The sequence below is a fragment of the Crinia signifera genome, chromosome 4 (assembly GCF_055691185.1).
Source record: "Crinia signifera chromosome 4, ASM5569118v1, whole genome shotgun sequence".
NCBI lineage: Eukaryota > Metazoa > Chordata > Amphibia > Anura > Myobatrachidae > Crinia > Crinia signifera.
Window position 1 is genome coordinate 307,088,786 of NC_139220.1, and position 72,089 is coordinate 307,160,874.

A 72,089-nucleotide genomic window follows, 5' to 3' on the forward strand; every position below is an offset into this window, starting at 1 on the left:
GACGCATTCAGAAAATCACGCATCTTAGAATACCAAGGGGAAAAGCTTCTTTTGTTTCAGGACTTCTCCTACATGGTTGGGATGAAGAGAAAAGAATTCACGCCAATCTGCAACGCCCTATTCAAAGCAGGAATACGATTCGCGCTACAATACCCCGCCAAATTAAGAATTCACCATGATGGAAAACAACACTTGTTTGACACCACAGCACAAGCACAACCCTTTGTGGCCGCTCTGCTGGATAAGCAGAAAGAGGCCCCAGGGACTCGGGACTGAAAAGAACACTGGGACACGCAAGTATAAAATTACTTGAATGATTGAATAATGAAAATTAGAAATCAACAGGGGGCACAATACTCCGCCAAATATTGCACGTTTATATATGTTTTTTGTTTGATTTCTTTCTCTTTTTTTTTTGTTTTTAGCACTAAAGTTTAAGTATGGTCAGCACTCGATAGATAAAATAGAAAAGAAAAAGAAAGGGAAGGGGAATAATAGAATGGTAAAGCACCAACAGATAAAAGGTGTTATTAAATGTCTATTATATGCTATTTGCACCTTTAAAATGTTACAGACGGGGGGGGAACGTATTCCTGAGTTATATGGTAATTTGTTGTCACTGGTCGGTTTATGGCACTGGAGTTCCTGGGACTCAATAGGGAAAGTTAGAAATCAACAGGGGATATACCTCCCCGCTAGACATTACATGTGTATATATGTTTTTTTATTTTTTTTGAATTCGGCACTAAAGTTTAATCACGGTCAACACTTGATAGATAAAACAGAAAAGAGAAAGAAGGGGAAGAGGAATAATAGAGGGGTAAAGCATCAACAGATAAAAGACGTTACTAAATGGCTATTGAAACACGTTATTAGCACTTTTAAAATAGTATGGATAGGAGGGGAAGGTATTCCCGATATGTATAGTAATTTGTCGTCACTGGTTGGTTCATTGCAGAGGTTCCCCCGGGACTTAATGCATAATACACTACAAGGTAAACAAAGCCCCAATTGGTTCATGCATATGGAGAAAGAACAAAACACACAAAGAAATCAAAGTGGGAGGACAGGGGAACTTATGAGGGTATGCCCCCCCCATAGGCAACACCATTGACCCCGTAAAAAATGATAAACCTGTATTTGTAGTGCAAGTTTTATTAAAATTCAATCCCTGTCAGCATTGGAGAGATAAAAAGGAAGAAAGAAAGAGAGGGAAAGAAATGAATAGAGCGGTAAAATTCCAACAGACAAAAAGCTCCACTAAATATAGGATAATAAATAGTACTTGCAGCTCAAATATATTATGGTTATGGGGAGAATGGTTTCCGAGTTGGTACGGTATTTTGATGTTTCTGGAACTTTTGGTTTATTCATTACAACAGTATGTTCAGGATTATAGACAAAACATTTACCTAGTACCAAAGGGGAAGCAAACCCCCAATTGGTTCAGGCATATGGAAAAAGAACGGAGCCTACAAAGAATCCAAAATCTGAGTCCAGGGGCACTCTTTATTGATAATATCATAAGTACCTATGGGAAACTAAAGAATGCGGGGGAGGTTTTATTTGGTTGGGGAGAGGGAATTAGCCTTATAATGGTGCTAGGCCTAATGCACATAACAGACATTTTCAGGCATGGGCCAGCTCTGCGACCTGGGATGGAGGAGATTCGGAAATCCTGGCTGAAATGGTATTATGTGTCCCATCAGCAAAAGGAATGGCAAACAGGCAGACTGGGGATAATGGGAAACTGATCGTTCAAGAGTGCGTCAAGTTCCTGTCCTGGAATGTGGAAGGTTTAAATTCACCCTTAAAAAAAAAAAAGAAAGTGCTTCAACATCTTAAAAGATTGAAACCTGATATAGCACTGCTTCAGGAAACCCACTGGAGGGACAGGGACTTGAACACACTCAGAGATAATTGGTTCACTGAGCATATACAAGCCTCCTATGCGGAGAAAAAAAGAGGGGTAATGATCATAATTAATAAAAATCTGCGATACGTGATCACAGACAAAAAGCAAGACCCAGAAGGCCGATACCTCTTTGTAAAGATAAGGCTGGAAGAATGGGGGAAGGGGCGGACCACGGCGCACGTAGCGTAGGGAGACACGCTCCCCCCTCCTCCCACCTCCGGCGCTAATGGATGGCTGTAACCAAGCCTGATGTGTGAGCTAACCCAAAGCGGCTTCTAACCCTGCCCGAGCTGGAGATATACCGGAGCAAGTGAGTTGGCGTTGGTGTTACCGCTGACGGTGGAGCGTCCTGCGTCGCGGAGGTACTGAGTCAGAGCACCAGCCGGCGGATTGAGGTCCCACGTGTGGCGTCCGGCAGGCACCTCAGCAGTTGGAACCGGCAGCGGTACAGTGAGAGTGTACACGCTGCCGATCATACTACAGCAGCTGCCTCTTCGCTGCTTCCCTGAGCCCTCGTGGATACCGGAGTAAGCAGAGTGAGCCGGTCGAGTGCCCACCCACGGAGGGTGAGCCAGTCCAAGCTGCCGGTCCAGGTCCAGTTACGGCATTTAGCTACACGCTGCTTCCTTGAGCCCCGGTGCTTATCGGCGGAAAGAGGTGTGCCGGTCGGGTGCCCAGCACACGGAGGGTGAGCCAGCCTGAAGTAAAGTGTAAGCGGAGAGGCCGCCTGTTCCCCCCCTCGCACAGAGCTACCTACAGAACCGTGAGTGCCCTGAACCAATGTAACTTGGAGGAGGCCGTTATCTCCCAGCTGCTGGGACTGTTATCATTTGGGCCCATTGGGGAAACAGTGTGAGACCGGTGGTTGCCCTATAACTGCCCGACTGTAATCTACTGGGTCTGCTCAGTTGTGACTGTGGGACAGGGACCATTGCAGTGTATTGTGGAATAATAAAATTTGTGCTGGCTAAAGATGGGCAAAACAGGTCAAAGCACCGCGGCCGCTAGGCTCGAGAAGTATGCCAGAACCCAGGCCGTGTCCCAGGTTGGGAGCAGGTCTCGTTCAGTGACCCCTGTATCATCCCCCAGTAAGAGCGAAGGGGCACAAGCCACCCCGGACATAACTTTACAACAGGTGATTGAGGCAATTAATAAATGTGAAACCCGCCTGGCCGAGCAGCTGGGGAAAGTCCAGTCTGATATCATGCTGATCCGGCAAGATGCGGAAAAAATGAGAGAACGGATGACTGAGGCGGAGACCCGAATCTCATCTTTAGAGGACTTGGCTATACCCTTAAGCTCTCAAATTAATTCCATCTCCTCGCAGGTTGGAGAGTTGAGGATGAAACTTACCGATATGGAGGGCAGGCTTCGGCGAAGCAATGTTCGCTTTCTGGGTTTTGACGAGAGAGTAGAAGGCAGTGAACCCGAAAAGTTTTTAGAGGATTGGTTGGTCCAGGTGTTTGGAAGGAACATTTTCTCTCCCCAGTTCTCTATTGAGAGGGCCCAATACCGCTCATACCCAGGGAAGCGACAAGTGTTGGCCAGCTAAGTTGATGGTGATAATTATTATTAGGATGTCCGGGGAGCCTAAGTTCTGCAAAAGGTTGCTCGGGTCGGGAGAGGCCAGGCTGATTCCTACTGGCGGTTAATAAGTAAAATAAGCCGGAGGGAGGGGGGGAGGGGGTTGTTTTTGGTCTTCTGTGTGGTTAAGTAGTGTAAGCCTCAAAATAAGGGGGGGCAGAGGGTGCAGTGGGGTAGGTATGCCCGGGGTTGGGCCTACAGGGAGGGGGGGTGGGGGGGTGGGGTTGTGTTCATTGTTGTCTTTTCTATGTTTGGGTGCTTACATGGTCCGGTCACCCCCGAGAGAATATAGAACATATGTGGGGAGGAAGAATAGGTTGTTCGGCTGTGGATGGAGAGGTTTTATTTAAGGCAGACCTGGAATGGGAGTGCGTTTTTTGTCATGGAATGTTAGGGGCCTGAACGACAGGGTCAAGAGGGCAACGGTCCTGGGGCAATGTAAGAAGTACGAGGCGGACGTGATATGCCTCCAAGAGACTCATTTAAGCGCAGAAAAATCGAAGTCCCTAAGGCGGCCCTGGATTGGCCCTGTGTTTCACGCCCCTTTCACCAATATGTCCAGGGGGGTCTCAATCTTGATTAAGAAGTCCCTGGCATTTACCTTAGGTAGTTACAAAATTGACACGGGTGGACGGTTTATATTCATTGAGGGCCGTATAGACCAAGTTCAGATCTGTATTTTGTCAGTTTATATCCCCCCCCCATTCTCCTATGAGGTTATTAAAAAAGCGGTGGAATTCGCGGCAGGTTTCCCTCAAGCGTCGATAATGTGTATTGGTGACTTTAATAAGGTTTTAGATTCCAGTTTGGATAGGTGGAGGCCGGGAGGGCAACCCTTAAACGAAGGCAGTAAATTCAGGGATTTTATTCAGGAGGTTGGACTAGTTGATCCTTGGAGGATTAGGTATCCCGACCGAAAACAATTTTCGTGTTATTCCGATTCGCATGGGGTCTTTTCGAGGTTGGACTTAGTGCTTCTCTCGAAGGACCTATTAAATAGAGTCCAGTTGGTTGAATATAAGTCGCGTGGAATCTCGGATCACTCTCCGATTATGGTAGATCTTGATTTGGCAAGGCAGGTTGGATATAGGTGTTGGAAGCTGCAGCCATTCTGGCTCTCACAGATGGGCGAGGTGGAGGAGGTCGAACAATTGATTGGGGAGTATTTTCAACTGAACTGCGGCTCGGTTGGCGGATCCGTCTTATGGGACTCATTTAAAGCATATATTAGGGGGGTGTTTATTAAAAAGATTGCGTATGTTAAGAAGAAGTATAGGGCAGAGACGGATAGATTGGAGGGCAGGTCAGTGGAGTTAGAAAATTTGTACGTGTCCAGTGGTCAGGAAGTGGACCGGGTAGCGTGGCAGGCTGCTCTGAATGCATGGCGGGATCATGTCCAAGACACCTTCTGTCAGAGAGTTAGAATGGGGGATCACAGGCGATATATTAATTCAGATCGGGGTGGGAAATGGCTGGCGTTGATGGCCAAGAATGAGCGCTCTTCTAATCTTATTTCGGAAATAAAGGATGAGTCTGGGAATAGTGTAAGGGATACCCCCGCAATTGTGTCCAGTTTTGTGACATTCTATAAAAAACTGTTTACTTCTCAGGGATTGAACAGCAGTGGGAATATTGCAGATTACTTGGGGGCAATGGAACTCCCGCAAATCTCAGCGGCCTCTAAAGAGCTCTTAGATGCCCCAATTACGTTAGAAGAGGTAGTCTCCGTAATTCAAGCCCTCCCTAAGAACAAGGCCCCGGGGCTGGACGGGCTACCGGGGGAATTTTATTCCAAATACTCGAATGTCCTGGCCACTCCGTTATGGGAACTGTTGGGTGGTGTCCTGGCGGAGGGTAGGTTACCCCCCTCTATGGAAGAAGCTTACATTGTTATGATTCCCAAGGTGGGGAAGGACCCCTCTCAGGTTGGATCTTATCGACCTATATCAATTATGTCTTCGGACGCAAAAATTTTTTCAAAAATACTGGCCAACCGCTTGGGGAAAGTGTTGGAGGAGATTGTACATGATGACCAGACAGGTTTCAGACCTGGTAGGTCGACGGCTGTTAACCTGAGGAGGGTTCTTTCCTTTATTCAAATTATTAACTCTGGGAGTAAAGGGGCGGCTGTGGCCTCATTTGACGCCAGTAGGGCTTTCGATGTAATTGAGTGGGAGTATTTATGGCCTGTGTTAAGAGCATTCGGTATCGGGGAAGGCTTTATCGGATGGATAAGATTAATGTATCGGCAACCACTGGCGCGTATCTCGGTGAATGGTTTTACCTCCTCCACCTTCCCCTTGGCCAGGGGTACAAGGCAGGGGTGCCCGCTGTCACCACTGTTGTTTGCGGTGGCAGTGGAGCCTCTGGCTCATCTACTGAGACAGAAATTGGGTTGTTATAGTTCATATGGGAGTAAATTGGTTTCTTTGTACGCTGATGACCTTCTAATAGGATCTGATAGTCCGGGCGTTGATCTTCCATTAATTGTGAACCTCTTAAATGATTTTGGGGGTATGTCAGGTATTAAAATGAATTGGGACAAGTCCCATGTTTTGTTCCTGGGCTCCGTGACTCCTGATATCCAGCTTGCCTGCCCGTTAAAAATCTTTAGTAAATTTAAGTACCTGGGTGTTACGATCTCTGATAACCCGCGGGACTACATTGCGGACAACCTAAGGCCGCTTCTGGGAGAAATTAAAGCCAAGTGTCGGAGATGGGTTGGGTTGCCTCTTTCACAGTTAGGAAGGGTTAATTTGTTGAAGATGTGTATCCAGCCTAAACTTTTGTACCTGTTGCTCCATTCCCCTTGCTATATAAATGTAAAAATTTTTCATGAGTTGAATAGCGTTATATCCTCATTCATTTGGAAAAACAAATGTCCAAGGATTAGGATATCTGTCCTGACTCGGGATAGAGGAGAGGGGGGTCTCGCCCTCCCGGATTTTAGACTTTATTAGTATTCATCACAGTTATGTCATCTTTGCCCATGGATAAAGGGAAGTGAGGAGGAGGGGGAATTTAGGACCCTAGCTATGGCGGGGAAGTCAGGGTTATCTCCTCTTCAATTGTTGTTGGCAGGGAAGGTAAGGGGTAAAGCACCCCCCCTGATAGCCCAAGCTATATGTGTGTGGAGACAGGTGCAAAAGTTGGCAAATTTTGTGGACACGGATCCACAGTCCGCAGTCTTCTCCCTGTCGGAGGTTATAAAATTGAAGGGCGTAGGCGGAGTATTGTGGGAGACGTATGGTTTGCAGGCGGTAGGTTCTTGGGTAAAGGAAGGGATAATCCGCTCCTTTGAGGAACTTCAACAGAGGCATGACCTCCCTAGGAAAGTGTACTTCAACTACCTTCAGGTCAGAAGTGCATTAGCCTGTATGTTGAGGAGAGGATCCCTAACTATTAGGGAAGATCCGTGTAAGGTATTTATGAAAAAGCTGGGTACCAGGAAGCACCTCTCTAATATATACAGATTTATCCACTCCTTTAAACAAGAAGGTGGCTTGGATAAGTTAAGGTCTCAGTGGGCCAGGGTAATTCCCCAGGTCCTGGTAATTGATTGGAGGGAGGTGTTATCGGCTAACGGCAAATCTTCTATGTCCCTCTCGGTCCAGCAGGTACAATTTAATATTTTACATCGAATTTACTTCACTCCAGAGCGATTGAGGCATATGGGGAGTTCTACCAGGGGGGGATGTCCCAGATGTGGGATAGAGCCAGGTACTTATTGGCATTTGGTTTGGGAGTGCACGGGTATACAAGCATTTTGGTCAGCCATGTGTAATGTTATGTCAGAGTTAGGAATTCCCAGCTCTATTTTCAGTCCTATTTGTTTAGTACTAGGGGTGTTGGATACACAACAGTGTGGGCAAGCGACCCAACTGATTAGGATCCTAGTCTCGTGTGCCAAAGTAATTATTGCTAGGAAGTGGATGGCAATGGTGGGGCCCTCGGTGGTGGAATGGATCAATTTAGTCAATGCTACCTGCTCCCATGAAAAATATATGTATGCTACACGAGGGTGTTTTGAAAAATTTTATAAGGTATGGGGGGGGTGGACGACATCTAAATTCTATATTGCAGTATAATGAGATTGTGATATATTTCGTGCACAGTTATCAAAAAATAATTATGGTTGATATATATATGAAAGTAAATAAGTGACGGTCACGAGAGTTATATAAGGAGATAATATTGGATTTCACTATATTCACTTACGGAAGTAAATTACATCATGGGGCACGCTGTTGTTATGATTACAGGATATTAGGGGGGTTTATAGATTTATAGTGATGGGGATGGGGAGGGTATCTAACCACTAGAATATTTGTTTAAAGTATATCGATTCACGTTTTGATTATAGGTCGTTTTGTAATGTATTTTGTGAGTAGTGAGGTAGGCATCGACTAATATCATTAATTAGATATAGGTCTATGAACGGTTAACAAGTAATATAAGAGGGTCAGGAGGGGCGTAAGTGTTGTGGTCCACAAGGGTGTAGGTGTAGAAAGGGAACAATGATGGACGATGGGTCTTCTACCTCTTTGGGGGATGGGATATAGCAGATTGATTCGATTTTTTGAATTAGTGCCATTCACAGCCAAGCAGATAAAGTATATAGGTGCAGTTGTTTCCTGTTTAGTTGGGGGAGTGACCGGCCAGGGGGTTGTAAGCGGGGTGTATTTGTATATGCAATGTAATGTATTGTACGTAAGTGTATTTATGTTCGTTTTTTGCATACGAAAAATAAAAACTCAATTAAAAAAAAAAGATAAGGCTGGAAGGGGAATTTTACACAATAGTCTCTGTGTACGGCCCGGTTGGACCAAATACAGTCTTTTATACGAATCTATATGTTCAATTACAGGAGTGGGCCGAAGGACACATTATAATAGGAGGAGATTTTAATACAACACTAAATCAAAGACTAGATAAATCAGACAAGGCCACAAGAGATGTTCCCCCCCCAGCACTGTCCTTATTGATGGACTCTTTACAGTTAAGCGACCCTTGGAGATTTCAACATCCAATAGAAAAAGAGTATACATTCTATTCGCACCCACATCATTCTTCATCCAGGATAGATTTCTGGCTCATCCCAACAACATTGCTGGTAAGGATTAGAGATACCAAAATAGAAGATATAGTAGTCACAGACCACGCCCCAATTTGGTTCACCTTAACATTAGCATCCCCCAAAACTCATTCTTATAATTGGAGGTTCCCCTCATATCTGACCGAATCTTCTGACTTCAAACGGCATTTAGAAAAAAGCTTCTTAAATTACATGGAAGATAATAAACAACGTAGTGAAGAGATAAACTTGTTATGGGCGGCCTCTAAACCAGTCATGCGGGGCTATATCATAGCATACGTATCAGCCAAAAAACAGCAGATGAACAAGAGATATAGTGAACTTAGTAAAAAAATAACAGTAGCTTATTCCAATATGTTGGGGGACAGGACAACAGAAACGCAGAAAATATATAAAGAACTGAAAGCCTTATATGACACACTCTGCACAGAGAAAGCTCAATTCTATATAGACTGTCAAAAGAATCGCTATTTTAGGGGAGGGAATAAATCGGGAAAGTTATTGGCTTCCCTAATTAGAAGTAAAAATCCTATAACACATATCTCTAAAATAAATCTAGGGACACAACAATTAAACACGGCTGCGGATATAGCCAAATCTTTCTTAGATTACTACTCTAAGTTATACGAAGCCCCCCTGGATAACCCTTCATTAGGGATGGACTTCGTAAGGGGAGCTGACATGCCTAAACTTACGTCATCAGAGAATTCAAACTTAGTAAGGCCTGTCACAGATTTGGAAATAAGGGGGGTGATTGGGAGACTGGCAAGGGGCAAAGCACCAGGCCCGGACGGGCTGAGTGCAGAATATTATAAGCTACTAACGCCACACTTAGTACCATATCTCCAAACACTCTTTAATTCATTGTTGTCAGGAGAACCAGCATATGCAGAATTCAATAGGGCGAGGGTAATAGTCATACCAAAGGCAGGAAAAGACCCTACCCTAATATCCTCCTACCGCCCAATATCATTATTAAATCAAGATTTAAAAATTTTAACATCTATTATAGCGGATCGATTGCAGATCGTCCTACCTAAGCTCATTCACTCCACCCAGACTGGGTTTGTGCGTGGGAGATCATCCGTTCACAATATAAGACAAGTAATAGCATCCCTAGCTCAAACCGAGGCTAATACAAGGGGAAGATCTATTCTGATAAGTTGTGACGCAGACAAGGCCTTCGATAGGGTCTCATGGCCACATCTGCTAAGGGTGATGCACGCACAAAACCTAGGGGTGGGTTTTATCACATTCTTCAGAAAACTATATTCCTCACCTAAGGCCTTTTTGACAGTTAATGGAATGAATACAACAGAATTTGCATTACACAGAGGTACAAGACAGGGCTGCCCCCTCTCACCCTTGCTGTTTGACATAGCAATAGATCCCCTGATCAGACAGTTCTATAAAGATGAGGCTTGGAAGGGAATACAGGTGGGACAGAAGGCCCTGAAAGTATCAGCTTATGCTGATGACTTGCTACTTTATATTGCTAATCCACAAGAAGCAGTCCCAGGAATAACTAAGATGCTAGGGGATTTTGAACAAATATCAGGATTCAAGATAAACAAGACAAAAACCAATGCCCTAGCACTAAATAGTAGGGCAAAACATGGGTGGTCAGGAACATTCCCATTTAAGTGGGCAGACTCTTATATTACCTACCTTGGGATTAAAATATCGGCTCATCTTAAGGATATATATAGTAACAACATTCAGCCCATAATAGCACATATCTTGGCAGATTTTAAGAGATGGAATTCCCTTCCCATATCCTATATAGGGAGGTGCCACCTGATTAAAATGGTGGCCTTCCCGCGATTATTATATTATATACAGATGTTACCAATATTGATTGGAGAGGCAGACCTGAAAACACTGAATTCTGCTATGAGCACTTTTATATGGGCAGGGAAGAAAGCAAGAATATCACTATATAAATTGAGCCAGAAGACAAACGTAGGGGGCATAAATCTGCCATGCATACGGAGCTATGGGCTGGCGGCTAATTACAGGTACGCAGTGGACTGGATTAATAACACAGAAAATTTTGCGAATACAGGTTTAGAACAAGCATTCTGCCAGGAAACCCCTCTAAGTAATTTATTACATATGAGGTCAGCACAACTCCCAGACAAGATCAATGAGAACCCACTATTGGCTACGACTTGTAAAGCGTGGAGATTAGCACGGAAAAGGGTAGGAATATCCCCATATAATTCAATTTTTTCCTCGCTATATCATAATTTAAAAACCCAGGAACCAATTGTACAAAATAAGAAAGACACGCATAAATGGAAGAGGGAAGGGATCAGGATTGTACGGGATGTATTAGATCAGAAAGACATGTCAATATTATCTTATGACAGATTGGTTAAAAAATACCCCGAAGCAAGTATCCCAATATTTAGTTTCTATCAAATAAAAAGTTATGTAGCAAGCATAATAAAGCAACTACCAGATAGAGGGTCAATGGGAGGTTTGGATGTGGTGACAGGTCAAGCAGCCAGCAGGGGTATCACTACATCATCCCTGTATGAACAGATAAGAAAACAGGCTCAGGTGGATGATATACAGACAGGGATGGGAAAGTGGTGCAGGGACCTCCCTGGGACATCCCTTCAAACTATACTAAACGCCTTTTTTAGAATAAATAAAAATCTAGTGACAGCATCATATATGGAGATGCAGTACAAGCTCCTGCACAGGGCATATTACACACCCCAAAAAAAACTCCAAATGGGAGCATCCATGGATACAGACTGTTTCTCTTTCAATGGTCCTGGTGACACAGCTTCACATTGGGATGTAGGAGGGTCCGCAGGAGCCAGGCACCTATCCTAAAGCTTTTGGAGGGTAGGCTCCTCCCCTACTGCATCCCAGACTCCCCAGTTCGTGTTAGGTGCCCACTGTAGTGGGTGCTATTCTAAAGGGCTGCCGGAGCAGCCGAAGGAGTAGAGTTAGTTAGGGTTTTTATTATTTTATTAACTTTTACACTAGCTAGGTAGGCACAGTGTGAGGATTCTCATTAGTGAATCCTCACACTGCTAGCGCAGCAGGAGCTGACAGAAGCGCGTCCTGTCAGCTCGCTGTGCACAGAGGAGACGCTGTCTGGCCTCCCTGTGCAGCGCTTACAGCTTCTTTTAAGAAGCTGCCTGGGCTCCGGAGCGCTCTGAAACCGGCTTCACGCTAGGTGGGGATCATGGGGGACAGGCGCTCCGTGATGGCGGCGGCCATTTTCTGCGGAGCTTACACACTGAGCTCCTGATATGAGAGGACAGCAGTGTTGTTACAGGCATGTTCCGAGTGGTCCCCAGCTGAGGGGGAGACACTGGAACTAGGAAATCCTACCTAGGGAGCGGCTGTCTGGGGGTAGTTGGCGCCAAAAATCACAGACCCCGCAGCAGCAGGGACTTGGTCCCTTCCCTCACTCTGTTTTGGCGCCATTCAGAACGCTTGCAGCGGAGCTGAGCTGGCTTACAGATCCTGACAGAGTGATTGGATTTCCTGGGCATCGCTTTCCCCATTCTGAAGACTACAGAAAGCTAAGTGAACTGAATATATTGGTTCTGTATATAATGTATGTACATTTAATGCTGTGACTGTGTTAATTGAGAACATCAGGTCTGAGCAACAGTCTGTGGTTTTGGGGGAGGGAGCCTATAATGCATTGAGCGCTTGCAGTGATTATACACTGAAATTTGTCCCTGAGCAGATAAGGGGGGCTTATGTATTTGTTGCGCTGCTGTGAAACCCATGGGGAGTGAACTCCAGAGGGTAGTGCATCGGAACTTGCGTGGGCTAAGCCCTGGGCAGGTCTGAAAATGCTTTGGTGCATTACTGGACAGGCAGAGTGATGGCTGGTAACTTTCCCTAGACCACTGCCATTCTCTCAGCAGTCCTCTAGCTCTTTGCCTCGGACCCTAGACAGATCCTGACTTATTGCAGGTCATGAAGGATACTGATATGGGAATCAGCAGGTTAAATTACTTGTTGGACAAGTTTTATGGTTATTCAGTGCCATTGTTAGCTGCTGATGAGGAAGGAGAATACACAGACCTCAACCTCAGGGGTGGAGGTTTTGTTTACTGCTGTTAAACAGGCATTGAATTGGTCTGTGAAGAAAAAACTCCTACAAAGGTTGTTTTTAAGAGACAGCGTAAGGAAAATGATATCTCCCTGCAGACGAGGGTTTACAAGATTTATTGGAAAACCCCTGATAAAAGGTTTTAGATACCTAAAAGATGTTTAAGCCTGTATCCCACTGAGGATCATGCAGACCTCTGGGAGAAAGTTTCAGTGGTAGATTTTTCTGTGACATGCTTGTCAAAAGTCACTGTGCTACCAGTGCAGGGGGGGAACAGCCTTCAAGCAAGGCAGTGGTTCACTCCGCCCTCTGATTGCTTCAGCCTGGGTCTCTAAGGCCATGATTGGTGGGTCATTGACCTGTAAACACTATTTGACATACTGTTCCTTGTGTGTTGCTACTTGCGGAGAAGCCTAAAGCTGCTGCAGAGTATGTGGGCTGAGCAGGAAGCTCTCAAAATGGCTGCCAGAGTTTCCTCAGTGTCTGTCAATGCCAGGAGAGGCTCTGGCTTATAGCTTGGAAGGCAGATAACGAGTCTAAGAAGGCTTAGAGGCATTAGCTTTTAAAGGAAAGCTGTTATGTGGTTCAGAACTGGATGAGACTATTAAGCAGGCCACAGGTGGAAGACAGCGCTTTCCTGCCTACTCCTGCAGCCAAGCAGACATGAAGTTTTCTGCTTGCAGGCCGTCCTTTCGGCCCTCCCCTAGAGGAGGTGCGTCCTTTCAAGGACAGTCCTTTAAAGGATAGTTTCAGTCCTCCAGGGGCAAGGCCCCAAAGTAAAAATTTGGTTCCTTTCATAAGAAACCAAAGGAGTGGACAAATCCTCCGCCTGACTGTCAGGGGTTTTGCCCGGCGGTGATTAAGGAAGGGGGACGTCTGTCACTATTCAAAGACGCATGGGCACTTTTAGACCGGGACTTTTGGGTTAGAAATTATAACCCAGGGTTAAAAGTTTTCCTTCAAAGGTCTTCCACCGAGAAGGTTCATTCCTACACCACTACCAAAGGAGGCTAGGCTCCGTACAGCTCTCTTGGGAGCAGCTCATTCTCTTTTAGAGAAGGGTGTGGTAGTCCCGGTCCCAAGAGCGCAGTGGAAAAAAGAAGGCTTTTGTTCCACTCGGTGTTTGGGGCCCAAACCAGACGGGTCTTTCAGCTGATCCTAAACTTAAAGTCATTAATATCCATTTGTGGGTAGACCATTTCAGAATGGAGTCTCTACGGTCTGTGTTGCTGAGCCTGGACCAGGGAGAATTGTTAGCGTCCATGGATGTCCAGGACACATACTTGCATGTTCCTATCCACCCAGAACATCAGGCTATTTTGAGGTGTGCAATAGGAGACCTACGCTTGCAAATCCAGGCGTTGCCCTTCGGTCGGGCCACAGTGTCAAGGGTATTCACCAAAATAATGTCAGTAATGGCGGCTGTGCTTACACTGAGGGAAATCATGGTGATTCCATGGTTGAACGACATACGGTTTAAAACTGAGTCAGCAGACAAGTTGAAGAGTCACTTGGCAGAAACCATCAGGTTTTTGCAGATTCACGGCTGGCTTTTTAAATTTACAAAAGCCTCAGTCACAGAGAATCCAATTCTTGGGGATTGTTTTGGATACCCAGTTGCATCGGGTGTTTCTACCAGAGGCAAAGGCCAGGGATCTGGCTGCCTTGGTACAGGAGATCCTCGGGTCTCAGAGCACATCAGTATGGAGGTGCCTCAAACCGCTGGGGAAGGTGGTGGCGCCTTTCGAGACGTTACAGTTCGCCAGGTTCCACTCTCGAGGGTTCCAGTGGAACATTTTGACAGACTTGTCAGGGAATACTCAGACCATGATGTCAAAACAGATAGTGTTGTTTCAGAAACTCGATTCCTTCTTAAATGATGGATGGAGATGGATTCCTTTCAGTGGGGTCGGTTCCTGCAGTCCTGGAGCTGGCTGGTAGTCACTACCGACGCCAGTCTCGGAGGCTGGGGGGCAGTAGTAGTGAACCTGCGTCTGCAAGGCTTGTGGACTTCAGAGGAGTCTGCCTTACCGATCAACACATGGAACTGAGGGCTGTGTGGTAGATGTTTCCTCTGGCGGGAGAAAAGATTACAAGGGCTCCCTTTAGAGATTCAGTCCGACAACGCCACAGCTGTGGCATATCTGAACCACCAGGGAGGCACACGCAGCAAGCTGGCTATGTGGGAGGTGTCCCAAATCTTTTTGTGGGTGGAACAGAATGTTCCAGCATTATCAGCAATATTTATACCAGGAGTGGAGAATATAGAGGCCGACTTCCTGAGCAGGAAGGAGCTGATGGAAGGGAAATGGAGCCTGAACCCACAAATATTCCACCAGATTACACAGAGGTGGGGAACCCTGGATGGGGACCCGATGGCATCCAGATTCAAACATCAGGTACCCAGGTTTTATGCCAGGATGAGGGATCCACTGGCAGAAGCAGTGGAGGCCATGACTATCCCCTGGGAGGGGAATCCTCTTTATGTTTTTTTCCGCCAGTTCCAATGCTGGCAAGAGTGTTGAAAAAGATACAGGCACCGAAAATTCCAGTAATTTTAGTGGCACCAGATTGGCCTAGGAGGTCCTGGTACTCGAGGCTGCAGAGATTCTCTGTGAACTCATGGCGTCTACCTCTGAGGTCAGACCGTCTAAAACAAGGACCGTTTAACTATCTGGATTCAGCTTGATTAATTTTGATGGCCTGGCTGTTGAAACCGCCATTTGGAGGAATATAGGATTCTCAGAGGTGGTGGTTAACACAATGATTAAAGCCAGAGAGTCAGTGTCTTCTGTAAATTATTATAGGGTCTGGAAGACCTATATTCGATGGTGTGAAAGATAGAAGTCACACACATCCCGATTTAAAATGGCTAAAATTGTTGAAGTTTTTTACAGGATGGACTTTCCTATGGGTTAAGCCTTCAGTCACTCAAAGTACATATCTCGGCCTTGTCAATTTCTTTCCGAAGAAAGGTTGCATTAATACCGGAAGTTCAGACCTTCCTGCAGGGGGTTTCTCTATTGAAACCTTCCTACAAGCAACCTGTAGCGCCAGGGGAATTATCTCTGGCTCCGGAGTAGCTTAAAAAGGCGCCTTTTGAGCCGTTAAGGTCGGCTGACATTAGTTTCCTTACAGGGAAGCTGGTATTTTTGTTGGCGGTGGCGTCAGAAAAAAAAAAAGAGTATCGGAGTTGGGAGCTTTGTTCTACAAGTCTCCCTCCCTTATATGTCATGATGATAAGAGTATCGGAGTTGGGAGCTTTGTTCTACAAGTCTCCTTCCCTTATATGTCATGATGATAGGGCTGTCTTTCGTACAGTACCCCAAGATTTTTACCAAAAGTAGTCTCTGCTTTTCATCTAAATCAGGAGATTGTTCTGCCTGTGTTTCAACCCCCAGAGGGTTCTAGGAAAAGGGACAAATTGAGGAATTTGGATGTTGTGCGCGTCTTGCGCGTTTATGTGGACAGAGTTAAGAGTGTCAGAAAGACTGATACTTTACTGGTTTTGTATGACATACACAAAATTGGTTGGCCTGCTTCTGAGCAGACCATTGCTAGGTGGTTGCGCTCTGTTATTGCGTTTGCATATACTAAAGTTGGTAGGCCTGTACCGGCCAGGATTAATGCGCATACCACCAGGTCGGTTGCCACCTCTTGGGAGGTTTGACATGGGGCAACAGCTGAGCAGGTTTGCAGGGCTGCCACTTGGTCATCTGTTCATACCTTTGCCAAATTCAATAGGTTCCATGAGTTTGCGTCGGTGGACGCATCATTCGGGCGAGCAGTGATGAAAACTGCAGACCTGAGCGTACCCACCCAAAAGGACCGGCTCTGGAACGTCCCAATGTGAAGCTGTGTCACCAGGACCATTGAAAGAGAAAAAGGGATTTTTGTAAGAACTTACCGTTCGAATCCCTTTCTCTGATATGGTCCTGGTGACACAGCGATCCCTCCCTTACGCTCAGTAAGTATGCCAGTGTTCATGATGTTTCATGTTATAATTGGTTGAAAAGTTAAATTTAAAATTGTGCATATAATATGTGCAGGCGTTGTACTGAGTTAATATATTCCAGTGGCTTTGAAAGATTGAACTGAGGAGTCTGGGATGCAGTAGGGGAGGAGCCTACCCTCCAAAAGCTTTAGGATAGGTGCCTGGCTCCTGCGGACCCTCCTACATCCCAATGTGAAGCTGTGTCACCAGGACCATATCAGAGAAAGGGATTCGAACGGTAAGTTCTTACAAAAATCCCTTTTTCAAGTGTAAAGCACCAGGGGCGGATCTGTATCATTGCATGTATAGCTGCCCAGAGGTGCAAGGATACTGGAAGAGAGTTGTGATATACATACAAACCACCTATGGCATTAGAATAGATTTGACACCTGAATGGGCCATATGGGATATACTGCCAGACAATAAACAGAACAGATTGTCGCAAGGGCAGCGGAAATTTGCAGCAAAAATTGCAGCAGCAACACGGAAGACGATCCTCTCACAATGGACGGCTTCAAATACACTCTCAATTGCTTTATTAAAACCCAGAATCTTGTACCTGTACCAGATGGACTGGATTGAGATGGTCATAGATAAGGAAAGAAGGGTGAAGGGGTTTTTTGACATCTGGTTGTCCCATATTAAAGAGTTATCACCTCCTGCCAAGGAAATAATAAGAAAGACGATAATAACAACAGCCTGGTACGAGATAGAGAAAGAAGCTACGGGCGCATAAGATTGGGAACCAGAATTATGGGTTAAGAAGGATACTGGAGGGGACGTGGGCGAGACAGGAGCGGGAGACGTTAAGCTGGGGTATTTACTTCCTCACTGTGCCACGCATTTTTCGGGACCCTTTTATGCTATATTTATACTTTGCGTGACTCATCTGTCAGGGTAGCATATGTGAGGGAGCAAGGGAAGGAGCCCGATATAAGAAGATAACCTATATAAGCATAGGGAACAGCAATTAAGATAGCTAGACAGATAAAGAGTATAACGCGAAGGGAACACGGGTTTGGGAAATGAACAACTGTGAACGAGACCCGGTGCCACATAATGACAACCATTATGTAAGAGTAAGGAAGGGGAGTCACATATTGAAAATCATAACGGGCAACGGCCAGACACTAAAATAAGTAACACCTCACAGTAAGGGATCAAAAATATTTCTAATAAGTCAAACACATCACAAGCACTATGCACTTTTCGAACAGATAGAATTAAATTGGGAATAGTAAACTAAAAGTGGAGGTCATTATTGAGGCACCGGGGACCGGATAGATTAGACATTACCTGTAAAACATCAAAACGCATAATGTAAAATCGCCAATATCTGATTTTAAAAGAAAAAAAAAGGAAGACAATGATATTTCTGTATACTTAAATGTTTATATGTATGTATGTTAAAGTATGTTCTTTTGAAAATAAAATATATAAAAAAAAAAAAGAATATGGCGATATGTAAATGAACTTTCAGAAAATGGACTTTGCCCAGAATATTAGTACTGATAGAGAAACTGAATGGTTTTTCTCCCTCGCTCCTTAAGGCTGAGCTTTTTTGTGTTTTTTTTATTCTCTTCCCCACTTTTCTACTCTCTCTTGGTTTCTTTCTTTTCATATCAACAAATTTAACTGTATATGATATATTAATTGCTGGGGTACAACCTTTTGCAAAAGGCGCTTATAAATTAACCATTTGGTATAAGGAGGGTTCACTTGGGGCAAACATAGAGAAACAGGAGTGGGGGAGGACCCCCAGCTCGTGGTCATTATATATATTGTCCCCCCCCCCAAAAAAAAGGGGGGGGAGGGGGAGAGAAGGGGCGGAGAGAAGGGGGGTGTGGGTTATGGGAGAGGGGACAGGCTTGGGAGGGGGAGAGGCATTTCAGAAGGATAGGAAGGCATGCAGGGAGGGGGCGAGGAGGGGGGAGGCTATAAGGTTAACAGCATTACATTTAATGGTATACATTATTGGTGGGAAGATTTATAATTTGAAGGGTCCATTCACACATCCGCTGATATGGTGCCGATAAAATATTCCCTCATCTCATGGAATGTACGGGGGAAGAACATCAAAATTAAAAGAGCATTGGTGATGCGACAAATACGACAGTACGCCTCAGACATAATATGCCTGCAAGAAACACACCTGATGGGAAACAAGTTGTTATCCCTCAAAAAAGCTTGGATTGGATGAGCCTACCACTCCCCCTTTACATCCACGTCTCGAAGGGTATCTATACTGATCAGAAAGAGAAACAGTAGAGATAGATTAGAAACCTCTTGGCAAGAGTTCTTTGACAAAAACAGGGACACAGGGTCGGTGGCTTGAAAACCTCATATAGGAGGGAGGAACAGAATCTGGAAACAAGCTGTAAGGATTTAGAACAAAAATACCTGAGCAATAGAACAGAGGATAATAAACGGGAGTGGATTAAAGCCCAGGATATCTGGCATAAATGCCCCTCTGATAAGGCAATGTATAAAGATCTTTTTGCGGGACATACCATCTATGCTAATGGAGATAGACCCAGCAGCTTTCTGGCACACCTCTCACGCTCAGACCAACCTAGGAACACAGTGCTGGAAATTCCCAACTCTGGGGGGGATATAGTTCAGCAGACCCCAGAGATAGAGGAGTGTTTCAGGCACTACTATCACGAACTATACACCTCCCAACAGGGCCGGTCCCCTGAGGATATTGATATGTTCCTATCAGGGATAAAAAAAAAAATAGAATGTCAAGGGAATCTAGGGAGATGCTAGATGGTCTACTGACCCTCCTCGAGATGGAAGAGGCAATATCGTCGATTCCCGGTGGCAAGGCACCGGGTCTCGACGGTATACCACAGGAGCTATATATAAAATATAGTAAATTCTTTTCACAGAAATTTCTTGATTTATTTATTACATTGTACACGAGGGAGACACTGCCAACTAGTATGTCAGAGGCCCTAATTATAATTCTACAGAAAAAAAGACAAAGACCCCAAAAATATGGACTCTCATAGACCCATTTCCCTGCTGACTAATGATATAAAAATTCTTGCTAACATCTTATCAGCCAGATTAAATAGAGTAATAGGGGAAATTATTCATGAAGACCAAACAGGCTTTATGCCTGGGAGGTCAACTACAACCAATTTGAGAAGGCTATACGGCCAACTCCAAACCCCACAGGAAACAGGAGGGAACTCAGTGGTGGTCTCTCTTGATGCCGCTAAGGCATTTGATACAACTGAATGGAGTTTTCTGTGGGAGGCTCTGGAATGGGTAGGAATTGGCCCAGTTTTTATAAACTGGGTGAGACTGCTATATGTTTCCCCATCAGCTATGGTGTCTGTTAATAAATACATCTCCCCCAGGCACCTGTCAAGGCTGCCCAATGTAGCCGGCTCTATTCACCATAGCGATGGAGCCGCTGGCAAGCATGATTAGAGAAAGGACATCGTTCCAGGGTCTAAAAATAGGTACTAGAGAAGACCAAATTGCTCTATATGCCGATGACATTCTGTTTATTCCTGCAGGATCTGGTCCTGATGAAGCTGGTGGCGACACGCGCGTCGACCAAACACACCTAGTGTGTCTAAACCCCCTCTTCCCCTCCCCACTGAAATGTATTTTTGATCTGTAATTCTAGACTGGCAGCGTTGTACCTTACAGAGGCAAACGATAGGTGATCGGGTATGGTTCATGGTAGCACCTACTGCTAGTGACACCACTGAGACCCGACATCCGTCTACAGCACAGACAGGGTCCGGTGCGGTTATCTCCAGCACCTCAGGGAGAAGCCGGCGCACGGACGGCACATACAGTGTAGCGCCTGTGCCCTCAGCGTCTAGTGCGGCTCTCTCCCCACATACAGGGGGAAGCCAGCAGCAGACGCAGTACTACAGGGGTAAGCACCAACGGGTTGAATCCCGAGTGCTACCCCTGGACTGTGTGATATTGAAAGGTGAATCCAGCAAGTGTGTATGCACAGGGGTTTGACAGCAGAAACACCCGGCGACACATATAGACGATGACCTCAGGGACAGACAGTATACCATTCTAACCACTGTCCCCTGTGCTGCATTGACACACAATGATACAATAATGCACTGTTGATATTCCAGGAAATGTGAATGTTAGCAGACACCCACAGTTTTTTACTAACAGCCGATCACTTGAGGTGTGCTAATTATAACCAACATCAAATTTGTCTCACAGTGCCAAACTTGCTGGAAACAGCACCATGCCGACACACCTATTCGCCCTGTAAACAATCTAAATAAAGAGAGTAATATATGTCAAATAAATAATAAAAAAATGCTGATCCATCTCTACAATATACAAGAAATCACACAGACAAATTGGGGATAGAGGGGACACACTACGCAGGGTTAATTCCACTTTTTATACTCACCTTGTCTTACCCTTATATGTGTTTTTATATGTCGCAGTTCTTAAAATAAACTAATAAAAGCTATATTTTATAAATTTCTTCTCTCCATGTGCACCTTAAATGTGACAATCTTTCCTTCTTTTTTTCAAATAGGATCATGAAATAGCAATGCTCTGGGTTCTGGAGGCGATTAATGTCTTCGGCATATACTCTGGCTTACGGATCAACTGGAGCAAGTCACATATTTTATCCTTAAATGAAAATAGACCTACGGCTTTGGATACAGCCACACCACTGAAGTGGGTGGATGAATTCAAATACCTTGGAATATGGGTTTCTAGGGACACATCAAAATTCGAAGCTCTCAATATAAACCCCCAAATTGAATACATAAAATCTAAAATTAAACCTTGGGCCTTAACAATGTTAAGTGCACCCACACGCCACCTCCACTATCAACGCCAACCCGAAGTGTGGCGAGCACAGCGAGCCTGCGTGGGGTGGCAGCACGCGTCCTCCAATCTTTTCATACCCCCACTATCCATGTCGGCATGGAGTTGATTTTATATAGTGTGGCGAGCGCAGCGAGCCTCCGAGCCTGAAGCGTGGCGAGCGCACGCGCATTACTTCACATGTATTCCGCGTCCACTCGCCACGCTTCGGGCTCGGTGGCTTGCTGCGCTTGCCACACTATATAAAATCAACTCCACGCCGACGTGGATAGTGGGGGTATGAAAAGGTCAGAGGACGCGTACCGCCGCCCCTCGCGGGCTCGCTGCGCTCGCCGCGCTTCGGGTTGGCGTTGATAGTATGGGTGGCGTGGGGGTGCTTTTAACATTGTAAGCACCTATTGTGATGTTTATACAATTATTTATCTTATATGGGGCACATTTAACATTGAAAACACCCATTAGGGTTCTTATACAATTTAAAATTGTATACCATTGTATATGCCATACAATGGCATACAATTCGATGGTATACAATTAGAAATTGTTTAACATCGGCTAACATCGCATTGCACACCATCGTATGCCTTATGGTATGTGATGCGATGGGCACCATGATAATACACAAGTACCCAATGCCCTCCATCTGTTAGAACTGAGAGAATTACAGGTACAAGAAGTGTGGGTACAAAAAGGAATAAATGGATTAGGGCAGTTATATGAGGAGGAGAACCTGAGAACTTTTCAGTCCTTGATAACTGAATTCTCGCTACCAAACAACTATCTTTTCAGATATTTGCAGATAAGACATGCCCTGGAAGTTCAGTTTGAAAACATAAATCCCATCATAAAAGAATCGTTAACTAAGAAATTGGTCATCAGATCTCCCCAAAGGCATGAGGTCTCCTTCTTCTATAAGGCCCTGACTCAGGTATCACATGATAAGGGGCTAGTGGAATTGAAGGATAAGTGGGAAAGGGATCTGGGGGGAATAACAAAGGAGGATTGGGAGGAAGCAGTGAGTAACATCCGTAAAGCCACAAATTAAGCCAAGTTTCAACAGGTCCAATTGTTTATAATCCATAGGACATATATAACACCAGAACAAATGTACAAATTTGGGGGTACAAAAAGCACTCGATGCCCGAAATGTGTAGTTATCACGGGTTCATTCTGTCACCTACTATGGGAATGCCCCAAGGTGGCAGCATTCTCGACAGGGGTGATAGAAGCTACCCAAAAATGAATGCGCCCCTCGCACATGTATCCTAGCCGTAGTAGAGAATACATCACTAAGTAACGGCGATAAACTACTACTGATACAGCTATGCACCCTGGCCAAGATATGCATTGCCAGAAAGTGGATGTCAAAAGAGGGGCCCAGCTATAACTATGCTCTGTAAAGCGCTGCGGAATCTGTGTGCGCTATATAAGAAACTGTTAATAAATAATAATAAATAATGGCTAGCATTGGTACACGCCACTAAGGACCATGAGAGATATGTCCATATGGATAGTGGCACGGTCCAGAAATTCCATAAAATATGGGACAGAGTGACGGCCTCCATGGTGGCCAATTTACCAAAAAGGGACCCTAGGCTACACAGGAACCTGAACGAGGGAACAGATCAACCCCACATAAAATAGTAGCTATTAATAATTGCCTGACTAAATGACTAAATGGGAAAATAACTGACTTAAGTTAACCTAAGGGCCGGGGGGGGGAGGTAGGGGGGGGGGTGAGGGTAGGACACCAATAAAAGGATGTATGACTGTTAATAGCACATAATGTACATAAGCATGTGGTTGGGGTGAGGCGTCTCGGCCCAAGCGCCCATATAAACACGATTAAAGAGATTATAATTCTATAGAAAAGTAATAATTAAAATAATAAGTAATAGAGAGAAATAGTATTTTATTCGCCGTGCAAGTATGGTTGGTAACCAATATAAATGGACAATAAGAACACAATCACATTAGCACAAAATACAGGAGTGAGCACAATGAAAGATTTAATGAGCACATGTATAAAGAAAAATCCAGAATAAAAAAAAAAAGAGGAAGACACATCACAAACGTAAGTAGCACTTGACTAATTGCGTCATTAAGTCACATGTTTGATTGAGAAAGAATCTATACACAACCAGCGGCACATACTGAAATAAAAGCTTCCATTTCTGGTAGCATAATCAATCAGGGCGAAGGGGTTGGGGACGCCGATCCACAAACCACAGAAGAATAAACAAACTAAGCAGAGATTAAATGTGTTTGTATCCATAACCTGTCTGTGTACAGGAATTAACTGTATGAGTTTACAGCCAAACACTCTTATGTTATTTAACTTGTTACTTAACTTTTTAAATAGAAGTTTTGTATTGGGGGGGGGGAGAAAAAATAAAGATTGAATTTAAAAACTGTTTGAAACTGTACAGTATAACTGGTTTGTGGATTCTCACTAATATATAAATTATGGCAAGTAACAGATTTATATCAGATAAATATTAATCACACTATATGAAATTGATAATGTACTTTATCACAATGTGACATTGGGTGTTGTCTTATTTTAGCAATAAACATAAAACCATAAAAATAAGAATTACAGTTGAAATATGTAATTGGAAGGAATACAACCCATAGGAAAAGGGCAACTTATGTTTTTCCCAAGCATGAATGAAGGGATAGGATAGAAGAGCTGTCAATTAATCAAATGCAAGGTCGGATCTTACTCTGCTATAAAACACCCTCTAGCCCAGCAGTCAGGTTTGCCCAGATGAAGCTCACTGTGACCTGCACATAGGCAATCAGTACTTCTGTGTATTCAGCACAATTATATCGCTGTCAGACCATTATCACAGATAGCTGATAGCATCTAGTACTCAGTACCTGTAGACCTGCTGGTACAGACCCATTGAGAACATTAATAGATTCAGGTGAGACACACTTAGCACTTTGTGTCTGCAGGAACACAGCACAGACACGCTGAGAATCGGCAATCAGCTGTGACATGCATATGGAGTAAGTGCCGATGGATGAATAGAGTGGGGCAGTGTCCCATAATAATTAGCACTTAGTTACTATACTGTGTCGTTATAACATAAACTCTTATGTGCCCATGGAGATATAACCTACATTACACCAATATAAAATCATCTGAATAAAGGCTCTGATAACCCCTTCAGTGGCGGGATATTATTACCATGTCACCTCTCCCAGGGTGGGTTTTTATTACCATGTCACCTCTCCCAGGGCGGGTTTTTAAATGATGAGTCGAATATGAAAATTCATCTTACAATAATTTATTTAAGAATACAATAAGTAGTTTTCAGAATATTTTGCCATGAAGGCAGACTATAAGCAAAATCACATACACACAAATTCTAATACTGTCTTTTGGTGTAATCATTTACAAAGCAGCCTTCTGGATGTAATGAGATGTCCCCACACAGCTTACATTCCCAGTTTTTGAGGGTCTTCCTCCCATGAACACTTTCCTATTCATTGTATACTTTTCTAAAATCCCATGAATGACTTTGGGCCAGATGTACTAAGCTTGAAAAGTGATAAAATGCAGAGTGATAAACCACGAGCCAATCAGCTCGTAACTGCCATGTCACAGGCTGTGTTTGAAAAATGACAGGTAGGACCTGATTGGTTGGTGGTTTATCACTCTCCATTTTATCACTTTTCACAGCTTAGTACATCTCGCCCTAAATGTCTAAATTGTAGGAGACTGCAGTTTTCATCACCACTTTTCCCATATATATAATAGGAACCATAATGCTTGCTTAGCCACTAGCAACCTGTTTGGTAAAAGTGTAGGTACTGCTAGAGAGTAGATTTGGGTTGTCACAGGCTAGGGTATAATGGTATGATTTGATTAATTTAGTTAAGTTTAGTAATAGCCAACATGAGACCAATAGGTTTAAGATAATCTATTGTGGTACTAGGTTGGTGGTGCTCCCAAAGGTTCAACAAGTACGTATACTCAAAAGAGGTGTCTCAAGGAGAAGACAAGGCATGAATGAAGTAGGTTTTTGGGGCACACTTGAGGATTTAATAAATAGTAAGTGAAAGAATGAGGAGTGGGTGCATACAAAACATAACCTTTATTTCATCACTTAAAAGATGTCACAATTAACATAGAGCAGGCTTTCCCAACCACAGTCCTCAAGGCACACCAACAGTGCAGGTTTTGTAGATATCCAGGCTTGAGCACAGGTGACTTAAATAGTACCTGAGTGATTCTGATTAAACCATCTGTGCTGAAGCCTGGATATCACTAAAAACTGCACTGTTGGTGTGCCTTGAGGACCGTCGTTGGGAAAGCCTGCCATAGAGGGTGATGTGATAACAATATATCAAAACAATAGCTTAATGTACAATATACAATGGCAGTGCCAATCAAGTATTGTAGGCGAAAATTTCTTAAAATACGGTATCCAGATTTAATGGCACACAGATGTGCTGCTACATATACTCTTGTATATATTTACATAATAATACTTAGAATTAGCTTTCTTTTGGAAGTATAGTACTTGCTTACCGATCCCCGAACTGGACACCTGAAAGTACAGATATTTCTAGGGTTCCACATTTGGTTTGTACAGCAGATTGGTAGAGTTGATAGAAGGTTTTTCAACCAGTACGTTTTTGGAGAAAAGAAGTAGTGGAGTCGAATTGATCCTTATGTATCATATAGTGCTTTTACTTTCTGGGTATAATGTAGGTACATTAGATTCTCTTTATGCCATAAAAACGTGTTAGTGTTAAGCTGTAAACTATTCAATAGTGTCATGTGTAAGCTTAAAAACATTTATACACATGGTGCATTACAGTGTGACGCCACAATTATGTTTTGCAGGTGACTCAGGATATGGGTGTCTCCCTTAGCTCATGACACCTCTGTGTATTCCACAAGGCCGTTCACAGCACCGCTACAATGATGCACACATGTTGTGGAATGCACCTTTGGGATGCTGAAATGTCATTTTAGGTGTTTGGACCGATAATCTGGTACACTGCTTTAACATGCAGCGGAAGTAGTCATGCTTGTCCAGGCTTGCTGCATGCTGCATATCATTGCCCTGGGCCAAGGTAATTATGTGGATGAAGACTTTGCAGTCATGCAGGAAGCTGAAGCAACACAGCTTAGGGTAGTTAGGATTACTTGGAGGGGGATGTGATTTGCATTGTGCTGATACGGCAGAATTTCTTAGGTATTTGGATGTATAAAATGTAAATATTACAAATGTACTTGTAAAAGCAATATTTTAAACAATAAGGGGGTATTCAATCTGTAGGTTACGGCGGTCGAGCTTGTTTGAGCGGCGTCACCCTGTCAGCTCGACCGAGAACATGCAGACGGGATTCAATGTCCCGCCTGCAGTGGGGCGAGAAGGGGGCATGGCCACGAGTTGCAGCCAGGAAGAGGTGAGCTGCAGCTGGCAGCTTGTCACTTCCCGGCCGTTCTCGGCCGAACGAGCCCAACAGCTTGTGAAGTTGTATGTTAGGAGAATAGATTGTCGGGAGGGCTTGCGCTTCAGACCGTGTGTAGGTATATATAAGATGCAAAAGTGTAGAGGTATACTACCGGTACCTCTTAGATTAGGCAATGAAGGGGGTTTACACCTTACGGTGTAAAACCCCTTCATTGCCTAAGCTTGTGAAGTTGGGCTCGTTTTGTGAGATACCCTGCTCAATGCTGTTGAGGAAGACAGGCCTGAATAGGGCCTGGCGGGCATCTCACCTGAACGGAGATGCTCGCCGGTGATTGAATATCCCCATTAATGTAAATTATCTGTGAAACTTTAAATTTCCCCAATGTTTATTGGATTAACGCCCACCCATAAGAAGTATTGCCATATATGTTGTGTGATTTGATGCATACATACTGTTAAATATGGTGAACAAACGTAACATTGAAAATGTAGTTATAGTTTTTGGTGCATGTATTGTAAATTCACATAAGTGCTAGTGAAGTGTAACATATTTCAAAGCAATAATTATTATGTAATGGTATGAAAAAAAGACGAAAATGCATGTTAGAGTAGCCAAACTTTTTTATGCTCTTGATCAACATGTACACATATACATTATTGACAATACTGCAATTGTATGATTCATTTGAAAATATAAATGTATGTAAAATAAAGACAACAATACATTTGGAGCATAATTAAGGCTTTTTGGCCTGGCTCCTGATACAAACCCCCTTTCCACCTGTGGCAACACCACCCCTGGTTTGGACACTCCTACATGGGGGAGTAGTTGGGGAGCTACTGATTGTGGTGCTGGATACACTGCTGATACTAGAAGGAGCAGGAACAATTATATTGTGTTTGTGTGCTGAGTTGTATCTGCAGAGGCACCAAAGCCGTGGTTGGGCCATATTGGATTGGGTTTGGGCATTGACACTTTCATTTAGTGTCCTTAGTGAATCTGTTTGGGCCCTTAAGCCCTGGCTGATTTCTGATAGTCGTGTATCCATAGTGGCAGCCATACGTATTTCTGCACCAGCACTTAATCAGACAGTGTTGGCTACCTTATGGATTTGTTGGGAAACTTGTGCATGTTGTGCATTTGATGACTTTGGTTTTGCATGAACTCCACCTGCTTGTGTTTGAAGGTGTCTAATGACCTTGCCAGCTCATCTGCAGTAGGGGCTGGTTGGGTAAGTGGGATATGTTGGAGTGGCAGGATGCTTGGTGGCCTTTGTGCGATGATTGGCTGTGTTGCTTCCTCCAATTGATGCAAGACTCCACTGTCTCCAGTATAATTCTGGCTTCATCCTCCAGCATTGGCAGCCGTTGTGGTGGTTGGAGCGGTTGTTGTGATGTCTTAGTAAATATGTTGAAATTGGTAAATATGTCCCCACTATTCTGCAGTTTATGTGAGTGTGCATTTTTGATAAATTGAAAGGTTATGCACATTGAAAACCCTCCTTTATACGGACACTTTTACATCACCATATCATTTAACATGATGTGAGGTATAATTATATTGATGGGTACCTTAAAAAAATTACATCATATCACATTTTTCAGTCACTAATTTGCATTCCATTAAATAGTCAAATTCTACACAAAAAAATACGATAAGGTGCTTTTTCCGGACCTTACTAAAAATCTCATCCCATTCAATGTCACCCTTGGGACGAGTTTTAATGAATTGTGATTTTTAGGCACTTTCCAAAATCACACATTATCGTACTTTTTAAAATCACATTTATTTTGCTGCAAATTTGCATATTTAATGGGATCTAAACTCCAGGGAAAAAATTCATATAAAGTGCAAAAATTTGCAATATTTAGTCATGAAAATATGCGATTTTGAGGATATGTGCGAATTTGTGCGAATTTGAGGAAATGGGCGATTTTGTGTTAAAAAATGAAAACAAAATTGTGTATGGGTCCCCCCTCCTGAGCATAATCAGCCCAGAGGAAAGTGGGACAGTTAGGAGGATTGCCATCTCGTGATTCAAGGGATCTTGAGAAACAGTGACAAGATACAGAGCATATAAATTAATTCTATCTAGTGTGAATTTTCTGATGTCTAACTAGATGATTCTTACGTGCAAAACACTTGCTGCATTCTGAGCAACTAAATGGTTTCTCTCCTGTGTGACTCCTCTGATGTCTAACAAGGTCGTAGCTCTGTGTAAAGCACTTGCTACATTCAGAACATTTAAATGGTTTCTCTCCTGTGTGACTCCTCTGATGTATAACTAGATGATACTTCTGTGCAAAACACTTGCTGCATTCTGAGCAACTAAATGGTTTCTCTCCTGTGTGACTCCTCTGATGTATAACTAGATGTGACTTTTCTGTAAAACACTTGCTGCATTCAGAGCATTTAAATGGTTTCTCTCCTGTGTGAATATTGTGATGATTTACAAGGTTGTTGCTCTGGGAAAAACACTTGGTACATTCAGAACATTTAAATGGTTTCTCTCCTGTGTGACTCCTCTGATGTATAACTAGATGTGACTTTTCTGTAAAACACTTGCTGCATTCAGAACATGTAAATGGCTTCTCTCCTGTGTGACTCCTCTGATGGATGAGAAGCTCTGATTTACATGTAAAGCGTTTGTCACACTCAAAACACAGATGTGGTCTGTCTCCTGTGTGACTCCTCTGATGTCTGAGAAGTGCTGATTTATATGTAAAGCATTTGTCACACTCAGAGCACAGATGTGCTCTCTCTCCTTTCAGACTCATCATGTAATAGATCAAAAACAAATAAGCTGTAGAAGGTTTCTACTATACAGAGAATAGCTTTTGGCAATCCTCCAGAGGTAGAAAAATGATGTCTAGTGGATTTATCTGTGTTGCTTTCCAAAATGTCTTCCAAATGAAAATCCAATTACTTATTTGTGCTGCAAGAAAAAAAAATAGCTGTAGGTAACTGGGGTAATTCTACTATTACAGTAATAGTGTTACTTTATATATTGAACATGGTGTGTGTGTGTGTGTGTGTGTGTGTGTATCTGTGTGTATATAAATATACAAAAGTGTGTCCCTGTACACCTCCCAACTTCTGGTGGCTCGGAAGAGGGACAGTCATGTGGAGAAACAGGAAAAGAGGCATGGTCTATGAAAAGGGGGCATGTCCTTGCAGGGATGCTGTGGCCTCAGTCCACACCCCCAGGTTTGCCCTCTGCATTGCTGTTGTCCCCCCAGCCAGAAGGGAATAGATGCTGTGTGTGAGCTTGCATGCGGGGAGGATTCCCAACTGCCCCCCCCCCCCACGTGGGACACTGCTGGCCCCGAGAGGCACAGGAGACTGTCCCTAAACAATGGGAAGGTCCCGCAAAAAAATGGCACAGTTGGGAGGTATGTGTCTGTATATATAGATTTGTGCATGTACAGAAACCCCCCATGAAAATCCTGTGTTTGCCCCTGACAGCAATCACCTGCATTAAGCCGTTGTTACACAAATCCTTAATTTTACGAAAGGCAGAGTCAGTGCCTCCCGATCCTTCTGCCCTAGGCAGCTGCCTACTTGTAAACCCAGCCTGAGTAAATTAGAAACTGACATTGTGCCAGAGTCTACAGCACATGTGCCAGTCTCCAGGAACATGGCTGCTGCTTCTTGTACCTGGAGACTTCTCTATAGTATATATATATCTGTGTATACAGCTGCTGCACAATTCCCCAAGTGCTGTGATCTGGTGCTGCAGTGGTAATATGGGACATTGGAGTAGTAAGTGTTATACATGTAGGCAGGGGGTGCAAGGTTATTTACTAAGATTATGAAACAACTCAATTATCCCAGCTGCTACATATCTGGCTAATGTGGTATCATATGTTGTACAATGTAAAAAAAAAATATTTATTTGTAATACAATATTAACAGATAATATAAAAATGTAGACTATAATGTTACCAGTAGGATACCCTTTCATATATAATTATACGATTATAGCATTATATGTAACCATTGTTAAAGTAAAACGGTTTAAGTATATATGATAAGACAATATCTGCACACATTTGATTATGTATCAGTATAATCTTATGTATAATATAATTACCTTACTCTGGGGATCCTTCCTCTGTCTCTCTCTTACTCATCCGTCCTCCCAGCTCTCCAACCAGTAACTGATCCAGCAGCTCCTCCATCAGCTCCCAGTGGCCTGATACAGCCTATTTATAGTCACTCCTCCCCAGTAGTTCCCAGGATGCCCTGCAGGAATTCTCACACTGAGAGGTGACATGTAAATTAGGGTCACATAAAATTAGTATACAGTCATTCACCACAGCAGCTCCTCCTGCCCAGCTCCTTGTCTTGTAAATGAGGTGTAAATATTCCTAAAGCCACTTACTACAATGGGAAATGCTAATTGGTACTTATGTAATATCTGGGCTCCCGTTTTTCTTATGAGACCGCGTCCCCTCGCGGGGCTCGCTGCGCTCGCCACGCTTCGGGCACGGTGGCTCGCTGCGCTCGCCACACTATATAAAATCAACTCCATGCGTATTTGGATAGTAGGGGTAGGAAAAAATGGGGTGTATTTAACATGGGAGCCCAGATAATACATAAGTACCGCTAATTACACCCTGGCAGGGTAACACCTTGTATTGTAATTAGATCACAGCAGCCTCTGGCCTCCTGTTATGTCACCAAAGGATCTTTGTTTAGGAGTCACCTATTGTCTGGGCAGCCAGTCAGCAGAAAGTCAGTAGGAACCTCACAATGATTCAGTGCTAAACTATAATAGAAATAGACATATATATAGAAAACCTGATCAAAAGTAATTTTAAATAAAGACACTGCTGCTTGTAATGTTGCTTGAAATACTCTTTATATTATACTTTCACTAATAACTTACATTACACTATCACAATTTTAATCACTATGGATTCTGGAACAACACAAAAATAATCTGAATGTCCAAATTTAATTTAATTTTATTTATGGATTGGTAGAATCAAATAAAATTACAACTGTTTGAAACTGAGGGGGCGTGACCACGGCGAGCACGCTCCAATATCCTGTACAGCTAAAATTCAGCTTCCCCCGGTGAACCTGTCTAATCCTGCCCAGTGCCGAGCTAAATTCCAGGTACCTTGGCATGGCCGCTAGCTCAGAGGAGGAGGGGGTCCCGAATGGTGCAGCAAGCAGTGTGCAGGAGGATGCCGGGTGGATGCCGACAAGCGTGTCGGGAGGTAGCCGGAAGGAGCCGCACAGTGGACGAGTGACGGAGGTTGGAGGGAGCAGTGTGATGGCGGACGCCGACGAGTAAGCCGGAAAGAGTCGCTCATTGACTGAGTGACGGAGTGGCTGTGAGAAAGCCGGTTCCGTTATCACAGCAGCAGCAGCAAGCCGCAGCAACTGGAAGGGGACGGGGGAGACTGCAGGCTGCGGACACAGAGAAATAGAGAAAAAAATCAAAATCAGGAAAGATGGGAAACCCCGAGACATCCATACCGTCAAAGATACTAACAAAAGGATGACTTTAATATCGATACATCAAACCGATATTCCATGTTCAACCGAACTGGTGAACATGATGAAAGAGAGCGACTTTTTTTAGAACGGGACCCACCGTCACGATGGAGAAAGTAATAGAAAATATTTTTTTTTATAAAGAAACCCATAAAAAAATCTGTAGAGGAAAGAGAGCAGGTATAAAGAAACCAAAAACTAAAAATAATAAAAATGCTCAAAATTCAGAATCCACTCTACAAACTGGTGAAACAGAAGGTAAAATATTTAACCTGTCTGGGAGAGAACTGACAGATATTGAGATAAAAATTCTCCAAAAAGGCTTAAAATTTGCACCATCAGTTAAACCCAATAGTTTTAATCTTTTTCTAGATGTACAGAAATACATTAGAAAACTTACGATCAAACGTTTTTTTAAAACTCAGGAAAAAAATCCAGAAATATTACCTCTCACCCAGAATGAAGTGATAAAGACCCCTTTTAAACCCCAATCCACTTTTTACCCCACTCAATGTAGGGGTAGTTTCCTTGATTTTTTTAATAAAGTAGTATGTAATGAAATTAAGAAAATTACTGATAATCAAGATAATAAAAGGAACAAATGCAATCTGTCAAAAAGAGAATTTGAAGCTCTAAAAGGCTGATATCCAGGCTTGAGCACAGGTGACTTAAATAGTACCTGAGTGATTCTGATTAAACCATCTGTGCTGATGCCTGGATATCACTAAAAACTGCACTGTTGGTGTGCCTTGAGGACCGTCGTTGGGAAAGCCTGCCATAGAGGGTGATGTGATAACAATATATCAAAACAATAGCTTAATGTACAATATAAAACAAATAGAAAAGTAAAGCAGCGCTGTATTTACAATGAAAAATTTATTGTACACAATATTAAAAACATAAATTATATATTAAGAAATGAACCAATGGCATGTGCAGATATATATGAATATATTGGTGGACCCAATAATTATAATCACCGGTGTAGATATGGTGTTTAAACCTGCTCTGATCCTGAAGGAGGGTGGAAAGTCCTTATTTGCCACTTGGTGGTTTCCTGAAGCTGTTATCATAGACTACAACTGATGGCATCGATGGAATTAGCCTATCAGGAGTCACACTACTGCGAGTGGTCAGGAGTCCAATGAATTTTGATGTGGCTTGAGACTTCCAAGGTGGTAAACATACGATCAGGTGATTGGGCAGGATGGGAACAGTCCTTTAGCAAGGGGTTGAAGTCCTTAGGTGATTAGGGTCCAAATGGAGTGGTCACCAACGCGTTTCGCAGTGCCTACTGACTGCTTTGTCACACCTTGACTAAGCAGTCAGTAGGCACTGCGAAACGCGTTGGTGACCACTCCATTTGGACCCTAATCACCTAAGGACTTCAACCCCTTGCTAAAGGACTGTTCCCATCCTGCCCAATCACCTGATCGTATGTTTACCACCTTGGAAGTCTCAAGCCACATCAAAATTCATTGGACTCCTGACCACTCGCAGTAGTGTGACTCCTGATAGGCTAATTCCATCGATGCCATCAGTTGTAGTCTATGATAACAGCTTCAGGAAACCACCAAGTGGCAAATAAGGACTTTCCACCCTCCTTCAGGATCAGAGCAGGTTTAAACACCATATCTACACCGGTGATTATAATTATTGGGTCCACCAATATATTCATATATATCTGCACATGCCATTGGTTCATTTCTTAATATATAATTTATGTTTTTAATATTGTGTACAATAAATTTTTCATTGTAAATACAGCGCTGCTTTACTTTTCTATTTGTTTTTTCTTGTGCATTCGGGAGCTGACTACTCCCCAAAGCAGCTGCTGGTTTGATTAAACCACTCTTGGCAGGCGCTCCATACCAACCCAGTTTGGTCCCTTTGTTCTAATGTACAATATACAATGGCAGTGCCAATCAAGTATTGTAGGCGAAAATTTCTTAAAATACGGTATCCAGATTTAATGGCACACAGATGTGCTGCTACATATACTCTTGTATATATTTACATAATAATACTTAGAATTAGCTTTCTTTTGGAAGTATAGTACTTGCTTACCGATCCCCGAACTGGACACCTGAAAGTACAGATATTTCTAGGGTTCCACATTTGGTTTGTACAGCAGATTGGTAGAGTTGATAGAAGGTTTTTCAACCAGTAAGTTTTTGGAGAAAAGAAGTAGTGGAGTCGAATTGATCCTTATGTATCATATAGTGCTTCTACTTTCTGGGTATAATGTAGGTACATTAGATTCTCTTTATGCCATAAAAACATGTTAGTGTTAAGCTGTAAACTATTCAATAGTGTCATGTGTAAGCTTAAAAACATTTATACACATGGTGCATTACAGTGTGACGCCACAATTATGTTTTGCAGGTGACTCAGGATATGGGTGTCTCCCTTAGCTCATGACACCTCTGTGTATTCCACAAGGCCGTTCACAGCACCGCTACAATGATGCACACATGTTGTGGAATGCACCTTTGGGATGCTGAAATGTCATTTTAGGTGTTTGGACCGATAATCTGGTACACTGCTTTAACACGCAGCGGAAGTAGTCATGCTTGTCCAGGCTTGCTGCATGCTGCATATCATTGCCCTGGGCCAAGGTAATTATGTGGATGAAGACTTTGCAGTCATGCAGGAAGCTGAAGCAACACAGCTTAGGGTAGTTAGGATTACTTGGAGGGGGATGTGATTTGCATTGTGCTGATACGGCAGAATTTCTTAGGTATTTGGATGTATAAAATGTAAATATTACAAATGTACTTGTAAAAGCAATATTTTAAACAATAAGGGGGTATTCAATCTGTAGGTTACGGTGGTCGAGCTTGTTTGAGCGGCGTCACCCTGTCAGCTCGACCGAGAACATGCAGACGGGATTCAATGTCCCGCCTGCAGTGGGGCGAGAAGGGGGCATGGCCACGAGTTGCAGCCAGGAAGAGGTGAGCTGCAGCTGGCAGCTTGTCACTTCCCGGCCGTTCTCGGCCGAACGAGCCCAACAGCTTGTGAAGTTGTATGTTAGGAGAATAGATTGTCGGGAGGGCTTGCGCTTCAGACCGTGTGTAGGTATATATAAGATGCAAAAGTGTAGAGGTATACTACCGGTACCTCTTAGATTAGGCAATGAAGGGGGTTTACACCTTACGGTGTAAAACACCCTTCATTGCCTAAGCTTGTGAAGTTGGGCTCGTTTTGTGAGATACCCTGCTCAATGCTGTTGAGGAAGACAGGCCTGAATAGGGCCTGGCGGGCATCTCCCCTGAACGGAGATGCTCGCCGGTGATTGAATATCCCCATTAATGTAAATTATCTGTGAAACTTTAAATTTCCCCAATGTTTATTGGATTAACGCCCACCCATAAGAAGTATTGCCATATATGTTGTGTGATTTGATGCATACATACTGTTAAATATGGTGAACAAACGTAACATTGAAAATGTAGTTATAGTTTTTGGTGCATGTATTGTAAATTCACATAAGTGCTAGTGAAGTGTAACATATTTCAAAGCAATAATTATTATGTAATGGTATGAAAAAAAGACGAAAATGCATGTTAGAGTAGCCAAACTTTTTTATGCTCTTGATCAACATGTACACATATACATTATTGACAATACTGCAATTGTATGATTCATTTGAAAATATAAATGTATGTAAAATAAAGACAACAATACATTTGGAGCATAATTAAGGCTTTTTGGCCTGGCTCCTGATACAAACCCCCTTTCCACCTGTGGCAACACCACCCCTGGTTTGGACACTCCTACATGGGGGAGTAGTTGGGGAGCTACTGATTGTGGTTCTGGATACACTGCTGATACTAGAAGGAGCAGGAACAATTATATTGTGTTTGTGTGCTGAGTTGTATCTGCAGAGGCACCAAAGCCGTGGTTGGGCCATATTGGATTGGGTTTGGGCATTGACACTTTCATTTAGTGTCCTTAGTGAATCTGTTTGGGCCCTTAAGCCCTGGCTGATTTCTGATAGTCGTGTATCCATAGTGGCAGCCATACGTATTTCTGCACCAGCACTTAATCAGACAGTGTTGGCTACCTTATGGATTTGTTGGGAAACTTGTGCATGTTGTGCATTTGATGACTTTGGTTTTGCATGAACTCCACCTGCTTGTGTTTGAAGGTGTCTAATGACCTTGCCAGCTCATCTGCAGTAGGGGCTGGTTGGGTAAGTGGGATATGTTGGAGTGGCAGGATGCTTGGTGGCCTTTGTGCGATGATTGGCTGTGTTGCTTCCTCCAATTGATGCAAGACTCCACTGTCTCCAGTATAATTCTGGCTTCATCCTCCAGCATTGGCAGCCGTTGTGGTGGTTGGAGCGGTTGTTGTGATGTCTTAGTAAATATGTTGAAATTGGTAAATATGTCCCCACTATTCTGCAGTTTATGTGAGTGTGCATTTTTGATAAATTGAAAGGTTATGCACATTGAAAACCCTCCTTTATACGGACACTTTTACATCACCATATCATTTAACATGATGTGAGGTATAATTATATTGATGGGTACCTTAAAAAAATTACATCATATCACATTTTTCAGTCACTAATTTGCATTCCATTAAATAGTCAAATTCTACACAAAAAAATACGATAAGGTGCTTTTTCCGGACCTTACTAAAAATCTCATCCCATTCAATGTCACCCTTGGGACGAGTTTTAATGAATTGCGATTTTTAGGCACTTTCCAAAATCACACATTATCGTACTTTTTAAAATCACATTTTTTTTGCTGCAAATTTGCATATTTAATGGGATCTAAACTCCAGGGAAAAAATTCATATAAAGTGCAAAAATTTGCAATATTTAGTCATGAAAATATGCGATTTTGAGGATATGTGCGATTTTAACTGATGAAAATGTGCGAATTTGAGGAAATGGGCGATTTTGTGTTAAAAAATGAAAACAAAATTGTGTATGGGTCCCCCCTCCTGAGCATAATCAGCCCAGAGGAAAGTGGGACAGTTAGGAGGATTGCCATCTCGTGATTCAAGGGATCTTGAGAAACAGTGACAAGATACAGAGCATATAAATTAATTCTATCTAGTGTGAATTTTCTGATGTCTAACTAGATGATTCTTACGTGCAAAACACTTGCTGCATTCTGAGCAACTAAATGGTTTCTCTCCTGTGTGACTCCTCTGATGTCTAACAAGGTCGTAGCTCTGTGTAAAGCACTTGCTACATTCAGAACATTTAAATGGTTTCTCTCCTGTGTGACTCCTCTGATGTATAACTAGATGATACTTCTGTGCAAAACACTTGCTGCATTCTGAGCAACTAAATGGTTTCTCTCCTGTGTGACTCCTCTGATGTATAACTAGATGTGACTTTTCTGTAAAACACTTGCTGCATTCAGAGCATTTAAATGGTTTCTCTCCTGTGTGAATATTGTGATGATTTACAAGGTTGTTGCTCTGGGAAAAACACTTGGTACATTCAGAACATTTAAATGGTTTCTCTCCTGTGTGACTCCTCTGATGTATAACTAGATGTGACTTTTCTGTAAAACACTTGCTGCATTCAGAACATGTAAATGGCTTCTCTCCTGTGTGACTCCTCTGATGGATGAGAAGCTCTGATTTACATGTAAAGCGTTTGTCACACTCAGAGCACAGATGTGGTCTGTCTCCTGTGTGACTCCTCTGATGTCTGAGAAGTGCTGATTTATATGTAAAGCATTTGTCACACTCAGAGCACAGATGTGCTCTCTCTCCTTTCAGACTCATCATGTAATAGATCAAAAACAAATAAGCTGTAGAAGGTTTCTACTATACAGAGAATAGCTTTTGGCAATCCTCCAGAGGTAGAAAAATGATGTCTAGTGGATTTATCTGTGTTGCTTTCCAAAATGTCTTCCAAATGAAAATCCAATTACTTATTTGTGCTGCAAGAAAAAAAAATAGCTGTAGGTAACTGAGGTAATTCTACTATTACAGTAATAGTGTTACTTTATATATTGAACATGGTGTGTGTGTGTGTGTGTATCTGTGTGTATATAAATATACAAAAGTGTGTCCCTGTACACCTCCCAACTTCTGGTGGCTCGGAAGAGGGACAGTCATGTGGAGAAACAGGAAAAGAGGCATGGTCTATGAAAAGGGGGCATGTCCTTGCAGGGATGCTGTGGCCTCAGTCCACACCCCCAGGTTTGCCCTCTGCATTGCTGTTGTCCCCCCAGCCAGAAGGGAATAGATGCTGTGTGTGAGCTTGCATGCGGGGAGGATTCCCAACTGCCCCCCCCCCACGTGGGACACTGCTGGCCCCGAGAGGCACAGGAGACTGTCCCTAAACAATGGGAAGGTCCCGCAAAAAAATGGCACAGTTGGGAGGTATGTGTCTGTATATATAGATTTGTGCATGTACAGAAACCCCCCATGAAAATCCTGTGTTTGCCCCTGACAGCAATCACCTGCATTAAGCCGTTGTTACACAAATCCTTAATTTTACGAAAGGCAGAGTCAGTGCCTCCCGATCCTTCTGCCCTAGGCAGCTGCCTACTTGTAAACCCAGCCTGAGTAAATTAGAAACTGACATTGTGCCAGAGTCTACAGCACATGTGCCAGTCTCCAGGAACATGGCTGCTGCTTCTTGTACCTGGAGACTACTCTATAGTATATTCTTTATATAACCACTAAATCTTATAAATTAAATATGCTATACAACCTTTTAATATCTAAAGGTGCCCATACACGTTACAATTATTGTATACAATATTGTATACAATATCACATCTCATCGCATCTCGGTTTTGCGATGAGATGAGATCTAGTACAAAAAGTATGTGCTGCACATACTTTTTGTACTAGATCTCATCTCATCGCAAAACCGATATGCGATGAGATGCGATATTGTATACAATATTGTATACAATAATTGTAACGTGTATGGGCACCTTAATACCTTTGTTACTAATGTACAATGGGATTTGTTGGCCGAAAGGTGGAATGCAGATATACCTCAAATTCGGACTGCTAAACAACTAATCTATTTAAATTTAAAGGTATTAAAGTCACTTAAATCAATATACTTACAAGAAGTGCACATCCGCACATTACATAGGGCTTATAAAACACCTTATAGACGTAGACACATGGTGGTAGAAGAAAAGGTTTTTGCATCAAATGTGGAATTACCAAGGCAGTCTATGCCCACTGCATGTGGGATTGTTGTAAAATCCGAAGGTTTTGGTGTAAAGTGACATCCTTTATTAATCAGATGTTGCAGACTCAATGGAGTACCCTCAGCAATAGCCCGAAAATGTATCTTGGTCAAGTGGACCAAGAAGGCAGCCCCAACCCTGGATATGGTTAAGCAAAAGTTGCTACAATTTTTTTTTTTTTTTTTAAATATGCTCGATTGGAACAGCAGTCCGGAATATGGACATTTTATTTTAAATGGTTACCATTCATAAACACAGTGGATGAGAAAACAAAATCTAACATCATGGGTGAGATTTAATAGGATGAGAGTTTCAGAAAGTGAGAGATTTTTTGAGAAATCTCCAGTTTTTTTAAAGGGACAATCATTAACACTGCAAAACCAGTTTGATTTTGCAGTGTAAATGATTGCCGCTTTAAAAAAAACCTGGAGATTTCTCACCAAATCTCTCACTTTCTGAAACTCTCATCCTATTAAATCTCACCCATCATGTTTAGTATAGAAAATGTTTGATGTCCCACAAATGTTTGATAAACGCAATACACGTGTAACTAAATTATTCAGTAAAAGAGGTTTAAGCGCAGAGATGGAGGAACCCTTCATGAATTGAAGGGGATAGAGATCTTCCTCAGATGGATCCAATATGAAACAGCTTTCTTAGAGATGCTACTTAATTGTTCTTCAGTACAGACCTGTCATATATAAGAAACAACATCGGAAATAAGTGAATATTATTGAGTATAAAAGAGTGATTTTTTTTTCTCTCTTCCCCCCCTTCCCCCCCCCCCTCCCTTTCCTACCCTACCCATTCTGTCTACGTGTCTATGTTTAGGTAGATGATATATAGATAAATAGTAATGTAACTGTGTAACTATGCAATAGCGAAAATTCTAGGACATAATGATTCTGATTTCGGAATGATTGTGGCCTAGACTTGGAAATCATATATGATACAGCTGACATGATGACTAATACTTACTGGTAGTATGTTAGCCTAGTTGGTAGTGCTTAGTAGAATTTCAATGATAGCTGTATGTCTGTGATATTCTAAATTTGAATATATTGTATTACTTTATCTCTGCGATTATTGATATCGCTTTGTTGCATTTGAAAAACGTAATAAAAAGATAAAAAAAAAATGTAAAGCTATTTACTGAGGGCATATCATACTTATTACGTAGGGTATCCAATGAAGCGCATCTACCCGAGTCAAGAAGGTCCGAAACCACTCTTACTCCGCTTCTCACCCAAGATGTGAACCGTCTACTATTAAGGCCTGGTGTGAAAGCTATATTGTCCCATAATGGCGAAATTGGTGAGGGGTATGAGGTAGTATTGAAATGGGTTTTACAATAGTCCCAGATTGTGCATGTAAAAGCTATAACCGGGTGGGATCTAGAGTCTGCTGGTCTATCTGATGGGGTTAGACCTAATATAGAAGATATCGAGGAAACGTGAGATAGTTCCGTCTCTATTGATACCCATCTTGGTTTGTGAGATGTCGCGAACCATGCTATCGCTTGGCTGAGGTGTGTGGCATAGTAATATAAATTAATATCTGGAAACCCATTTCCCCCTTTAGAGGTTGGATGCCGCAAGGTCGCAAAACTAATTCGGGGAGGTTTAAGTCTCCAGACAAACTGTACAAACCATTTATGTATTTGCACCAGAGATTGTTTGGGAACCTGTACCGGAAGGGTTTGAAAAATATATAACAATCGGGGTAGAATGTTCATCTTTAAGGCAGCTATTCTACCCAGCCATGATATAATATAGCCCTGCCATCGCTAAAGATCTTGTTTAATAGATTTAAACAATGGAACAAAGTTTGCTGAGTAAATAGCACTATAATGTTTTGTTATATATACTCCTAAGTATTTAATTTTAAGTGGGCGCCAGATAAATTTATAATTGAGTTGCAAAAGCTTTAAAGTTGGTATGGTCATATTTAGGGCTAGTGCTTCCATTTTGGTAACATTTATCTTATAACCTGATAGTGTTCCGTAGGTATCTAATGTCTGAAGTAACATGGGGAGAGACGTATGTGGTGAGGTCAGGGTAAAAAGAACATCGTCCGTGTATAAAGACAACGTATATGTGTCAGTGCCCAGGGTTACACCCTTTATATCTTTGTTAAGGCGTATAGATGCTGCTAATGGTTCAATAACCATTGCAAAGATCAGGGGTGACAAAGGGCACCCCTGTCTAGTTCCATTGGTTATAGGCAGCAAATCGGATAGCACCCCATTCACTGACACTTTGGCTGACGGGGAGGTATATAAAGCCTGAATACCGTGTAAAAAGTTCCCCTCTAGTCCAAAAGCCTGTAAGGTTTGAAGCATAAAGGGCCAACTAATTCGGTCAAATGCTTTCTCTGCATCGAGAGAAAGCACTATAGCTGGGGTATGTGAGCTATTTAATGATTGTATTAGGCTAATTACCCTCCTGGTATTATCCCTCGCCTGCCTTCCTGGAACGAATCCTACTTGATCATTATGGATCAAGTTTGATAATACAAATTAACCATCTTTAACCTGCCACAAATAGAGGAGGAGTCGGTGAATTTTTTACAACGTCACTTCTTCCTCCCAGAGACAAAGACATGTGTAACTTGGCATTCAATGAGACTGAATGAAGGAGCGGATGTGGTGCTGCCACATAGGAAGCTGTGCAAAAAGATTAGTCTCCGGGCTGCACAGTGGTTTCAAGGATGCATCTCACATTTATGATGCTTCTACTCCAAAATAGTGGAGGTGGACGAAAGTCTTTGTCCAGCGAAAAAATCATGTCGGATGTATCCAGCATCAACAGTGGCTGTTTGGAGGCATATCCCGAGGTACTGGCGAGTGTTTTGTAACGCCTGTGGCCAGCCGTGATGCCAGCACCCTGATGTCCGCCACCAACAAGTATATGGAACCGGGTATCACAATATATTCTGATTGTTGGCATGCATACAACAGTAAACTGCTTGAGCAAGCTGGGTACCACCATGCACGTGTAAACCACCAGTATTATTTCATGGACCTAAAGACTGGGGTTCATACCCAAAAAATCAAAAGGCTGTAGGGAACTTGCAAGTGGAGAAAGGGGCACTGCGCGCCAATATCTGGACTCATACCTTCAGGAGTTAATTTGGCGCAAAACTATTGGTGTAGAAATCGCTTTCCAGCGGATTTTATATGCTGTAACTCTACTCCCAACGGCCGACAAACTAGCCGACACAAATCAAGACACATCTGCGTCAACTTCAGCTGCATTTGACGTAAATGCAGAAACTGAAGAATAACTGTTTTAATATTTTCTTTGACTTGTTATTTGATATTATTGTACTTTGTTCAATGTTTTTTTCTTCTTTATTATTTACTAAAATCCAGTTACCAGTTAACACATGTCGTCATTACTGTTTCAGATGTATGATATGGCAGGAGTGAATGTTTTCTTTAAACACCCCCACTATCTATGCCAACCTGAAGCATGGCGAGCACAGTGAGCCCCGCGTCCTTCTGACTTGTTCATACCCCCACCATTCACGTCAGCGTGGAGTTGACATAATAAAGTGTGGCGAGCGCAGCGAGCGACCAAGCCCGAAGAGTAGCGAGCGCAGTGCGCCATGCGAGGGGATGCGGAATACATGCAAAGTAATCCTCGTCCCCTCGCGTTCCCTCCCCTTTATAAAGTCAACTCCATGCCGACGTGGATAGTGGGGGTATGAATAAGTTGGAAGGAGGCGTACCTCTGTGCTTGCCATGTTTCAGGCTGGCATGGATAGTGGGGGTTTCAAATGGAGGCATTTGCCAGTATGTAACATGGAGCACTGGCAAATGCCTCCTTTATTGTGCATGAGACGCACTTGCACCCGCACCCCCCTTTGTGCAGGAGATGCTTGCGCTACCGAACCCCTAACCCTGTCAGCAGGGTTGCCGTACCCTGCTGCAAAAATTACTGAGATGCACAAGCATCTGAGACGCTCCTGCAGACAGATGGAGAACCTCTCTGCCGGCACCGAATGATCCGCTCTCCACCGGCATCCACCAGCACAGGGGATCTGGCTTTTACCGGCGCTGTGTGAGAGGAGTCCCCTAGACTTGCCATGGATGCAGGGGACAGAGCTGCAGCTCCCGGGGACAGTACAGTGACTATGCTAACTACACAGGGCTGCCGCGGAGACACTACGCTTACCACACTAAGCAGCTGTTGGGCTACACTGACAATGTAGCTTAGGCTGCCGCCGTGAAACTACACAAGTAAGGCAGCAGTTGGGCTACACTGACAACATAGCTTCAAACATAGCGTAGGCTGCCGCCTTTCAAATGGCATGTTGCTAAGGGCAACCAATGTAATTGTTCACCTTTTCAACTAGCAAATAACAACAGATACTATAGGAACCATTATGCTTCCTTAGCCTCTAGCAACATGCCTGATAAAAGTGTAGGTACTTTAGATTGTCTTTATGCCGTACAAACGTGTTAGTGTTAAGCTGTAAACTATTCAATAGTGTCATGTGTAACCTTACAGACATATTTATACACATGGTTCATTATAGTGTAATGCCCCAATTGTGTCTTGCAGGTGACTCAGGATATGGGTGTCTCCCTTGACTCATGACACCTCTGCGTAATCCACAAGGCCCTTCACAGCACCGCTACAAAGATCACACATGGGGCCTTATTAAGATCTGAGCTCAGTACAATTTTCTTGTGAAAATGGGCAAAACCATGTGCACTGCAGGTGGGGCAGATGTAACCTGTGCAAAGAGAGTTAAATTTGGGTGGGGTGTGTTGAAACTGAAATCTAAATTGCAGTGTAAAAATAATGCAGCCAGTATTTACCCTGCACAGAAACAAAATAACGCACACAAATCTATACATGTTACATCTGCTCCACCTGCAGTGCTCATGGTTTTGCCCATTTTTGAACAAATTTGTACTGAGCTCAGATCTGAATAAGGCCCATGTTGTGGAATGCACCTTTGCGGTGCTGAAATGTCATATTAGGTGTTTGGACTGATCACCTGGTACACTGCTTTACCACCCAGCGAATGTAGTCATGCTTGTCCAGGCTTGCTGCATGCTGCATAACATTGCCCTGGGCCAAGGTAATTATGTGGAGGAAGACATTGCAGTCCTGCAGGAAGGTGAAGCTACACAGCTTAGGGTAGTTAGGATTACGTGGAGGGGATGTGATTTGCAATGAGCTGATACAGCAGATTGTCTCATGTATTTGGATTTATAAAATGTAAATATTACAAATGTACATTTAAAAGCAATATTTTAAAGCATTTATGTACATTAACTGTGAAACTTTCAATATCCCCAATGTTTAGGGGATTAACGCCCACCCCCAAAGAAGTTCTGCTAGATGTGTTGGGTGATTTGATCCATACATGCTGGTAAATATGATGAACAAATGTAACATTGAAAATGTAGCAGCCCTGTTGGTTTTTACATCAAGCCTATATTGTCTACCTTTGTTGTGGACAATATTATAGGGTGAGTGGCCTCTGTTTTAAACCTGCTGTTCTTATCTTGTGTTTTTATAATAAAACAGTATTATGCTATGTGATGCCTTCTATTCCATATATTCCGTCATTATTTGTGTTTGGGGAGGAGACGCTGATTATCGTCTGGTGATGTGAATGTCCTTCACTGAGCTTATTGGCTACTTATTATTGTCGACCATGTACTGCGGTACGAATCCCGCCACCTGTTTTAATTGATTGTCATTTTTGTGTTTTTTTTTTAATTCAGTAATTTTAATTGAGTTTTTCAAAATAACCATTCAAACAAAACACCCAAAGGAGCAGATATGCCAATAGATACATGGTATAAGACCAAATTACATGCAGTTATTAAAACCATGTAAACAGTATTAATCACAATTCCTGGGATATTTCTGGCACTGAATTGCCCCGAAGGCGCCATTAAAAGCAGAAATATGGAAGTGACAATCTTAGCATAGTGTGCTATACAAAATCGCTTAACATAAATAGTTATCCGAATGAGCATACACCAAGCAGAATGTGGTACCACCATGAGCTATGGACAGTGACAGGTCTATCTTAAAATAAAATAATTTCCCTCCAACACAAAATAAAACACCTCCCTTTAATCCAAAAGACACCCTACCACAAAACCCCCCACCCTGTACAACCCACCCCCAATTTAGGCGTACCTGGATCCCTGAAAAATAACTACCCCTTCCCCTCTACTACTATAAATTAGAAGGGAAAGCAAGTTAGCGGCCCTTAGCTATATAACTAACCTAGCCAAAACAAAAACTAACCTACCTCACCCATTTTACCCACCCCCCACCCCACTAACCCACTATACTCCCTACTAACTCATTTAACTAACTACCCCCTACCCCCACAAACACAGGATACTGACAGAATAACTGGCACAGAAAATAGGATACTGTTTTAAAATTTAAAGGCAACTTGAGGGTACGGATTGCAAAGTGTCCAGCAAAGGGTGCAAGAAAAGGAAAAGGAGGACAAGCCCCCAGTGATCCAGTTACAAAATAGGTAGAACCCCGGGTCAGGATGTGCAAAATCCACCTCCCCCCATCCATCAAAACATATTATTCTGACCACACACAAGGCCCTGGTCTATTACCAAAACAATGTCAAACATAAGGTATATTTGGATAATCGAAGCAATATGTGGCATTCAAAATTAGATTCTTACCTATAAAATATTAAACAGGATAGGAATACAGAAATACAAAATTCTCAGTATGATAAACAAACAGAATATGCAGTTATATATCAACAAAGGAGCAGCCAAAAATGTCAAAAGCTCTGTTATTATCAGGGATTGAAGAAGTTCAGTCCGGCCAGGCTCGCCTCCCATGGGAAGCCGTATATATTGCAGTCCCATCAACGTATATCCAGATACACACACGCATCAATCGGCAGTGTTGAGACAAAGATTCCAGAATCCTCCCGTCCAACCAAGGACTTCAAAACGAAAATGTAAAGAAGGATTTTCCTGCTGAAAGCGCGGCCGTCGGAGCCGTAGGGCAGAGATTTATATAAACCGCCAAATCAAGAGGCAAATCCCCAGTGGAAGTATTAAGGGATGGCTCCACTTGACAGAGTAAATCTGGAGGGTTCACAGGGTCAGTATATAAGGACAAATCCTCCTCAGGAATATCAAAGGTACCAGGGTCAACCCCCATCCAACAGACCTGATCCAGAAAGGTAGCAGAGGACTCAGAAGTTACAAGCTCAGGATTCGTGGAGTCATCTACATCCCCCAGTGTAGTGAGGATCCTCTGTGTAGAGGCAATAATGGCCTCCAGAATTAGATACAGAGGATCAGACATCATCGAAGTAGTGCATACAGGATATATTGCAAATAGTTATTGAAGGCAGAATGGTGGTGGCTAGCACACCACACACAGCTTTGATGCAGAGTGCACAAATAAATAGGGAAGTATTTACCACAGAGGCCAGGCAGCAGGGACCGCATCCACTGGGCCTTAAAGATGGCGACCGCGGTTCGTGGATCTCCGCCACAGCCCAGCAGGACAGCCCGTGGTCAGCTGGGAGGACAAAAGATAGCCGGCGGCAGGAGCGGATATTGAGACAGGGCAGTGAGGGAGGCTGCGGCAGCAATCAGGTCGCAGCAGCAGCAGGGAGGTAATAATACCTACAGCGGTGTCACAGAGCTCAGTTCTCAAGATGGCACCCGCACTAAAGCAGAAGGCAGCTCAGCAGGTACAAGCAGTCCCTCGCAGGTCACCCAGGAGGACTGCGTGCTGTACAGAGGACACAGGGGAGGCTTCAAGAGGCAAAGGAGCACCCAGGGCAAGACCGCACCACAGGACAGCAGCAGATCTTTCCCATCCAGGATATCCAAGATGGCGGCCACAGCACGATGCACCGCAGGTCCAAGCAGTCTCCACAGCCAACACAGACTGAGCAGGGGAGTCACAGGCAACGCTGGATAAGCAGGGAAGGCTCCGGGGGGGGGGGGGGGGTAAGTGAATAGAGGCAGGATGTCATTTTTGTGTATTTAGCAATATTTCACTGTTGTATTGTTCTCATTCTCTTTGAGGGTCATTTTGAAAAATATTGACACATAAAGAAGGAAAGAAATTCCCATAATTTCAAGCACCAAGGACCATTTGTAAGGTTCCCAACATTTCATTTCAAGCTCTAATATGTGTAAGGTATTGGATGTATTTTGGTGAAAAGGTAAAATTCATCTTTTACGAGGTTGACTCTTAAGGCTGCTGAAAGCACACAACGCGTTTCGGACCCTATCTGGGTCCTTTTTCAAGGCCTTGAAAAGGGACCCAGATAGGGTCCGAAACGCGTCGGCGGGCGAGAGGATTGGACTGGACTTGGAGACGTAATACCTGCAGCAGCGTCTTGATCCTGGATGTGCCCGGGCTACTTGGTGACTATACGCATGCGCACTTTGAACTGTACTATTTACGGTTCACATAACATCTGATAACTACCTTCAAGGACCTCTCCATTCTGCACTTGCCACTTTTCCATTGGGATTCTATATGTGTGTGCAATTTCATTTTACATTGTATCAGTTTGTGATGTATGGTCTCCTGCTAATGTTATTTTTAATGTGTGATGTATTAAAACAGTATATACTATGTGGAATATATACTCTCTTTTCATGTGCCAATGAATATAAGTTGGAGGAGACACAAGATATACCGGTTTTGTGGAGAGAAATTTATCACACAGCAAGGGAAGTAATCTTCTATTTATCTAGCGCTGGTGGTGGTTGACCCCATTTTTTGTACATTTGATTCCTATTTCTTTGGGTGTCAGAGAAACACCCTAGGGGAATAAGCACGCTTGCAGCTAGTGCACACCTTAGATACTCACTTTTCCTTTCCTGTATACTATGCAATGGTTATTACAGTCACTGGTGCAGAGGATCAGATACAGATGTTTCTCCTCTCTGGTCTTTATCAAGACAAATGTATATAAAAAACACTTCTTACATTCAGAAATGTCCTCACATGTAATTATATTGGGGGGGGGGATTCAATTGGTTCCTGCACCTCCGCTCTCCCAGATAAAGTGACAAAAGTCGTAATTTAAATGTTAATTTTATATTATGCTGATGGGTATGGATCATTGGGTGGACAGCAACTAGTTCCACAAGCATTAGGTCAACACCACTAGGTCCACATGCAAGAAGGTCGACATGACTGAAGGTTGACATGCAGGAAGGTTGACATGACTGTAGTTGACATGGGTTAGGTTGACAAGTCATTAGGTCTACACAAACATTTTGTCGACATGGTGAAGGTCAACATTCAAAAAGGTCCACATGGGTTTTTTCCACTTTTTTTGTCCCGAATTTCAACATAATCGACATGGGCACTGAAACAAAGCACCGTGCCCCCTTGCGCCTCTCTGCTGGTCGCTGACCATCTATAATGACGCATATATAAAGAATGATTCTCAGGTCCCTTATATATGTTTACACATTCGGGAGGAAGTGGGTGGGAGCTGACATCTGTTGATATCAGCTGCCTGCTTCCTGGTCACTGGGCAATTGCCATGGGAATGCCCAGCATTTTCATGGGAATGCCCATGTAATCCTGGGCATTCCCATTGGTGAGTACCTCGGCCCGCCGCCCCATGCCCTACCGTCTGCAATTTTGGGTGCATGAACCCAGTGAACAGTCTGTCCGCCGTGGCCACATGCACCTGATGGTATGCACATGGGCAGACATGCGGCTGTGCATGCAGATATACTAAACCTCTGTCCCCATGTGGTAGAACAGCCACTATGAACAGACCTGAATAAGGTCCCGAGTGTAGCAGTGTAAATCAGCTAAACCCATCTAACATTATGGGTATGACATAAAAACCATGCGGGTCACCTGTCACACATTTCTGCCACCAACTCAGGAGGCTGCAGGCTGAATTATCGGGGCCAGAAGAGTTTTGTTTCCTAATGCAATAACAATTGAATTACTCCCTCAGGTGAGCAGCACTGAAAGCTGCCACCACAACCATGTGAGTAATACAGGGCAGTGATACAAGCGAGCTGGTGAAACACATTATACATTTATTCCCTCAGAGCATGTAAATGACTGCTGTCCAGTGTGACTCCTCTGATGTGAAAGTAAATTACGCTTACTGGTAAAACACTTGCTGCATTCTGAGCAACTAAATGGTTTCTATCCTGTGTGAATCCTCTGATGTCTAACAAGGACGGGGTACTGGGTAAAACACTTGGTACATTCAGAACATTTAAATGGTTTCTCTCCTGTGTGAATCCTCTGATGTGTAACAAGGTTGGCCTTCTGGGTAAAACACTTGGTACATTCAGAACATTTAAATGGTCTCTCTCCTGTGTGACTTCTCTGATGTCTGACAAGAGATGACTTTTTTATAAAACACTTGCTGCATTCTGAGCAACTAAATGGTTTCTCTCCTGTGTGAATCCTCTGATGTTCAACAAGGATGTAGTAGTGGGCAAAACACTTGCTACATTCAGAACATGTAAATGGTCTCTCTCCTGTGTGACTCCTCTGATGGATGAGAAGCTCTGATTTATATGTAAAGCATTTGTCACACTCAGAACACAGATGTAGTTTCTCCCCTGTGTGACTCCTATGATGTCTGAGAAGCTGCGATTTACGTATAAAGCATTTGTCACACTCAGAGCACAGATATGGTCTCTCTCCTGTGTGACTCCTCTGATGGATGAGAAGCTGTGATTTACGTGTGAAGCGTTTGTCACACTCAGAGCACAGATGTGATCTCTCTCCTGTGTGACGACTCTGATGTTTGAGAAGCTGTGATTTATATGTAAAGCTTTTGTCACACTCAGAGCACAGATATGGTCTCTCTCCTGTCAGACTCATCCTGTATTAGATGAGAAACAATTTAGCTTCAGAAGGTTTCTCCTATGCAGAAAATGAGAATCGCTTTAGTGAGTCCCCCAGAGGTGTAAGAAGAAATGACGTCTGTAGGTGACTTGATCTGAGAACAATGTATCTTTCCAAAGTGTCTTGTTAATGAAAGTCTTGTTACTTATTTGTCCTGAAAGAAAATACATATATAATTAAAAATAAAGATAACTGAGTTAATTCTACTATACAGTTTTATAATGTACATTTATTTATATGCACTAACTCATATGATCTAGGCATTTACCATTGTTTTTATATATGTATGTCACCAAATTGCTATATCCCTATTTCCAGCCATGTGTGTAGCTTGGAGACCTCTAACATCCTGCAGCAGATACTGATACTGAGTATAATACACAATCTATTGAGGCTTCTATAGGAATTGTATAATCCCATTCTCTGACCTGAGGGTGTGCATTACTCACTTCCTGTCAGGTGCTGGTTGGTAGAGGAGTGTGAGCAGGGGCAGTTAGGGGAGGTGTGAGAGCAGGGGTAGTTAGGAGAGTAGTGTGAGCAGGGGTAGTTAGGAGAGTAGTGTGAGCAGGGGCAGTTAGGAGAGCAGTGTGAGCAGGGGTAGTTAGGAGAGGAGTGTGAGCAGGGGTAGTTAGGAGAGGAGTGTGAGCAGGGGCAGGTAGGAGAGGAGTGTGAGCAGGGGCAGTTAGGAGAGCAGTGTGAGCAGGGGTAGTTAGGAGAGGAGTGTGAGCAGGGGTAGTTAGGAGAGGAGGGTGAGCAGGGGCAGGTAGAAGAGGAGTGTGAGCAGGGGTAGTTAGGAGAGGAGTGTGAGCAGGGGTAGTTAGGAGAGGAGTGTGAGAAGGGGTAGGTAGGAGAGGAGTGTGAGTGTGCCTAACAATACTAGCTACTTATCTCATCAGGATATTACTGCATGTGGCTTACATACTAATTGGAAATGTTGCAGCTGCTTACTAACCGGATGATACTGGCATAAGCTACAAACCTCCTGCTGATTGTACAGTGGATGATTTATTAACTATTTCCGAAACAGCTCACTGTGTTTATTCATTGCTGGGAGCCCGCCTGAAGCTATACATCTAATGTCATTGAATTCAGGCTGATTAGCTATTTTGTTACCAAGTATTGTTTGTATTTTACATGTCCTTTTCCATTTATGTGGATTTTTTTATGAATTTACAAAAGTCTTTTTAACTATACAGTGTGTCCTGTATCATTGTGGTCAGCATGGGGTACCATTCAAATACATATCAACCCATCAGATCAGTGTTTTTTTTTTTTTTTTAGAAACTCTGCATTTAGAGCTGTGGTGGGCTCTTTTTACACTAGCAGCAGCTGGGTTGAATGAAACTTATGTAGGGGACATACCAGGAAGATTTGGCCTCAAAACAACCGTTATAGATACAATCTCGACGATAAATGTAAATTGGGCATATTTTCTGATCCGATGTGCGGCCCCATGGGTCATTTGGTCATTTTCAGATCTTTCTTGCAGCAGGTAGGATTTGAAAATGACCCCTTCAAGTGGGTACTGATCGGGAGCAGATCATATGCAGATTGTGCACAGATCTGAGCGTCTACAAATCGCAAGACACTCGTGTGATCTTTTTACGATCTGTTACCGATCTCAATAGTTCTGGTGTGTACCAGGCATAAGACTCTGATTACAATCAATAGATCCCTGAACAGCGCCTGGGTTATAAGAGAGTGGATGCAACCCTAGGGTTCCCCCACCCTCTACCTTCCATTACTGCTGATACATTACTGGTTTATACACTGTCACTGACTGACTATAAATGTCCATTCATATATTTACACATTTATTAGGAAATCACAGTAATTTACAGTAATTTACTGTATACCATTATACTGTTTTCCAATACAATAATAAACTGTAATATCTAGAAGTTTTTTTGCAGTGTATTATTTATCCATAGACATTAAAAATATAGGGGGGTATTCAATCCAGCGTCACGACTTTCATGCTAGCCCTTCAGCCATGACCCGGTCCAGTTGTCGGGGGGCTTGACGTCAGGTCGGCCGGCGGGATTCACTGTCCCGTCTGCCGATTGCCAAAAAAGGGGCATGGTCATGAGAAACAGCCAGAAATCATTGAGCTGCAGCCGGAGCTCGACGATTCCAGGCCGTTCTCGGCAGAATGAGCCTGACTGCTTGTAAAGTTTGGCCCGTTCTGTCGAGATCCCTGTTCAATGCTGCCAGGGAAGACAGCATTGAGTAGGACCCCGCTGATATCTCCCCCATCAGAAATACCCCCCATAGACCAATATATGATAATAAGACAATATCTGTACAATAATATCTACAGAGGTTTGTTAATGTAGCTTGTTCTTATGTATAATATAATTACCTTTCTCTGGGGATCCTTCCTCTGTCTCTTACTCCTCCGTCCTCCCAGCTCTCCAACCAGTAACTGATCCAGCAGCTCTTCCATCAGCTCCCAGTGGCCTGATACAGCCTATTTATAGTCACTCCTCCCCATCTCTCCCCAGTACTTCCCAGGATGCCCTGCAGGAATTCTTACACTGAGAGGCGACATGTAAATTAGGGTCACATAACATTAGTATACAGTCATTCACCACAGCAGCTCCTCCTGCCCAGCTCCTTGTCTTGTAAATGAGGTGTAAATATTCCTAAAGCCACTTACTACAATGGGAAATGTTAATTACACCCTGGCAGGGTAACACCTTGTTTTGTAATTAGATCACAGTAGCCTCTGGCATCCTGTTATGTCACCAAAGGATCTTTGTTTAGGAGTCACCTATTGTCTGGGCAGCCAGTCAGCAGAAAGTCAGTAGGAACCTCACAATGATTCAGTGCTAAACTATAATAGAAATAGACATATATATATATATATATATATATATATATATATATATATATATATATATATATATATATATATATATATATATATATATATATATATATATATATAGAAAACCTGTAGTAAAGTAATTTTAAATAAAGACACTGCTGCTTGTAATGTTGCTTGAAATACTCTTTATATTATACTTTCACTAATAACTTCTATTACACCATCACAATTTTAATCACTAAGGATTCTGGAACAACACAAAAATAATCTGAATGTCCAATTTTAATTTAATTTTATTTATGGATTGGTAGAATCAAATACAATTACAACTGTTTGAAACTGAGGGGGCGTGACCACGGCGAGCACGCTCCAATATCCTGTACAGCTAAAATTCAGCTACCCCCGGTGAACCTGTCTAATCCTGCCCAGTGCCGAGCTAAATTCCAGGTACCTTGGCATGGCCGCTAGCTCAGTGGAGGAGCCGCACAGTGAATGAGTGACGGAGGTTGGAGGGAGCAGTGTGCGGGCGGAAGCCGACGAGTGAGCCGAAAAGAGTCGCTCATTGACTGAGTGACGGAGTGGCTGTGAGAGAGCCGGCTCCGTTATCACAGCAGCAAGCATCAGCAACTGGAAGGGGACAGGGGAGACTGCAGGCTGCGGACACAGTGGAGTGGAGCGAGGGGAGACCAGTATCTTGTTGAACCCAGAGCCTGGGGGACGTTGGGGCAGTGGAGAGTGGCGGCAGCAGATTGGAGCCACCTGCCACAGGGCTCAGTGAGTACAGTACAATATTGTCTCTGTGCTGTTTACCTTTGAATACTGAATACACTCTGGCTAATACTGCATGACAACCACGTGGCTCTGAACCATTTATCTGCAGACACAGGTCCACATCCCCCCTCTTCCTTCTATTGTGTATTACCCCCCAGACAAACAAAAAAGGGGCAAAAATAAAATGGGGAAAACACAAAACGCGGCAGAATCGCAAAATATGCAAGGCCCCCGGTAACTCCAACATCTGCCCCTAGAGGGGAAAGTCCCCCCCCCCTTTATCCCCCTGAAGGTGAAAAACCTATAGAGCAGAGCGTTGCCTCTATACAAAAGGTGTTATCGCATTAGCTGCCAGTGAAGGCCGCCTGACCAATAAAATTGAAAAAGTCCAGGAGGATCTAAATCTGATAAAGCAGACAGTACAACAGATCCGGGAATGGGTAATGGAGGTGGAAAATCGCACCTCAGCTCTGGAGGACGTGATCACTCCTTTGTTAGGGAAGATGGACGATATCGCCACTCAAATAAAATCCATTTACGCCAAAATTACTGATATGGAGGGGCGCCTCCACAGAAACAATTTGAGATTTGTGGGGTTGCCAGAAAAAGCTGAAGGACAAAACCCTGAACAGTTTATACAAAAATGGCTAATTGACACCTACGGGCAGGAGGCCTTCTCCAAATTCTTTATGGTGGAAAGAGCCCATAGAATACCCATGAGAGCTCTCCCCCCAGGGTCGCTGCCCCGCACCTTTATTATTAAGCTTCTGCACTATTCAGTATACAATACTGAAAATGGCCAGAAATAAAGGCCCTCTGACCTGGGACAATATAAAGGTATCCATCTTCCCGGATTATGCAGGAGAAGTTCAACGGGAAAGGGCCCAGTTCTACTCTATTAAAAAACGTTTAAGAGAGTTGGACCTGCAATATTCAATGATGTTCCCAGCAAAACTCTGCGTGGTACATGATGGCTCAATGAAGTTCTTTAATACGCCTAAAGAGGCTGCAAGCTGGTTAGATGGTAATTTCCCAGCAAAATGCATGGTGAATTCCAGTTAAGAATATGGCTATATGTAAATGAACTTTCAGAAAATGGACTTTGCCCAGAATATTAGTACTGATAGAGAAACTGAATGGTTTTTCTCGCTCGCTCCTGAGGGCTGAGATTTTTTGTGTTTTTTTTATTCTCTTCCCCACTTTTCTCCTCTCTCTTGGTTTCTTTCTTTTCATATCAAGAAATTTAACTGTATATGATATATTATTGCTGGGGTACTACCTTTTGCAAAAGGCGCTTATAAATTAACCATTTGGTATAAGGAGGGTTCACTTGGGGCAAACATAGAGAAACAGGAGTGGGGGAGGACCCCCAGCTCGTGGTCATTATATATATTGTCCCCCCCCCCCAAAAAAAGGGGGGGAGGGGGAGAGAAGGGGCGGAGAGAAGGGGGGTGTGGGTTATGGGAGAGGGGACAGGCTTGGGAGGGGGAGAGGCATTTCAGAAGGATAGGAAGGCATGCAGGGAGGGGGCGAGGAGGGGGGAGGCTATAAGGTTAACAGCATTAAATTTAATGGTATACATTATTGGTGGGAAGATTTATAATTTGAAGGGTCCATTCACACATCCGCTGATATGGTGCCGATAAAATATTCCCTCCTCTCATGGAATGTACGGGGGATGAACATCAAAATTAAAAGAGCATTGGTGATGCAACAAATACGACAGTACGCCTCAGACATAATATGCCTGCAAGAAACACACCTGGTGGGAAACAAGTTGTTATCCCTCAAAAAAGCTTGGATTGGATGAGCCTACCACTCCCCCTTTACATCCACGTCTCGAAGGGTATCTATACTGATCAGAAAGAGAATACCCTTTTCAAAGGAAACAGTAGAGATAGATTAGAAACCTCTTGGCAAGAATTCTTTGACAAAAACAGGGACACAGGGTCGGTGGCTTAAAAACCTCATATAGGAGGGAGGAACAGAATCTGGAAACAAGCTGTAAGGATTTAGAACAAAAATACCTGAGCAATAGAACAGAGGATAATAAACGGGAGTGGATTAAAGCCCAGGATATCTGGCATAAATGCCCCTCTGATAAGGAAATATATAAAGATCTTTTTGCTGGACATACCATCTATGCTAATGGAGATAGACCCAGCAGCTTTCTGGCACACCTCTCACGCTCAGACCAACCTGGGAACACAGTGCTGGAAATTCACAACTCTGGGGGGGATATAGTTCAGCAGACCCCAGAGATAGAGGAGTGTTTCAGGCACTACTATCACGAACTATACACCTCCCAACAGGGCCGGTCCCCTGAGGATATTCATATGTTCCTATCAGGGATAAAAAAAAAAAATAGAATGTCAAGGGAATCCAGGGAGATGCTAGATGGTCTACTGACCCTCCTCGGGATGGAAGAGGCAATATCGTCGATTCCCGGTGGCAAGGCACCGGGTCTCGACGGTATACCACAGGAGCTATATAAAAAATATAGTAAATTATTTTCACAGAAATTTCTTGATTTATTTATTACATTGTACACGAGGGAGACACTGCCAACTAGTATGTCAGAGGCCCTAATTATAATTCTACTGAAAAAAGACAAAGACCCCAAAAATATGGACTCTCATAGACCCATTTCCCTGCTGACTAATGATATAAAAATTCTTGCTAAGATCTTATCAGCCAGATTAAATAGAGTAATAGGGGAAATTATTCATGAAGACCAAACAGGCTTTATGCCTGGGAGGTCAACTACAACCAATTTGAGAACGCTATACGGCCAACTCCAAACCCCACAGGAAACAGGAGGGAACTCAGTGGTGGTCTCTCTTGATGCCGCTAAGGCATTTGATACAACTGAATGGGGTTTTCTGTGGGAGGCTCTGGAATGGGTAGGAATTGGCCCAGTTTTTATAAACTGGGTGAGACTGCTATATGTTTCCCCATCAGCTATGGTGTCTGTTAATAAATACATCTCCCCTAGGCACCCGTCAAGGCTGCCTAATGTGGCCGGCTCTATTCACCATAGCGATGGAGCCGCTGGCAAGCATGATTAGAGAAAGGACATTGTTCCAGGGTCTAAAAATAGGTACTAGAGAAGACCAAATTGCTCTATATGCCGATGACATTCTGTTTATTCCTGCAGGATCTGGTCCTGATGAAGCTTGAGGCGACACGCGCGTCGACCAAACACACCTAGTGTGTCTAAACCCCCTCTTCCCCTCCCCACTGAAATGTATTTTTGATCTGTAATTCTAGACTGGCAGCGTTGTACCTTACAGAGGCGAACGATTGGTGATCGGGTATGGTTCACGGTAGCACCTACTGCTAGCGACACCACTGAGACCCGACACCCGTCTACAGCACGGGCGCACGTGCAGACAGGGTCCGGCGCGGTTATCTTCAGCACCTCAGGGAGAAGCCGGCGCGCGGACGGCACATACAGTGTAGCGCCTGTGCCCTCAGCGTCTAGTGCGGCTCTCTCCCCACATACAGGGGGAAGCCAGCAGCAGACGCAGTACTACAGGGGTTAGCACCAACGGGGTGAATCTCGAGCGCTACCCCTGGACTGTGTGATATTGAAAGGTGAATCCAGCAAGTGTGTATGCACAGGGGTTTGACAGCAGAAACACCCGGCGACACATATAGACGATGACCTCAGGGACAGACAGTATACCATTCTAACCACTGTCCCCTGTGCTGCATTGACACACAATGATACAATAATGCACTGTTGAAATTCCAGGAAATGTGAATGTTAGCAGACACCCACAGTTTTTTACTAACAGCCGATCACTTGAGGTGTGCTAATTATAACCAACATCAAATTTGTCTCACAGTGCCAAACTTGCTGGAAACAGCACCATGCCGACACACCCATTCGCCCTGTAAACAATCTAAATAAAGAGAGTAATATATGTCAAATAAATAATAAAAAAATGCTGATCCATCTCTACAATATACAAGAAATCGCACAGACAAATTGGGGATAGAGGGGACACACTACGCAGGGTTAATTCCACTTTTTATACTCACCTTGTCTTACCCTTATATGTGTTTTTATATGTCGCAGTTCTTAAAATAAACTAATAAAAGCTATATTTTATAAATTTCTTCTCTCCATGTGCACCTTAAATGTGACAATCTTTCCTTCTTTTTTTTTCAAATAGGATCATGAAATAGCAATGCTCTGGGTTCTGGAGGCGATTAATGTCTTCGGCATATACTCTGGCTTACGGATTAACTGGAGCAAGTAACATATTTTATCCTTAAATGAAAATAGACCTACGGCTTTGGATACAGCCACACCACTGAAGTGGGTGGATGAATTCAAATACCTTGGAATATGGGTTTCTAGGGACACATCAAAATTCGAAGCTCTCAATATAAACCCCCAAATTGAATACATAAAATCTAAAACTAAACCTTGGGCCTTGGGCCTTAACAATGTTAAGTGCACCCACACGCCACCTCCACTATCAACGCCAACCCGAAGCGTGGCGAGCACAGCGAGAGCGCGTTGAGCGGCAGTACGCATCCTCCAATCTTTTCATACCCCCACTATCCATGTCGGCATGGAGTTGATTTTATATAGTGTGGCGAGCGCAGCGAGCCTCCGAGCCTGAAGCGTGGCAAGCGCACTCGCATTACTTCACATGTATTCCGCGTCCACTTGCCACGCTTCGGGCTCGGTGGCTCGCTGCGCTTGCCACACTATATAAAATCAACTCCACACCGACGTGGATAGTGGGGGTATGAAAAGGTCGGAGGACGCATACCGCCGCCCCTCGCGGGCTCGCTGCGCTCGCCGCGCTTCGGGTTGGCGTTGATAGTATGGGTGGCGTGGGGGTGCTTTTAACATTGTAAGCACCTATTACGATGTTTATACAATTATTTATCTTATAAGGGGCACATTTAACATTGAAAACACCCATTAGGGTTCTTATACAATTTAAAATTGTATACCATTGTATATGCCATACAATGGCATACAATTCGATGGTATACAATTAAAAATTGTTTAACATTGGCTAACATCGTATCGCATCGCATCGCATTGCACACCATCGTATGCCTTATGGTATGCGATGGGCACCATTATAATACACAAGTACCCAATGCCCTCCATCTGTTAGAACTGAGAGAATTACAGGTACAAGAAGTGTAGGTACAAAAAGGAATAAATGGATTAGGGCAGTTATATGAGGAGGAGAACCTGAGAACTTTTCAGCCCTTGAAAACTGAATTCTCGCTACCAAACAACGATCTTTTCAGATATTTGCAGATAAGACATGCCCTGGAAGTTCAGTTTGAAAACATAAATCCCATCATAAAAGAATCGTTAACTAAGAAATTGGTCATCAGATATCCCCAAAGGCATGAGGTCTCCTTCTTCTATAAGGCCCTGACTCAGGTATCACATGATAAGGGGCTAGTGGAATTGAAGGATAAGTGGGAAAGGGATCTGGGGGGAATAACAAAGAAGGATTGGGAGGAAGCAGAGAGTAACATCCGTAAAGCCACAAATTAAGCCAAGTTTCAACAGGTCCAATTGTTTATAATCCATAGGACATATATAACACCAGAACAAATGTACAAATTTGGGGGTACAAAAAGCACTCGATGCTCGAAATGTGTAGTTATCACGGGTTCATTCTGGCACCTACTATGGGAATGCCCCAGCATTCTGGACAGGGGTGATAGAAGCTACCCAAAAATGAATGCACCCCTCGCACATGTATCCTAGCCGTATTAGAGAATACATCACTAAGTAACGGCGATAAACTACTACTGATACAGCTATGCACCCTGGCCAAGATATGCATTGCCAGAAAGTGGATGGCAAAAGAGGGGCCCAGCTTAGACGCATGGCTAGCATTGGTACACGCCACTAAGGACCATGGCCCTTATTCAGATCTGTGCGGCCGGAGCCGCACACGGTGCTCCGGCCGCACAAACCAATCCCCGCCCACGATACGGATCGCCACGGCCGTCCGTACACGGACGGCTGGCGATCCGCAAGAAAATGGTGGGGCGTACGCCTCCACCATGGTGGGAGCTGCCCCCTGCATTCGATGGTCGGCGACCATCGAAGGCAGGGCCGCACGCCCCACCAGGTCCCGCAAGCTGAGACCACACGGACAATCGTCCGTGTGATAGCTTGTATGGGGGCTGAGAGCTGACATCCGGCGACGTCAGCTTCCCGCCCCCATCACTGGCGTCATACCCTCATTAGCATGCATACGCCCCGCGTTTGCATGGGAACGCCCATGAAACGCGGGGCGTATGCATAGGGAAATGAGGGTATGAAGCCCCTCACGCCCCTATACGCCCCCTTTGCGGCGGACGAACTACGTCTGCGGCGAATTGGGCTGCACATGCGCAGATTGACCTCTGCGCATGTGCAGACTGAAAACATCGGCGGTACGGCCGCACGCGGGCCGTACCGCACGATTCAGAATAAGGGCCCATGAGAGATACGTCCATATGGCTAGGGGCACGGTCCAGAAATTCCATAAAATATGGGACAGAGTGACGGCCTCCATGGTGGCCAATTGACCAAAAAGGGACCCTAGGCTACACAGGAACCTGAATGAGGGAACAGATCAACCCCACATAAAATAGTAGCTATTAATAATTGCCTGATTAAATGGGCAAATAACTGACTTAAGTTAACCTAAGGGCCGGGGGGGAGGTAGGGGGGGGTGAGGGTAGGACATCAATAAAAGGATGTATGACTGTTAATAGCACATAATGTACATAAGCATGTGGTTGGGGTGAGGCGTCTCGGCCCAAGCGCCCATATAAACACGATTAAAGAGATTATAATTCTATAGAAAAGTAATAATTAAAATAATAAGTAATAGAGAGAAATAGTATTTTATTCACTGTGCAAGTATGGTTGGTAACCAATATAAATGGACAATAAGAACACAATCACATTAGCACAAAATACAGGAGTGAGCACAATGAAAGATTTAATGAGCACATGTATAAAGAAAATCCAGAATAAAAAAAAAAAAAGAGGAAGACACATCACAAACGTAAGTAGCACTTGACTAATTGCGTCATTAAGTCACATGTTTGATTGAGAAAGAATCTATACACAACCAGCGGCACATACTGAAATAAAAGCTTCCATTTCTGGTAGCATAATCAATCAGGGCGAAGGGGTTGGGGACGCTGATCCACAAACCACAGAAGAATAAACAAACTAAGCAGAGATTAAGGGGGAAATTTACTAAAGGAAATTTGTAAAAATAGGTGTAAAAATAGGTGTATTTGTATCCAGAAATACACTTATTTTTGACATTTACTATCCCAAAAAATACGGCAATTCGTAGTCGTCTTGATGTGCTATCAATAAGAATACGAATTGCCGTATTTTCGGGATAGTAAATGTAAAAAATAAGTGTATTTCTGGATACAAATACACCTATTTTTACAAATTTCCTTTAGTAAATTTCCCCCTAAATGTGTTTGTATCCATAACCTGTCTGTGTACAGGAATTAACTGTATGAGTTTACAGCCAAACACTCTTATGTTATTTAACTTTAGTGCGGCTATTCTGAGAATCTGCAATAAGTGGCAACACTGTATCAAAGCTAGAGCCATACATAAATGTAGCTACATATGAAAAAAACAACGGACACTGTGACAATATATAATATATAATATACATTTATTTTAATGTGCTGCCAGATATTATACAAAATAAAATTGAAAGCATTTTCTAATAAACAGCACAGAAACCGCACGATGTTATCAATTTAAGTTTTCACATCTTTTCACATCTATTCATTTAAATTGAACAAAAACCACACAATTCGGCATATTCTAGAGAACAGACAATCTGTAACTATTTACAACAATAGGAGTGTGGGATGTGTCATATATTGGTGAATGGGAATGAATGAAACATACATTGAACTGTTGGCAGAGTAAGGATTATAAGTATATGACTACAACTGACAGAAATATTAATCTTCCCTGTACTTGACCATGAAGAGATTTCTTATGGAATGATTAATATGTAGTAGATTGAAACTGTATGGGACTGCCCAAAGGCTACTTACCTTCCTTGATATAATGGTATATTGACTTATGGGCCCCATACATCAGCGATTAATTGTGACAATCCTCCGTTCTGGAGATGATTGTCACAATTAATCTTTAATGTGTGGTCTCCCCCTTTTGGCAATCCCAATCAAAAATTAATAGGGATCACCAATCGATTGCTGAATCAGATTTTTATACATGTTTAAAAACATGAAGTTTTATTGAAGTTTCATTTTTGTATGTGTGGGAATTATAACAGGAAAAATCTGCCGATCACTGAAACAAATCTGTAATGTGTGGGCAAGTCACATAGATTGAATAAACCATTAATCTGGGGGGAAAAAAATAACTGGATCTGAGAAGCAATTAATTGTGATTGCTGATGTATGGGGTCCATTACTATATAATCAGCACCATTAAAGAACCCACAGGTAATTGTTTTGAAGTCCCATTAAGTATAAAAATCTTTAAAACAGACTAGATTCTCATAGAACAAAAACACAGTGCGTAAAATTTAATCTAAAAAAAAATTGAATTATTTTCAACACTTTTCACATTCTACCCTATATTTTGCTGGCTTTTAGCAATTTTAGCATATGTACTAATAAAAGTTACATTTGATAAAGAAAAGTATAATTTTGTAATGATTCCATACAAGACGAGTCTTACAAATATAGATTAATCCAGTAAATGCCCCAAGATAGGAACCCTTTCTTCTTTTTCTTTTGGGATATTTGCTAACCAATGTTAATAATGACAGCTTGACTAGATAAGCAGTTCATTACCTTATTCGTCTTTTTATTGTCCCATAAGCAAATTTTCAAATCTATGGGCAAACTGTTATGCCCATGGCGGTCCCATGTACTTGTAATAAAAAGTATGCATCAGACAGAAAATAATTATTTAAAATAATACATTCTAAGTAATCCATAATAAGTCTTCCATATATATCTACTGGTCCAGCATCAGAGTTTAAGAAGTGGCCTAAAGCTACCACTCTATCTTTATGGAGAAATTTAGTATAAAGTAACATTACATGTTAATAGAATACTGCTTTTCCTTTCAGTGTACAAAAGTGAGTTGTGGTCACAGGCAACTGCACCCCAACCTACACATGGTGATTTCAGAGATATCTTGTATATAGATACAGTAGATACAGTAGATATACATAAATTATATGTATGCATGTTTGTTATTATTAGCAGTGAATCATTGTAGAGTTTCTGCTGATATGTAGAACATCTCAGTGCTGACTCTCTGCCTGGACAATAGGTGACTCCTAAACAAAAGCTTCCATTGGTGATATAACAGGATGCCAGAGGCTGCTGTGATCTAATTAAAATACAAGGTGTTACCCTGCCAGGGTGTAATTAGCATTTCCCATTGTAGTAAGTTTACACCATTATTAATATTTACACCTCATTTAGAAGACAAGGAGCTGGGCAGGAGAAACTGCTGTGGTGAAAAACTAAATACTAATGTTATGTGACCCTAATTTACATGTCACCTCTCAGTGTAATAAACGCGTCGGCGGGTGAGAGGATTTCACTGGACTTGGAGACGTAATACCTGCAGCAGCGTCTTGATCCTGGATGTGCCCGGGCTACTTGGTGACTATACGCATGCGCACTTTGAACTGTACTATTTACGGTTCACATAACATCTGATAACTACCTTCAAGGACCTCTCCATTCTGCACTTGCCACTTTTCCATTGGGATTCTATATGTGTGTGCAATTTCATTTTACATTGTATCAGTTTGTGATGTATGGTCTCCTGCTAATGTTATTTTTAATGTGTGATGTATTAAAACAGTATATACTATGTGGAATATATACTCTCTTTTCATGTGCCAATGAATATAAGTTGGAGGAGACACAAGATATACCGGTTTTGTGGAGAGAAATTTATCACACAGCAAGGGAAGTAATCTTCTATTTATCTAGCGCTGGTGGTGGTTGACCCCATTTTTTGTACATTTGATTCCTATTTCTTTGGGTGTCAGAGAAACACCCTAGGGGAATAAGCACGCTTGCAGCTAGTGCACACCTTAGATACTCACTTTTCCTTTCCTGTATACTATGCAATGGTTATTACAGTCACTGGTGCAGAGGATCAGATACAGATGTTTCTCCTCTCTGGTCTTTATCAAGACAAATGTATATAAAAAACACTTCTTACATTCAGAAATGTCCTCACATGTAATTATATTGGGGGGGGGATTCAATTGGTTCCTGCACCTCCGCTCTCCCAGATAAAGTGACAGAAGTCGTAATTTAAATGTTAATTTTATATTATGCTGATGGGTATGGATCATTGGGTGGACAGCAACTAGTTCCACAAGCATTAGGTCAACACCACTAGGTCCACATGCAAGAAGGTCGACATGACTGAAGGTTGACATGCAGGAAGGTTGACATGACTGTAGTTGACATGGGTTAGGTTGACAAGTCATTAGGTCTACACAAACATTTTGTCGACATGGTGAAGGTCAACATTCAAAAAGGTCCACATGGGTTTTTTCCACTTTTTTTGTCCCGAATTTCAACATAATCGACATGGGCACTGAAACAAAGCACCGTGCCCCCTTGCGCCTCTCTGCTGGTCGCTGACCATCTATAATGACGCATATATAAAGAATGATTCTCAGGTCCCTTATATATGTTTACACATTCGGGAGGAAGTGGGTGGGAGCTGACATCTGTTGATATCAGCTGCCTGCTTCCTGGTCACTGGGCAATTGCCATGGGAATGCCCAGCATTTTCATGGGAATGCCCATGTAATCCTGGGCATTCCCATTGGTGAGTACCTCGGCCCGCCGCCCCATGCCCTACCGTCTGCAATTTTGGGTGCATGAACCCAGTGAACAGTCTGTCCGCCGTGGCCACATGCACCTGATGGTATGCACATGGGCAGACATGCGGCTGTGCATGCAGATATACTAAACCTCTGTCCCCATGTGGTAGAACAGCCACTATGAACAGACCTGAATAAGGTCCCGAGTGTAGCAGTGTAAATCAGCTAAACCCATCTAACATTATGGGTATGACATAAAAACCATGCGGGTCACCTGTCACACATTTCTGCCACCACCTTAGGAGGCTGCAGGCTGAATTATCGGGGCCAGAAGAGTTTTGTTTCCTAATGCAATAACAATTGAATTACTCCCTCAGGTGAGCAGCACTGAAAGCTGCCACCACAACCATGTGAGTAATACAGGGCAGTGATACAAGCGAGCTGGTGAAACACATTATACATTTATTCCCTCAGAGCATGTAAATGACTGCTGTCCAGTGTGACTCCTCTGATGTGAAAGTAAATTACGCTTACTGGTAAAACACTTGCTGCATTCTGAGCAACTAAATGGTTTCTATCCTGTGTGAATCCTCTGATGTCTAACAAGGACGGGGTACTGGGTAAAACACTTGGTACATTCAGAACATTTAAATGGTTTCTCTCCTGTGTGAATCCTCTGATGTGTAACAAGGTTGGCCTTCTGGGTAAAACACTTGGTACATTCAGAACATTTAAATGGTCTCTCTCCTGTGTGACTTCTCTGATGTCTGACAAGAGATGACTTTTTTATAAAACACTTGCTGCATTCTGAGCAACTAAATGGTTTCTCTCCTGTGTGAATCCTCTGATGTTCAACAAGGATGTAGTAGTGGGCAAAACACTTGCTACATTCAGAACATGTAAATGGTCTCTCTCCTGTGTGACTCCTCTGATGGATGAGAAGCTCTGATTTATATGTAAAGCATTTGTCACACTCAGAACACAGATGTAGTTTCTCCCCTGTGTGACTCCTATGATGTCTGAGAAGCTGCGATTTACGTATAAAGCATTTGTCACACTCAGAGCACAGATATGGTCTCTCTCCTGTGTGACTCCTCTGATGGATGAGAAGCTGTGATTTACGTGTGAAGCGTTTGTCACACTCAGAGCACAGATGTGATCTCTCTCCTGTGTGACGACTCTGATGTCTGAGAAGCTGTGATTTATATGTAAAGCTTTTGTCACACTCAGAGCACAGATATGGTCTCTCTCCTGTCAGACTCATCCTGTATTAGATGAGAAACAATTTAGCTTCAGAAGGTTTCTCCTATGCAGAAAATGAGAATCGCTTTAGTGAGTCCCCCAGAGGTGTAAGAAGAAATGACGTCTGTAGGTGACTTGATCTGAGAACAATGTATCTTTCCAAAGTGTCTTGTTAATGAAAGTCTTGTTACTTATTTGTCCTGAAAGAAAATACATATATAATTAAAAATAAAGATAACTGAGTTAATTCTACTATACAGTTTTATAATGTACATTTATTTATATGCACTAACTCATATGATCTAGGCATTTACCATTGTTTTTATATATGTATGTCACCAAATTGCTATATCCCTATTTCCAGCCATGTGTGTAGCTTGGAGACCTCTAACATCCTGCAGCAGATACTGATACTGAGTATAATACACAATCTATTGAGGCTTCTATAGGAATTGTATAATCCCATTCTCTGACCTGAGGGTGTGCATTACTCACTTCCTGTCAGGTGCTGGTTGGTAGAGGAGTGTGAGCAGGGGCAGTTAGGGGAGGTGTGAGAGCAGGGGTAGTTAGGAGAGTAGTGTGAGCAGGGGTAGTTAGGAGAGTAGTGTGAGCAGGGGCAGTTAGGAGAGCAGTGTGAGCAGGGGTAGTTAGGAGAGGAGTGTGAGCAGGGGTAGTTAGGAGAGGAGTGTGAGCAGGGGCAGGTAGGAGAGGAGTGTGAGCAGGGGCAGTTAGGAGAGCAGTGTGAGCAGGGGTAGTTAGGAGAGGAGTGTGAGCAGGGGTAGTTAGGAGAGGAGGGTGAGCAGGGGCAGGTAGAAGAGGAGTGTGAGCAGGGGTAGTTAGGAGAGGAGTGTGAGCAGGGGTAGTTAGGAGAGGAGTGTGAGCAGGGGTAGTTAGGAGAGGAGTGTGAGAAGGGGTAGGTAGGAGAGGAGTGTGAGTGTGCCTAACAATACTAGCTACTTATCTCATCAGGATATTACTGCATGTGGCTTACATACTAATTGGAAATGTTGCAGCTGCTTACTAACCGGATGATACTGGCATAAGCTACAAACCTCCTGCTGATTGTACAGTGGATGATTTATTAACTATTTCCGAAACAGCTCACTGTGTTTATTCATTGCTGGGAGCCCGCCTGAAGCTATACATCTAATGTCATTGAATTCAGGCTGATTAGCTATTTTGTTACCAAGTATTGTTTGTATTTTACATGTCCTTTTCCATTTATGTGGATTTTTTTATGAATTTACAAAAGTCTTTTTAACTATACAGTGTGTCCTGTATCATTGTGGTCAGCATGGGGTACCATTCAAATACATATCAACCCATCAGATCAGTGTTTTTTTTTTTTTTTTTAGAAACTCTGCATTTAGAGCTGTGGTGGGCTCTTTTTACACTAGCAGCAGCTGGGTTGAATGAAACTTATGTAGGGGACATACCAGGAAGATTTGGCCTCAAAACAACCGTTATAGATACAATCTCGACGATAAATGTAAATTGGGCATATTTTCTGATCCGATGTGCGGCCCCATGGGTCATTTGGTCATTTTCAGATCTTTCTTGCAGCAGGTAGGATTTGAAAATGACCCCTTCAAGTGGGTACTGATCGGGAGCAGATCATATGCAGATTGTGCACAGATCTGAGCGTCTACAAATCGCAAGACACTCGTGTGATCTTTTTACGATCTGTTACCGATCTCAATAGTTCTGGTGTGTACCAGGCATAAGACTCTGATTACAATCAATAGATCCCTGAACAGCACCGGGTCTCGACGGTATACCACAGGAGCTATATAAAAAATATAGTAAATATAGTAAATTATTTTCACAGAAATTTCTTGATTTATTTATTACATTGTACACGAGGGAGACACTGCCAACTAGTATGTCAGAGGCCCTAATTATAATTCTACTGAAAAAAGACAAAGACCCCAAAAATATGGACTCTCATAGACCCATTTCCCTGCTGACTAATGATATAAAAATTCTTGCTAAGATCTTATCAGCCAGATTAAATAGAGTAATAGGGGAAATTATTCATGAAGACCAAACAGGCTTTATGCCTGGGAGGTCAACTACAACCAATTTGAGAACGCTATACGGCCAACTCCAAACCCCACAGGAAACAGGAGGGAACTCAGTGGTGGTCTCTCTTGATGCCGCTAAGGCATTTGATACAACTGAATGGGGTTTTCTGTGGGAGGCTCTGGAATGGGTAGGAATTGGCCCAGTTTTTATAAACTGGGTGAGACTGCTATATGTTTCCCCATCAGCTATGGTGTCTGTTAATAAATACATCTCCCCTAGGCACCCGTCAAGGCTGCCTAATGTGGCCGGCTCTATTCACCATAGCGATGGAGCCGCTGGCAAGCATGATTAGAGAAAGGACATTGTTCCAGGGTCTAAAAATAGGTACTAGAGAAGACCAAATTGCTCTATATGCCGATGACATTCTGTTTATTCCTGCAGGATCTGGTCCTGATGAAGCTGGTGGCGACACGCGCGTCGACCAAACACACCTAGTGTGTCTAAACCCCCTCTTCCCCTCCCCACTGAAATGTATTTTTGATCTGTAATTCTAGACTGGCAGCGTTGTACCTTACAGAGGCGAACGATTGGTGATCGGGTATGGTTCACGGTAGCACCTACTGCTAGCGACACCACTGAGACCCGACACCCGTCTACAGCACGGGCGCACGTGCAGACAGGGTCCGGCGCGGTTATCTTCAGCACCTCAGGGAGAAGCCGGCGCGCGGACGGCACATACAGTGTAGCGCCTGTGCCCTCAGCGTCTAGTGCGGCTCTCTCCCCACATACAGGGGGAAGCCAGCAGCAGACGCAGTACTACAGGGGTTAGCACCAACGGGGTGAATCTCGAGCGCTACCCCTGGACTGTGTGATATTGAAAGGTGAATCCAGCAAGTGTGTATGCACAGGGGTTTGACAGCAGAAACACCCGGCGACACATATAGACGATGACCTCAGGGACAGACAGTATACCATTCTAACCACTGTCCCCTGTGCTGCATTGACACACAATGATACAATAATGCACTGTTGAAATTCCAGGAAATGTGAATGTTAGCAGACACCCACAGTTTTTTACTAACAGCCGATCACTTGAGGTGTGCTAATTATAACCAACATCAAATTTGTCTCACAGTGCCAAACTTGCTGGAAACAGCACCATGCCGACACACCCATTCGCCCTGTAAACAATCTAAATAAAGAGAGTAATATATGTCAAATAAATAATAAAAAAATGCTGATCCATCTCTACAATATACAAGAAATCGCACAGACAAATTGGGGATAGAGGGGACACACTACGCAGGGTTAATTCCACTTTTTATACTCACCTTGTCTTACCCTTATATGTGTTTTTATATGTCGCAGTTCTTAAAATAAACTAATAAAAGCTATATTTTATAAATTTCTTCTCTCCATGTGCACCTTAAATGTGACAATCTTTCCTTCTTTTTTTTTCAAATAGGATCATGAAATAGCAATGCTCTGGGTTCTGGAGGCGATTAATGTCTTCGGCATATACTCTGGCTTACGGATTAACTGGAGCAAGTAACATATTTTATCCTTAAATGAAAATAGACCTACGGCTTTGGATACAGCCACACCACTGAAGTGGGTGGATGAATTCAAATACCTTGGAATATGGGTTTCTAGGGACACATCAAAATTCGAAGCTCTCAATATAAACCCCCAAATTGAATACATAAAATCTAAAACTAAACCTTGGGCCTTGGGCCTTAACAATGTTAAGTGCACCCACACGCCACCTCCACTATCAACGCCAACCCGAAGCGTGGCGAGCACAGCGAGAGCGCGTTGAGCGGCAGTACGCATCCTCCAATCTTTTCATACCCCCACTATCCATGTCGGCATGGAGTTGATTTTATATAGTGTGGCGAGCGCAGCGAGCCTCCGAGCCTGAAGCGTGGCAAGCGCACTCGCATTACTTCACATGTATTCCGCGTCCACTTGCCACGCTTCGGGCTCGGTGGCTCGCTGCGCTTGCCACACTATATAAAATCAACTCCACACCGACGTGGATAGTGGGGGTATGAAAAGGTCGGAGGACGCATACCGCCGCCCCTCGCGGGCTCGCTGCGCTCGCCGCGCTTCGGGTTGGCGTTGATAGTATGGGTGGCGTGGGGGTGCTTTTAACATTGTAAGCACCTATTACGATGTTTATACAATTATTTATCTTATAAGGGGCACATTTAACATTGAAAACACCCATTAGGGTTCTTATACAATTTAAAATTGTATACCATTGTATATGCCATACAATGGCATACAATTCGATGGTATACAATTAAAAATTGTTTAACATTGGCTAACATCGTATCGCATCGCATCGCATTGCACACCATCGTATGCCTTATGGTATGCGATGGGCACCATTATAATACACAAGTACCCAATGCCCTCCATCTGTTAGAACTGAGAGAATTACAGGTACAAGAAGTGTAGGTACAAAAAGGAATAAATGGATTAGGGCAGTTATATGAGGAGGAGAACCTGAGAACTTTTCAGCCCTTGAAAACTGAATTCTCGCTACCAAACAACGATCTTTTCAGATATTTGCAGATAAGACATGCCCTGGAAGTTCAGTTTGAAAACATAAATCCCATCATAAAAGAATCGTTAACTAAGAAATTGGTCATCAGATATCCCCAAAGGCATGAGGTCTCCTTCTTCTATAAGGCCCTGACTCAGGTATCACATGATAAGGGGCTAGTGGAATTGAAGGATAAGTGGGAAAGGGATCTGGGGGGAATAACAAAGAAGGATTGGGAGGAAGCAGAGAGTAACATCCGTAAAGCCACAAATTAAGCCAAGTTTCAACAGGTCCAATTGTTTATAATCCATAGGACATATATAACACCAGAACAAATGTACAAATTTGGGGGTACAAAAAGCACTCGATGCCCGAAATGTGTAGTTATCACGGGTTCATTCTGGCACCTACTATGGGAATGCCCCAGCATTCTGGACAGGGGTGATAGAAGCTACCCAAAAATGAATGCACCCCTCGCACATGTATCCTAGCCGTATTAGAGAATACATCACTAAGTAACGGCGATAAACTACTACTGATACAGCTATGCACCCTGGCCAAGATATGCATTGCCAGAAAGTGGATGGCAAAAGAGGGGCCCAGCTTAGACGCATGGCTAGCATTGGTACACGCCACTAAGGACCATGGCCCTTATTCAGATCTGTGCGGCCGGAGCCGCACACGGTGCTCCGGCCGCACAAACCAATCCCCGCCCACGATACGGATCGCCACGGCCGTCCGTACACGGACGGCTGGCGATCCGCAAGAAAATGGTGGGGCGTACGCCTCCACCATGGTGGGAGCTGCCCCCTGCATTCGATGGTCGGCGACCATCGAAGGCAGGGCCGCACGCCCCACCAGGTCCCGCAAGCTGAGACCACACGGACAATCGTCCGTGTGATAGCTTGTATGGGGGCTGAGAGCTGACATCCGGCGACGTCAGCTTCCCGCCCCCATCACTGGCGTCATACCCTCATTAGCATGCATACGCCCCGCGTTTGCATGGGAACGCCCATGAAACGCGGGGCGTATGCATAGGGAAATGAGGGTATGAAGCCCCTCACGCCCCTATACGCCCCCTTTGCGGCGGACGAACTACGTCTGCGGCGAATTGGGCTGCACATGCGCAGATTGACCTCTGCGCATGTGCAGACTGAAAACATCGGCGGTACGGCCGCACGCGGGCCGTACCGCACGATTCAGAATAAGGGCCCATGAGAGATACGTCCATATGGCTAGGGGCACGGTCCAGAAATTCCATAAAATATGGG

The 72,089-nt window shown here is 43.3% G+C and overlaps 1 protein-coding gene and 2 pseudogenes across 1 annotated transcript; all 3 read right to left on the reverse strand.

Moving 5' to 3' along the window:
• Positions 1-29,043: 29,043 nt before the first annotated feature.
• LOC146073324 (uncharacterized) lies at positions 29,044-46,976 on the reverse strand. Its single transcript, XM_083180501.1, has 3 exons — positions 46,839-46,976; positions 37,552-37,906; positions 29,044-29,654 (listed from the first exon to the last, which is right to left on the reverse strand). Exons 1-3 carry the CDS (start codon positions 46,974-46,976, stop codon positions 29,044-29,046), a joined length of 1,104 nt encoding a protein of 367 aa, XP_083036627.1.
• A 2,721-nt stretch (positions 46,977-49,697) lies between these two features.
• Positions 49,698-50,507, reverse strand: LOC146073325 (uncharacterized; annotated as a pseudogene).
• A 14,947-nt stretch (positions 50,508-65,454) lies between these two features.
• LOC146073326 (uncharacterized) lies at positions 65,455-66,730 on the reverse strand (annotated as a pseudogene).
• Between the last annotated feature and the right edge of the window lie 5,359 nt (positions 66,731-72,089).

What these genes read in the sequence shown, in the direction of transcription:
- LOC146073324 (XM_083180501.1), bottom strand. Translation starts at nt 46,976, where the DNA reads ATGTCTGATCCTCTGTATCTAATTCTGGAGGCCATTATTGCCTCTACA. An exon ending in CTGCTACCTTTCTGGATCAG is followed by an intron (nt 37,907 to 46,838) that starts GTCTGTTGGATG and finishes TGTTTTTCCCAG; the next exon opens with AGCAACAACCTTGTAAATCA. An exon ending in TAAGAATCATCTAGTTAGAC is followed by an intron (nt 29,655 to 37,551) that starts ATCAGAAAATTC and finishes CACTTCTCAGAC; the next exon opens with ATCAGAGGAGTCACACAGGA.